This window comes from Ascidiella aspersa, chromosome 7 (assembly GCF_963924565.1).
Source record: "Ascidiella aspersa chromosome 7, kaAscAspe10.2, whole genome shotgun sequence".
NCBI lineage: Eukaryota > Metazoa > Chordata > Ascidiacea > Phlebobranchia > Ascidiidae > Ascidiella > Ascidiella aspersa.
Genome location: NC_139453.1, coordinates 7,490,815 through 7,562,903, shown reverse-complemented (window position 1 = coordinate 7,562,903; position 72,089 = coordinate 7,490,815). Strand labels below are relative to the sequence as shown.

General features: G+C 37.0%; 2 protein-coding genes across 2 annotated transcripts; one reads left to right on the top strand and one right to left on the bottom strand.

The window, feature by feature from the left end:
- The first annotated feature begins 41,443 nt into the window (after nt 1–41,443).
- Nucleotides 41,444–48,086, top strand: LOC146137502 (uncharacterized). The gene is made up of 9 exons (XM_083394366.1): nt 41,444–41,576; nt 41,960–42,152; nt 42,312–42,430; nt 43,246–43,415; nt 44,259–44,504; nt 44,947–45,101; nt 45,612–45,791; nt 45,908–46,099; nt 46,809–48,086. Exons 1-9 carry the CDS (start codon nt 41,503–41,505, stop codon nt 47,190–47,192), a joined length of 1,713 nt encoding a protein of 570 aa, XP_083250492.1. The 5' UTR covers nt 41,444–41,502; the 3' UTR covers nt 47,193–48,086.
- A 2,276-nt stretch (nt 48,087–50,362) lies between these two features.
- Nucleotides 50,363–68,731, bottom strand: LOC146137501 (uncharacterized). The gene is made up of 16 exons (XM_083393787.1): nt 68,654–68,731; nt 68,113–68,180; nt 67,048–67,113; nt 65,208–65,355; nt 64,505–64,558; nt 64,273–64,367; nt 63,496–63,559; nt 62,168–62,382; nt 60,230–60,429; nt 59,693–59,840; nt 59,320–59,372; nt 58,167–58,288; nt 57,554–57,692; nt 55,639–55,766; nt 51,230–52,524; nt 50,363–50,933 (listed from the first exon to the last, which is right to left on the bottom strand). The coding sequence occupies exons 1-16, from the start codon at nt 68,658–68,660 to the stop codon at nt 50,646–50,648; spliced, it is 3,090 nt and encodes a 1,029-aa protein (XP_083249913.1). The 5' UTR covers nt 68,661–68,731; the 3' UTR covers nt 50,363–50,645.
- Between the last annotated feature and the right edge of the window lie 3,358 nt (nt 68,732–72,089).

Here is a 72,089-nt window from a genome sequence, read left to right as displayed (position 1 = left end):
TCCAAAACAGGCCGCGTTACAGTTAATCTATTATATTGTTTGATCTTTCGTTTTCGGGTAATTATAACAAATTTTAATAAAACCACCCTTTTTATTTGTCACTGCTGCGCAAAAACCAGCCATCGGACATTTATTGACTTCAATAAGCAAAGTTGCGCGTTCATAAAGCGGTATTGTAGTGGTTACGCAAAACAATTAGTGAGCAGTCATGATAAAGAACACTGTGCAGGGCTGCATCCCTAAATAACAGTAGCTCGCGAAAAATATGAAGATTTTCATATATAGTGGTCACAGTAAAACTTGTTTAAGTGGTCGCCGATTTGTCGAGTATGGCTTGTGGCAGTTAACGATGTAATAATAGGCCGTGGACCTCCACAAAAGGGGCTTTGTTGAAGCGCAAAAAACATTGTGTTTATTTAAGTTAAATTTGCTATGATTCCGATTTTAACCTCCCAGGTTGGAAAACATTGATTTAGAGCTTAAGCTTTTTACCTATACTTTAAAACATTATTACTGCCTTTTGTGGTGAACCATGCTCTAGCCAGGGGCGGATCCAGGGTATTGCTTTGGGAGAGGGCATTATTTTTAGTATGACGTCACAAACAAGCAGCAAATCGTGACGTGATAATACGTAACTGGAAAGTAAACCTGCCGTTATCTGTTGACTCGTGCGCCAATGCGTCACTCAAAGGGAGTCTAAATACATGGTGGCGAAACAAAAATTTGTTACCATAGTTGGTTAAAATTGGCAAAACATTCAACTAAGTGGTAGACTTGACACATAAAAAAATAGACCTATAGCTCGCAATATTAAAAGGGGGAACACACAACAAGACCTGAAAAGCAACCATACCTTAAGTAGAAAAATCTATAACACGTAGTATTAAGACCAACGGCATAATAAAGCAAAATCCGCGAAAGAATAAGATCTAAATCGTCCAAATGAGACATAAACCTGTTGGAATAGGTACTAAATTCATCGTAATAAGGTTAAAATGTCCAAAATAACGTATGAAACTGTAGGGCAGGGGTATGTGACTATGAGGGGCCATGAGTCTGGCATCGAATTTGACGACTCTTGCGATGCACAGACGAAAAGTTGCGCAATTCTTTTTTGCTATGTTTAACGAAATGAAAACCCCCTGAACTATATGAGCAGGGTTACCATCTGCTTAGACCAAAAAATAAGCACGCTGTTACGAAAAATAAGCACGCTTTTTCGCGGCGGTTCGGGGATTTTGTTGGGAGGAGGCATCCAAAGGTAATACTCTCAAAACAATTATTGTTCTCTACGTCAAATAAACCTTAAAGCAACTTAATCGCGCAAAGCTCAAGACAAAAAAAAAGTTTATTTGATTGAATTGGCGAAACTTCCATGAAGTATTTGGCCAGGGTTCACCAAACTTGTATAGTTAACAGTATATTGAGGCTTAGAAAATTCTGAAATAAGAAAAACGAAGCACACAACTCAAAAATAAGCACGTTTCTTAGAAATATGCACATAAGTATTTCCTAAGACACGGCAATCAAAGCAAGCACAAATCTTAGAAATAAGCACGGTATGGTAACCCTGTATATAGGCCGTTTGTTTGCGATACTGTAAGCGGCTCGGTGCAAACCTTTCCACTTCAGATTTTAAACAGTGAGAAGATAGGTCGGGGTTATTATATATAAGCGATAATCTAGAGCGGCACGTTGTTATTTCGGGATAAGATCTGTGAAGAAAGTTTTCAAAAGATGTTTTCGCAATCTCTCTTTATTGTTTTATGTGTCGCCGGTCTTTGTTGAGGAGTTGTGGTGACCACGAGGTAATCTATTGTTTTACTAACCCAACGTAGATGGGTTATTGTTGTGTTCTCAGATTAACTGAGTGCGTTTTTAAATAGCGCCACGAATGCAAAACAAGAATCAATGGCGCGATAACACGTAATCACTGAAGCGTAAAAGTACGTTGTAAACAACGATAAATAACAATACATAACACCTCCCCCTTTACTCTTTAAAAAGAGTAAAACATATTATTGACACTGGGGAGTCTCTTTGGGGTTGCGAAGGTAATACCCCTTTGGAGCACGTATGGGCTCCAACGCACCTCGAAGAACATCATCGGTATCCGATGAAAACCTTGGCTGAAGTTGATCCAAATGCCGTCTCCATGTAGGACCGCTGGGGATGACCTTGACATTGAAACTTCTTTCGCCGAACACCTTAACAACAACAGCAGGTACCCATTTAGGTCAACGCAAAGTGTGTAACACTGGGTTCCAACTTTAAACGCATTAAAGCCGGGACGTCGGTCTCTGTTGTTGCCCTTGGTTTGCCTTTCCTGAGCCACATGTGCTGGAGAAGGTAGAAGAACATCAATCCTGGTACGGATAAGACGTCCTGTCAGCAATTCGCTGGGTGAATAACCACTTGCCAGTGGCGTTCCCCTATATTGCATTAAGAACTCTTGCAGTGCCGCTCCTGGTGGCAAGTCAGATTTCTTTAATGCCTGCTTGAAACTTTGTACAAGCCGTTCTGCAGTTCCGTTTGTTGCTGGGTGGTATAGAGCTCCTGTGAGATGAATGATCCCTCTCTCTCTACACCAACAAATTCCTCCGATTTGAATGAAGTGGCGTTGTCAGACACTATGGTATGAGGATAACCAAAGTGCGCAAAATCTTGTTCTAAAAGCTCTGTAGTACTACGTGTTGAAACTGAGCTTGTTAGATGAATACATGGATATTTAGAATAAGCATCCACTAGCACTAACCAATTACTACCCAAAAAAGTAATAGCATGATCTATATGGACTCTGCTCCAGGGCTTTTCTGGAAGCATCCACGGGTGATTTGTCATTTTCTGTGGTTTATTCTGAAACACACGACAAGTATGACAATTATGACATGTTTCCATAATATCATGATCAATTCTGGGCCAATATACAGCTGTGCGATCCAACTGTTTCATTCTTTGAATCCCAAAGTGACCCAAATGTAACAACTTTAGAACAGGCGTTTGTATACTGTGCGGGATTACCAATCTAGCTCCGTAGAGCAGACACCCATTACATGTTGAAAGCGAAGATAATATTTTTCTAAAGCTTTCCACAGTATAACTACTATTTTTACCTGATCCTGGAACTACCTTCTCAGGCCATCCTTCTCTTGTATATCTCATCACTGTGGATATAACAGGATCTTTTGATGATTCTCTCACCAAAACGCCGGGATCTGTGGGGTTCGGTTGCATGCTGACCACTTTAATTGCATTTACCACATGGGTATTCTCCTCCTCTTCTTCTTTGTTTAAGTCCAGATCCGGTCCAACAGGCATCCTACTCAGTGCATCAGCGTTTCCATGATGACCTGTTTTACGATATTCAATAGAATAATTATATTGACCAAGTAATAATGCCCACCTGGCCAAACGATTGGCTGCTAAAGCTGGAGTAGCTTTAGTCGGTCCAAAAATAGCTAATAGAGGTTTGTGATCAGTTACCAATATAAATTTCCTTCCATAGAGGAATTGGTGAAACTATTGCAGCCCAAAAACAATGGAGAGTGCCTCTTTTTGGATTTGCCTGTAGTTCCTCTGTGTCTTTGTCAGCGTCTTAGATGCGGTCATGATGGGACGTTCGCTGCTATCTGGGAATCTGTGGAACAAAACTGCACCGATCCCTACGTTAGATGCATCACAAGAAACCCCTATTTTTAATGAAGGGTCAAAATGTGCCAGAACAGTATCTGCACATAACATTTTATTTAAATTGTTGAAAGCAGCCTCTTGGCTTTTACCCCATTCCCACTTAGTTCCTTTACGGGTAAGCCTGTAAAGAAGTTCAGACACAGTAGCTAAGTTTGGCAAAAACTTGTTATAAAACTGAACACAACCAAGAAAAGAACGTAGAGTAGCTAAGTCTTTTGGGGCAGGCATTTTCAATACTGCACTCACCTTTTGTCCTTTTCTAATTCCTACTTGCGACAACGTATGTCCAAGATATTCAACACTGGGTTGCGCAAACACACACTTTTGTTGTTTGCATTTCAATCCTCTGTCTTGAAGTCGCTGCAAAAGTGCGCGGAGGTTTTGCAGGTGTTCTTCAGCAGTTGACCCACTTACCAAAATATCATCTAAATAAACAGCTACACCTGTTAAGTCAGAGGTTAGCTGTCCCATAATTTCTTGAAAATATCCAGGCGCAGAACTTATTCCAAAAGGAAGTCGCTTTTGAAGTAATACTGCTTTATGCGTACTTAATGCAAGTCTCTTTTGGCTCCGTGGACTAAGTAAAATCTGGTTATAGGCATCGGCCAAATCAATTTTACTAAAACCATTTCCACACCCAAGTTGTCGCATTAAATCTTCAGGTAAGGGAAGTGGTTGCCGATGGATTTCTAATTGTGGAATTACAGTAACAGAATAATCCCCACAAACACGAATAGGTCGATTTTCCTGTCCCGGTAATCGCTTTTTCCACACAGGCACCACAGGAGTCCCATAATCATTAAATTGAGATTTCTCCCAAACACCTTTTGCTATACCTGCCTCATAGGCTTGTGCCAGATGTTCTTGTAATGCAAAGGGCACTGGTCGAGGTTTACAAAAAATTGGCTTTGCATTAGATTTAAACCTAATATCAAGTTCAAAATCTTTCAAACAACCCAATCCAGGTGTAAACAAATTCGGAAATTCATTACAGAGCTGTTCACATGCAAGTTGTAAAGATTTATGTGAACCACTGATACTAACTGGCGTAACATTACAAATTTTAGATTTACAGCCATTCAGTTGCATCAGCGCATCAATAGATATCCCTAATTTAGAAATTCCACTCCGACCCAAAAGATTAAGATTAGAAATATGGGTGACGTTAAATTTAACTGGAACATCAATTACCTTGCTATTAGCACTTACTTGCCTTGGTTCGAATACACCAAGTGAAGGTAACTTGTGTCCAGATGCAGATTCAAAATACAAGTTGCTTTGATATAGTGTGGGTTTGCCAAGCTCTTGCCATCTTTCCTTGGAAATAAAATTCTCACCAGCTCCAGTGTCAACTTCAAATCTAAAAGTACGACCATCAATATTCACTTATTGTTGCAGTTTGCCAGTTGAATTAATAGCTTTGACGGTTTGCAAAACACTGCGCTTGGTGATGGATTTCACTTGGCTCTTCTTCTTTTTGAAACAGACAGATTCAAGATGTCCTTTATTTTTACAAAAATGACATATATAATTTTTGTGAAAGCAGGTTGTACCTGAATGACCCTTTCGACCACATCTACCACGTGGTGGACCTTTGACAAAATTACGAGAGGTCTTCACTTCCACATTTTTCTTTTCCCTTACAACATTTGCTTCAATGGAAGGGGTAAATATGTTGCCCATAGCGGTCTCTTTTGCCACTTTGGCTGCATCTTCAGTCTCAAGAGCTATTTGTATTGCCTTGGAAAATGTCAGCCCTTGTTGCACCTTGAAAATAGCCTTTAAAACTGCTTCATTTTTATAGAACAGATAAACCTTGTACACATGGCATCATCTTGTGGGTCCTTAATTGAAGCAAAATCGCATGTAATATAGCATCTTGGCGAATTCTTGCTGCCAATTCATTTACACTTTCGCCGGGTTTCCGATGCATTTCACTCCAGAACTTGAACCGTTCTCTAACAAAAAACCTTTTTGGGTCAAATTGCTCTGCCATAAAGGTTATGATATTATCCATAGTGAGCTCATTGATATCTTTTGATGGTTGTTGTTGGGTTGCAAGATTCTGTAGAAGCTTATACACAACTGCAGCCTGGTTAGTCAAAAAAACTTGTGGTATTTTATTACCAGGAACAGAATGTGCACCTACAGATGTCAAAAACTGGTTGTAATAATCTGTCCACAGTTCCATGGTTGGTTCAAACTGGGCAAAATTTGGCACCGTGCTGATTGGAAATGAAGCTTCAGGCTGGGAAACACTTTTGCCAGCTGCAAATTTTTGGAGAGTTTCCATGAAGCTAGCTATTTGCTCGTTGTTTCTGGAATATTGTTCATCCAGTTCTTTTCTGTGACGTGCCTTTTGTTCCTCCATGTGTCTACTTATGTGTATCTTCTGCTCTTCGAGTTGAGCAGCAGAATGTGCCTTTTGTTCCTCCAATTGAGCAGCTGCCTACTTATGTGTTTCTTCAGCGCTGGTCTAGAATCCTTCCACAATGCAAATTATTTTGGTTAGGGTGCGGGGTTAGCGTTTGGGTTAGGATGGGTCAAATATTATTATTTAAAAATGAATACATTAATACTTGACCCACCCTTACTCAAACACTAACCGACACCCTAACTCATATATTATGCGTTGTTTTAATAATGTGGTAGGATTCTAGACCAGCGCCGTTTCTTCTGCTCTTCGAGCTGGTGCTTGAACAGTTCCACTAGTTCTTTAGTAGCCATTTTCTTTGTACTCTTTTTCTTCAGTAAACTATTATTTTAATCGCGGAGATTAAAATAAATATGCAGATCGCATGGATCCCATCCTCGTCGCCAATTTGTTGTGTTCTCAGATCAACTGAGTGCGTTTTTAGATAGCGCCACGAATGCAAAGCAAGAATCAATGGCGGGATAACACGTAATCACTGAAGCGTAAAAGTACGTGGTAAACAACGATAAATAATAATACATAACAGTTATCATAGTTTATACCGATTTTGTTTTTTTGCAAAGATGACGATGTGTTATTTTAGCTGCTTTAATAGAACAAAAAACTATTTAAAAAAACACGAAATTAGCAAACGTTGGAAAGGAAGGCATTGCAGGTGAAGCTAAAGGAAATATTCGCACGAATGAAATATATTGAGTCAATTGAAATTCACATTAACGTTTAACGTCTCGACTATCCACCGCAAATATTTGCGGTGCAAGGTTAAAATTTAGATGGAAATTTCTCTACCAATTCGGCCACGTGTTTAGGCTAGGGACGGACCAAGGTATCAAATTTGCACTCATATTAGTACTTAAATAAGCTGGTTCTATTGCCACGACACAAAAGCTTCTAAACTCAAGATTTCTTTTGTGTTTTTAAAAAATGGTCGTTACAAATTCGTATGTGTTTTTATCTTGATGTGGTGTTAGATCAATGACCAAATTAAAATAACAAAATGAAAGATGCAAGTACCGCACAATAAAATGTAACAGTTTAATAGAAAATGAACTGAAACATGGGATGTATAAAGGAGTGGCCTGTTCATTTTCAAAAATAAAATAAATGTGATAAAAGCAGCATTAAAAATCTTTGACTTGCTTTCCAAAGTCATTAAGTTTGTTTTTTTACTTCATCTAATTTGCCCCCTGTGATAAAAGGCAGCTTACTGCGCATCGCAAACAGGTATATAAAAATATTTCACCATGTCTATAAAAAACACAAAGCAAAGCTTTCAAACTGGACGTCAAACGCTGCAAACCAACTTGTTTTATTGGCAAGGAGGTTGAACTGGACTCAGCGCAAATAAACCAGCACTTATATGGAGTTCCACAAATATTGCCAACGTCTTTTGTCCGGCCATAACCGACGACGCCATTGCGATCTTTGCTCACGAAAAGCAAGCAACTTGCAAAAATACCCCTGGATTTTTTGGAATGTGGACGTGATCAGGAATATCCGATAATGTCATACCGAAGCCGATACCCCACGGTACTCGTCCAATACAGGTTGGTATCGGTGCCAATCCGACAGCGAATTATTTTTTGTATTATAACCATGTTTTGCGATCCAGCTTTTTCTATAAAAAATGCCGTTGCTACCAGGCATAGTATATACTAAAAATAAGTTCATCTGGTATATATTTGTTTGTAGGACGTTTCGGCTACCTATCCAGTAACTTTTTTCACTTCTTTCGGTGAGTCGTTTTACTTTTCGTGGTGTTGTACATTCTCGATGAAGGCATCCCGGTTAGGTATAGCCGAAACGTCGAACTAACAAAGCATCCTGAATAGGCAGTGCAAACGTCGGACAAACGAATAAATACCGGAATAATTTTTATAGTTTTCTAATTTAATTGGTAAATTTCTAAGAAAATACTACAGTAAAAAATAGAAAATAAATAGACAAATCCAAAAGCACATTTTGCTTAAGCCTATACAGCCAAATATCCCGACATCGTTAAGCTTATAATCTTACTCAATTTGGCTTATATAAGTGTCATGGCGTAATTTGGTGTCGGATAGGACCGCGGTATCTTATCATTACAAGAAGAATATACTGAGTAGGTTATATCACTGTAATATTTCAGTTTGTATATAGTGTACAGTATTACATAAACAATCGCAATTTATTTGCATAGCGACCTATACAGACATTCGAGGCATTACCATTAAGGTGTAAGACATAAAAACAAATATGCGGATATAATAGTGTCTTGTTCAACTTGGGTTGACGTTATATATTTGATTACGACGAAAAAAACTAAATATGTATATTTTCATAGGAAGGTAAAGAAGATTTATGCAAACCTCCATTATAGAAAATATTAAATCTGTGTTTTTATAGCTTTGGACTAATTCATCCATTTGCCATTTTAGCAGACGCGACTGACAAAATAACAAAACTAAGCTTGGTTTATTATATTAAAAACGATGCCAATTGTGGCGTCAAAAGTTTTGCTTGGTTTTAATTGAAATCTTGCATTATTTCTGCATTTACCGATCTTATGTAAAACTCAAATCAATGACAGCCAAGCCTTTGTTTAGATAGCAAGTAATTTTAGTTGCTCAATAAGAACATCGTGTAAGCAGCAATTTTCGAAAAGTTCAAGTGAAGTCATGTAAACACAGTTTGTAAGTCATTTACACACAGGGTACACTGAAAAGTTGTATGGGAGCGCCCGCCATTGAACAGTACCGGTACAGGAATCTTGCAGACACACCATTTCTAAGGACGACAAATTGCTCATAAAATCCGGCAGCGCTATGCATAGCCACAACATAGGAAATCAATTGTTGCGCAAACATGTAATATATTGAATCTTACATTGCAAAAAAATATTGCAAGCGCTTTTATCGACTCGAACAAGGCAAAAAGTAATCCACTTTCAGGATATCATAAATCGTTTATCCTTAGTTCTCGATTTTTTACAGTAGACTTATTGAAATATAACGCGCGATGCAATATAGCCCAGCGGTTTCCAAACTGGGGTCCGCGGACCAACCGGGGTCCGTACAGCAGTTTCAGAGGGTCCGCAAGAAGAATAAAACTAAAATGTTTTTCAAATATTAGGCTTCAGCGAATGTTTTTAAACATTAGTCCATGTTTTAAACATTATGTGTCATCATTTTCTTTAGTTATGCTTTATTATTTGATTATACCGCGTGTTTCATGATCTCTTGTGACATCATAAAGCATCTATTATGCTGTACTGCCTGCTACCAACGAATCGTTTGCTTTAGTTAGAAAGTTGCTACATTAGAAAGAATCATGACTTCACTATAGTGTACTACAAGAAACATGGGTCAACTGACCCGTGAATTTTTATAGGGCCGCGAAATATAAAAATAATTGCAACGGGTCCACCAGGCAAAGTTTTTCGAAAAGTTTTGGAACCGCTGATATATCCTAACCTAATATTTTTTACATTTTCTTCGCACAAATTTTATTTGCTTTAGGCTCGCGACGCCGGAATTTCCATCTTCGGGATAGCGGTTGGAAACGGCGCGGGTCATATACGGTTAGAGCAAACAGCGAACAAGCCCAGCTCAATGTACTTTCATCGTTTGCATTCCGCCTTTTCTCCACTGGTTGAGGCACTACAGCGTTCCTCCGAAAGGCCTTGCGACATATGAAGCAAAACCATGGTGCAAGCGAAATGCATCCTGTCTTCTATTGATACAGAACTCCAGGAATTTAGCGTTTATTTTTGTATATGGGCAACTCGCTAATTTTTTATCATGCGGCATGGAATGTTGCTATACGAATTTATCGTGCAAATCTTTCCGTAAAGCATTTAAGCGATTTAAATCCACGGATGTCATAGGTGTAAACTTGGACAAATACATTTATTGTAGCTTTTAAAATTACATTATAATTTGAATTAGAGCATTTCATTGTTTCCAAATTAAATTAAAATTGGAATTATATCATTTAAGTTTTCTCTGGATTTAGAATTACCAAAATATTCAAAAACAGAATTTAAACTACAATTTGAAGTCGTATTACATTTTTTTATTTACAATCATTTTTTTTTGGTAAAGATGTCGATGTGCTATTTTAGCTGCTCTAAACGAACAACAAATCATTTAAAAAACACGAAAATAACAAACGTTGGAGAAGAAGGCATCGCAGGTGAAGCTAAAGGATATATTCGCACGAATGAAATATTTCAAATTTGCATTTAACGTCTCGACTATTCGGCGCAAATATTTAAGGTGCAAGATTAAATATTTAATGCGAACTTCTCTACCAATTTAGCCACATTGTTGGGTTAGGGACAGACCAGGGTATGAAAATTGCACTCATATTAGTACTTAAATAAGCTGGTTCTATTGCCACGCCACGAAAGATTCTAAACTCGAGATTCTTCAAACTCGAGATTCTTTTATGTTTTAAAAAAGAGTTTGTTGCAAATTTGTATGTTTTTTTATCTTGATGTGGTGTTAGATCAATGACCAAATTAAAAAAAAATATTAGTAAGGTTGGTTTACTGAGGAAATGATGCAAGTAACGCACAATGAAATGTAACAGTTTAATTAAAAATGTTTAACATTTTAATTGAAAAGGAAATGCAAGATGGGATCTATATATGAGTGGCCTACACATTCTCAAAAATAAATGTGACACCTTTAAAACCTATGAATTGCTTTCGAAAGTTATGCAGGTTTTTTTTTCTTCCCCTCATTGGCCCCATATGATAAAAGGCAGCTTGCTGCGCATCACAAACAGGTATATAAAAATATTTCACCATGCCTATAAAAACACAAAGCAAAGCTTTCAAACTGACGTCAAACGCTGCAAACCAACTTGTTTTATTGGCCAAGGAGGTTGAACTGGACTCAGCGCAAATAAACCAGCACTTATATGGAGTTCAACAAATATTGCCAACGTCTTTTGTCCGGCAAACCGACGACGCCATTGCGATCTTTGCTTAACAAAAGCAAGCAACTCGTAAAAATACCCTTGGATTTTTTAGAATGTGAACGTGACTAGGAATATGCGATAATGTCATACCGAAGCCGATACCCTACGGTATTTATCCGATACAGGATATAAATACCAGTAAAATTTATTTTCGACATAAAGTTTTACATTTTAAAACGTAATTTTCTGAGAAAATATTACATTAAAATCGAAATAAATAGGCAAATCAAAAAGCATATTTTGCTTAAGCATATAGCCTAATATGACAGTTTGCATCTACACCAGGGATGTCCTACATTTTATTATAGTGGGCCGCATTGACACTTAAAATAATTTAATGGGCCGCAGAACCTATTACGTTTCAAGATTAGGTATTGCTCTTTAGAGTTATAACAGGCCTTCAGTTATATATATATTTATTTACCCATAGTATACTATTAGTGCGTCCCTAAAAGCTGACTGGTACATTTTAATTGGGCTAATATTGAACGTTTCAAATACTACTTGGGAGTGAAAATGACTAGCGGGCCGCACAAAAATTTCAGACATGCCACAATGTGGCCCGCGGGCCGCAGGTTGGACATTCCTGATCTACACTGTTAAATCAAAGTCGCAATTTTATTTGCATAGCGACCTATACGGACATTCGAGGCATCACCGTTTAAGTTTAAAACATAGGAAGGTATAGAAGATTTGTGTTTTTTTAAACCAGTGTTTTTTTTGATTTGGGCTACCTCATCCATTTGCCGTTTTAGCAACAGACGCGAACCCCAATAAAACAAACCCTAACTACACTTGTAATTAAATTAAAAACGATGCCAATTGTTGACGTCAAAAGTTTCAAAAGCCTTGTTTGATTTTATTTGAAATCTTGCTTTGTTCTGCATTTACCGATCGTATGTTAAACTCAAATCAACGACGGCCAAGTCTTTGTTTAGATAGCAAGTCATTTTTGTTGCTTAATCAGACCCTTACTAGCCCACATACAGTTGCAACATCGTGCAAAAAAGCAATTTTGCCAAGTTGATGAAAATTGATAGTATCTTAATTGTTGTATGTCAAACAATTTCCAACTTCCCTTTTCCACTTGAATTAAATTGATGAAAAAAGTCAAACAGTCAGTTCGTTTTGTTCCAAGAGCGCAATATTAATTTAACTTTCGAGAAGCCTTTTCGAGCAGAAAGGCTCGGTGGGCCATACCACGGAACAGACCAAATATACACTTTAAAAACATTATGTCCTTTTTTACATTTGAATCATTTATAATAGTTTTATTAGGTCAAAGTTAGCACGAAACCAATCCAGTCGCAGGTGCATTAAAAATAGATCAAAATAATTACAAATCAGTAAACATTTGAGCGAAACGCGAAAACGTACCTTTATATAGAAGAAGTGTTAGGAAAAAACAGGGCATCGCGCACTATATGGTTCACAAATAGCTTGTTTGAAAGGTCATTGCACATATCAGGACGGTCCTGGAATTCACCCCAGTTTAACGAATCTTGCGATGCACAGACGAAAGTTGCGCAATTTTTGTTTGCCAAGTCAAACGGAATCGAAAACCCCTGGACTATAGGCCGTTTATTTGCGTTACCGTTATTGGCTCGGTGAAAACCTTTCCACTTCAGATTTTAATCAATAAGTAACAGGCCTGGGTTATTATATAAAAGCGATAATCTAGAGCGGTTCGTTGTCATTTCGGGATAAGATCTGCGGAGAGAGTTTTCAAAAGATGTTTTCGCAATCTCTCTTTATTGTTTTATGTGTCGTTGGTCTTTGTCGAGGAGTTGTGGTGACAACAAGGTAATCTATTGTTTTACTAACCCAACGTGGATGGGTTATTACAGTTTATACCGATTTTGTAATAGTGTAATTTTTTGATCAGGAGCAAAATAAGTGGTTCGCCACTAATATATTTTGAAGTTTGGGTAATTTATAAATCTTATAAAGCGTAAGCAATCTCTTTTGAAAAATATGTATACGTCTTACACATAGGCGCCCCAACGCCCCTTTGGAATTTCAACATGCGATATGTACATATTAATATTATAGGCTAAATTATGTGTATACATTCATATTGCCCCCCTCCCCTCCCTGAAAAATTGTCTGCGGGCGTCTCTGGCCTTACACAAGAAGTATTTCTTTCCAAAAGAAACTCGTATTTTTACTTGCAATGTTCAGTTTTGCCCTAAAATATGCGGTAATTTACATAAAGGCTCCTTTAGACTCTACATCGCAAAATTACTTCATTTTCCCCAAACGTTCTTTAATTCATTTAATAGGAATCTCAACGCAAAGACAACAGATCTGACTCTTCAGCCGGGATCAACGGGCGAAGATGTGGTTGATGCTTGTGTACAGAAATTAAATGGCCTCCAAACTTTCGCCAACAATTACGGCTTCGTGAAACGTATAGCACTGGTTGAGAGCGAGTTTGGGATTAACATGACTGACCCAAACGGCGGAATTTGGCAGGTAAGATACATTAAACAATATTAATTTAAAATTTTTTTACTTCAAATTAAACCGCTTTGCCCAACTTTTTAGCAAATAATTCTTTTCCATAATTTAAAGATTACCGCACGCATTCAAGAAGCAATTTTAAGCGGCTCGGCGCAAATCAGTAACTACATTAAAGTTGCCGAGTTGGTGTTTGGAGCTGAAGTTGCCAACATGAGCGACTCAAATTTCGAGTAAGTTCACTTTAATATAAACTGCTTCATGTTGTTGCAATCGAAAGTGTTGTAATGACTCAAGTCACTGTTTTTTTTTCGCTTAACTTAAAGTCCGTACAGCAAAATTACATGACTTACGTTAATTAATTTGAGCAAATGACTGTTATTAATTGGCTTATTTTTTCGACTTTATACACGTAAAACAGCTACTTGTGTGACATGTTTCGTTTTTGCTTTGCGAAATATTGCGCGGATCAAAGCTCATTTATTTAAGGAGCCTGGACTTAAGTCGTTTAGCAAACCGCTCGACTTTGACTTCAGTTGTTTAAAGCTATCAACACTAACATGAGTTCGCTTTCGATATGTAATTAAGTGAACTATTTTGTTTTATATTTAGTTGATCGTTTAGAAAAAAAATTGAAAAATAGCTCTTTATTTGAAATCCAATACAGAGATCGACATCATTTTAAACGTTTCAAATAAAAATGGCGAAATGTTTAGAAAACGTTCAGAATAATACCTATGGGCTTTGATGTTCTTATTACGTCTTACTACAACCCCAACCAATATGCTTCAAAGCTCTCTATTTGTTTTGTTTAATTGCTGTTGTTTCACAGAACCCCTCTTAGATCAGCCTTGGCTGCCAGGTTATATGTTGAGCTGGTAGCTGGAAGTGATGTTCCTCGGAGCATTGAAGATCAAGCAGCTTGGTGGAGCCAACACTACCATCCTGGGGGAAGCGCGGGCGACTTTGTACAAACCGTAACTGACTTTGAATCTGACCCACGTGAGCATTAATCAAATAGATTTATCGTACAACAGAAGTAAAAGGGAATTAAATTCGAGCTATTTTTTCAATGACCATATTTGTAGCTGGCTTCATGTAGAGTTTCTGACATTTTAATTTAAACTCTTATAACATGGCTAGATTCAAACTAAATTACCCTAAAAATCGCGTCGATTTTTATTACTTTTTCAGCTTGTACCATTCATAAAATGGATCTCTGGTTTCTACTCGATGGTTCTGCAAGTGTCTCCTACGATGATTATAACACTTCGCTACACTTTATCGACCAATTTTCCAGAGAATTCAATATATCTCTGGACGGCGTGAGAACTGGGTTTTCCGCTTACGATTATAGACACTATTTTATCAGCCTTTTCAATCAACATGTTTCCAACAAGAACTTTTCCAGCGTGGTCTTAAATGCATTTAAACCTGGTGGTAATTAGCAATTGCTGGAATTTTCTGACTTTTAGTTGTAAATGCAAATCCTTCTGCGGGTATTCCGCACTAGTGTTTCACTAAAATAACAAACGGAAATGTGCATTAAGGTGGTACGGCAACCGGATACGCAATTAACAAAGTCGTCCAACTGGGATTCACTGAACAGAACGGAGCACGTCCATTACAAGAAGCAGTTCCAAGGGTCTTGTTGGTTATGACGGATGGACGCAGTCAAGGAAGCGTCCTAACACCTTCTAACGATGTAAGAATATTTAGCAATGTATAATCGAGGAAAATGTAAGCCTTACATTGTAAGGTATCAACGACAAACTAAACATGTAGAAGCTGTCTTTCCTAACCGATGTAGTATTTTTCAAAAAAAAGTCTGATGATACTGTATTTTTCTAGGCTCGTGCTGCTGGCATCACTGTATACGGAGTCGGAATTGGTGGTTACGACATCACCGAAATTAATCAAATCGCGGGTGGCAATGAAAACGCTTTTCTTTTAAAAGACTTTGACGAACTTGTTACTGTGATTAAACGACAGGTCACTGAGGACACATGTGACATTTCTCCAGAAGTGCAAGTGAGTTAATATTTGTAAACCTTGTCAACTATTCGAGTAAACTGCAGGATTAAACGTTTGTTTCAAATGTTAGATAGTTCGCCTTTTTATTCACTACAAATCCTGATAATTGTTTAAAAAACATAACATTTGCCTTTACAACTAACTCTTTGTATTACTGGTATAAAGAATTACGCTTGCCATTTTCTGAATTGTAATTATATTAACAGGACAACCAAACTGTTGAAGCTGTAGTCGAACCCGGCGATACTCACTACTCGACTGTGAGTCTACCCGAAACTGGATCCATCGAACTCGTGTACAACATAACGAGTGCGAACGGCGAAGGAGTTGTTTATATCTCATCCGAGTACGTAAACCCGAGTTCAGCGTTAAATCAAATTTCTGTCTACGTTACTGTGGTAAGTGAGAACATTTAAAAATCTAGCATAGCAACAGGCATATTGGCAAAATTTGTTGCTTAACTTTTCAGATGTATTTTTAACTGAATTCATATCTTATGAAATTCAAAATCACATAGGCACTAATGGCCCGTTTACACTATAGCTGCACTGAGCTGACCAAAGCGTAATCTGCATTTAAATTGTATTGTAGCAGCGTTCCAAGCTTTGCTAAACTCAAGCCCCGTGCAGATAGCTTAAGTTACGATTTGCTTAACTCAAGGCCCATGTATCGGGCAAAAAACACGCTTTAAAGCGATTTTCACGCTTTGCTAAGCTCAAGCCCAGTCCAGCTATAAAAAACATTACGTTTTGGAGCGATTTTTACGCCCAGCTCAGCGCAGCGCAGCTGTAGTGTAAACGGGCCTTAAGACACAGAGTTTTGCCAGTTAGGTAGTGTTTTTATCCATTTCCAGGTCTAACAAAAAGCCTTGATCTATAACAGTAAATTACAAACCTTCTTTAATGAAAGTTGCTCTATCCGTCTCCAGGGCGTGACAATCATCGTGGTGAACTCTGACAACACCACCGGTGGCATCCAACTTGCAGGAGTGATCCACCGAGCAAAGAGGAGCAGCGACCTGAAGCAGATCTACGTCGGACTCCAGTCCACCGGAAGCGCTCCCTTGCAGCTCCAATTGACCGCCACCGGAAGCAACGAAACCGCCGAGGTGATGACGACACCGGAAGTTACTACACAACCGGACATGACGACGACACAGCCTGAAGTGACGTCACAAGCGGAAAGCACTGCTCCCCCGGAAACAACATCTCGGCCGGAAAGTACGACATCCGGAGTCGTTCAAGCTCTTCCCTTGCATTTTCCTTTTTTCTCAGTAACGATGCTGGCTTATCTTTTTAACCGCTTGGTGCTGCAGGCTTAAGCTTGGCACAACTGGTTGTCAAAATTTTTAAGCTTGCGGCACGGTAAAAAAAATCTTTGAATTGTTTGCGGCACATTTTTAACATAACACCAATATAGTGACTTTACAATCTCCCTTAACACACGACAAACTATATGTAAATATCTCAATATTATTAATTTGTAATGGATAGTGCGTATTTAAGTCTAAAATGCTTGCGTGCATCCCTATTGGTAATACAAATAACTTATTTTCCAAATTTCAAAAGATTTAGTGGCACTCTTGACAATCTCTCGTGCACACTAGTGTGCCGCGACACAGAGTTCGGGAATCACTGATGTCCAAAGTGGTGGAAGCATGCATTTTTGTTTCAGCTTAGATGCCCCCTATAGATAAATTTGCACCGGAACGAACAGTTACACCTATTTAGAAATACCGTTTGCACCTTAATTGAATCGCGTTATATTGTGCGACCACCTTGTATTAAACTCCATTTACGTTCAATGATGTCCGACTTTGTCCGTATATCTGACGAACTGATTTAACAAACCGAAAATTTTAGAGCTATGTGTATCTATTATTTTTTATATTTGTTGTTTGTCGTTGATAAGCTTTGTTTGCTGAGCACAATCCTGTGCTTTTTTTAATCAAAAATTATAGTTTTTCCAAACTTGATTAACCTACCATACTGTAAATAAACAAGACAATAGTTTTTCCTGACATTTTCTCCATCGACTCGACAATATATTCAATAGGCCCAAAAAATTTAGGTGTTGGAAAAACATTTCGCGGGTAGAAAGAAAAAAGTAAATGTGTCTATATAGTTTGAATAGACAAACATTTTAAATTTTAGGTAGATTTAGTCTCATTTAGGAAATATATATATACATATATATTTAGGCAGCATGGCCTTTATTTAAATGCTGATGATTATTATGAAATACATTAAACAAAGCAACGGAAAACAACTAATTATGGTAAAATAAAGACTATATTATAGCAGTTTAAATACACCTAAATCGTATAATTTTAACACATGCATTAAACAATGCAAAAAAATAGTGGAGTATTTACACAATGTTTATTTAAAACGATGAACATTTAAAATTGCGGTTCTTAAGGTTTGTACTTAACAATAGCAAAAATTTTTTTGCCTAATTTTCTTGCAAATAAATCGTATCCATAATACTTTAAAGATAACCGAACGAATACAAGAGGAAATTTTAAATGGCTGAACGCAAATCAGCAATTACATTAATGTCGCTGTGTTGGTGTTTGGAGCTAAAGTTGCCGACATGAGCGACCCTAAGTTCGAGTAATTTCAATCTAGTTATAAACTGCTTCGTGTCGTTGTAATAGTAAGTGTTGTAATGACTCAAGTTACTGATATCAAATAACACATCCCGACTTAGGTCCGTAGATATTGCTTGGATTCTCAGCAGAATAGGCCTACTAATTTTAAAAGCTTGGATGTAAGTGCCTTTGCAAATGACTTAAGTTGGACTTCAGTTCTCAAAATCTAAAACACTAACATGATTTCTCTTTTGCAAACGCGATTTTGTAAAACGCACATGATTTATTGAAGAAATAGTAAATAATTGCTGCTCACATCGAAAGGATTCAAAAAACGGTTACTGATTAACCTAATCATTCGATTAATTATTGCAACCACACAAAGCAGTTTATGTTAGACCAGGGGTCCCAACCTGTGGTACGCGTACCACTAGTGGTACGCAAAGGTTTTTCAGGTGGTACGCGAGTAGCTTACGTTTTTTCACAAAACCGTGGACTTACAACTTTACATTTTGTTTAACTGTTTTTTTTTAACATAAAAAAACATTCCCCGAAGCCCACTTCTATTGTTACGTCCCTATTCCTGTTGCTTCGAAACAATGCGATCCTCAAAATACAGCCATGTCAATCGTTGACAAGGAGCACAGTTGCTATATAAAGCGTAAGCTGCAACGCTGTGGGACAGTAGTGGGCGTTAATTATGTAAATGATTGCACTTGATAGATATAATCTACTGTTTTATAGCTCACGCTATAAAAGGATCTCGTACCACTTATAACTGGCATTTTGCAACGCTATTTGTAGCGTAAGCTATAAAACAGTAGATTATTTAGCAGATTAGTGCAATCATTTGCAACACTCCGTTATATAACTTCATAACTTGGCACTAAAACTGTTACCTCACAGCGATAAATCGACTTTATATAGAACATGTACAAATAACTATTTACAACGAATCAGTAATGACACTACGATTAAAAGTCAATTAGTCGCTTCACGCCAGAGAGGCTCGTTACAACTTCATTGCTTCACAAATAAATATGCTAGCAAACCGTTTCGCGCAGCCACTGACTGAGTTTTAACGCAATACTCAAAAGCCATTTATAGGAAAAAGACAAAGTGACTAAAAGTAATAAAACTACATTACTGTATACAGCAAACATAATAACTAAATCGTTTGTGACGTAACAGTGCATGACAATTGAAGTTGCGACATGCCTGTAATCAACTGTTGTGTACTGCTCATAAATTCTACAAAACAAATAATTAAGAGTAAAATAACTATAATTTCTTTGAGAGAAACCCCAGGGGGGCCGAGGGCCACGGTTGAGAAACACTGCTCTAAGCCAACCTCAATGTGACTAGATTAGCTACATGCACATTGTGTTGTCAAATGGTTTCTGTAGGCCTCATAACAAAATACAAAGTTGGCATCTTATGCTTGAATCCTTATATTCTTAGCGTATTATTCAACTTATTCTCGCCTAAAATTCGGTTTCACCATGTTTATATGTGCGAGGCCATAATTTAAATATTACTTTAGAGTGCACGGCGTTTAATTTGAAAAGGGGATCTGGGATCGCAAAATTTACCAGACCTATATTTTCCTAAAATTTGGGTCGCTTTGAAAAAAAGGTTGGGAACCACCAGGCCAAGGGCTGGATTAACCATTAAGCAATATAAGCACGTGCTTGGGGCATCCAGGGAAATGGGGGAACATAAAACAATTATTGTTGTATATTTGTTCTGCCCTTATCATTTTTACGATAACGGATTTAAGGCAAAATAAGCGCAGTAATACAAACACATATTTTTCGAAAGATACTATTTATAGTGGTTATACAGTTTTATAGTTTTGATTTTATTTTGCCTTTACTCATTTAATATTATTTAATTAACCTACTTAATACTTATATATTGGTTGACCACAACCTTGTAAGTTCTTAGGGCACCTAATCGGTCTTGACTGGGCTAGATTACATTCTTTGTAGATGTTTCTGTATGTATGTTTCATTAAAAAGTTAAAAACTGACTATTTCTAACTGTTTTACAGAACGCCCCCTTAGATCAGCCTTGGCGGCTCGCCTTTATATTGAGCTGGTAGCTGGAATCGATGTCACTGGTAGCATTGTAGATCAAGCAACTTGGTGGAGCCAACACTACCACCCTGGTGGAAACGAGGACAACTTTGCTCGCATTGTCAATAACTTTGAAAGCGAACCACGTGAGTTTTAATCACATGATTTACCACATATTAACAAAAACAAAAAATAACACCATGAGCTTAGACAATATCTATGTGTGTTTGACTGTCTGAGTATATATTTAAAAATATGACAATAAAATTGTAACGATAGATTTGCACAAAATTTAATATTTTTTCAAATAAACACTATGTGAATGCGAGTTGATTCAAAGTAATTTACCTTACTGTGGATTTTTCAGCTTGTACGATTCATAAAATTGATCTCTGGTTTCTAATTGATGGTTCTGGAAGTGTCTCCTACAGTGACTATGTCACTTCACTTCAGTTTATCGACCAACTTTCCAAAGAGTTCAATATATCTCTGGACGGCGTGAGAACTGGGTGTTCCGCCTACAACCATGAACACTTTTTTACCAGTCATTTCAATCAACATGTTTCCAACAAGAACTTTTCCAGCGTGGTCTTAAATGCATTTAAACCTGATGGTAATTGGCAATTGCTCGAATTGTCTCACTTGTAGTTGCAGATGCACATCTTTCTGCGGGTATTGCATAAGAATGTTATTTTGAGCAGAACGCAGTTCCAGACCGTTCCAGCTCACTTTTACAACTCATATCTATAGTTTAGGAATAGTTTAAAGCATTAACTGCGTTTTTTTTATGTGAATTCTAAACATTGTTGGTAATATAATCGATTATAAGTTGGGTTTAAACTATTACGATGTCAATATCTATGCGACAAGGTGGAACCAACACCGGAGCAGCAATTGACCATGTCGTCCAACTGGGGTTCACCGAACAGAAAGGAACTCGTCCATTACAAGAAGCAGTGCCCAGGGTCCTGGTTGTTATGACGGATTGATTTAGCCATGATAATGTATTGGAACCTTCTGACAATGTAAGAATTGCTAACAATGCAATTAAACCAACTCGTATAAAACACTTAATTAGAGTAGGAAAAACGAAACAGGGCTTTTTGGTGATGATTATAACAAAAGTATATCTTGTTGTATTCTCATGATGTTGTAATTTTCTATGTTTTAGGCCCGAGCTGCCGGCATAACAGTGTACGGTGTAGGAATTGGCAGTAACTATAATCCAACTGAGATAGAACAGATTGCTGGTGCTAATGAAAACGCATTTCGATTGGAAGATTTTAACCAACTTCTGACGGTCCTTAAATATCGACTCACTGTGGACACCTGCGAAATATCTCCAGTTGTGCAGGTGTGTTTTTTTTTTAATCATTCTTGGTAGAAAAGATCTACAGAAACGTTGGGGATTTATTAAAAAAATGACTGTTATCTACGAATCAGCGCCGATACACGATGCCAAATGTTAAAATTGGTACGTGTCCTTATCTCATCATTCATCAACTATAAAGTTAATTTTCCGAAATAAAATCTTACTTTTCACTATACCTATGCTAAAGCTTAGCTATGTTGGCACTGGAGATTGGGCATTTTGGCAACACCTATATACAAACGACATTTTCCCACTCTTCGCAAGATGTATTGTGCACATTTAAGGCAACTTTAATGAGTCCGCTTGTTTTATACATACCTTTACTTATTTTGTGTACTTCAAATTTGGACTTTCCAAAAAATAGCAGATAGTAAAACTTAGTTATTGAATGTTATACGTTGTTTTTTTTAATAACAGCCTCTTTTTTTAAATTAAGAATTTCATTACAGGATAACCAAACGGTTGAAGTTGGAGTCGAACCCGGCGATACTCACTACTCGACTGTGAGTTTACCCGAGACTGGATCCATCAAACTCGTGTACAACATAACGAGTTCGGACGGCGAAGGAGTTGTTTACATCTCATCCGAGTATGTTAACCCGAGTTCGGCCCTGAATCAAATTTCTGTCTACGTTGCTGTGGTAAGTGAGAACATTTGTAAATCAAAATTACATTGATCTGTTTTACAGTTTTACAAAAGCTATTTTGACCACTTAAGAATACTTGCAAAAAGGTTAAAGTAGCCTAATTACGCAGTGACCACTCAAGAATACTCGTTCATCACATAGCAATTGGAAACAGAAAATCTTACTTACATGACTGCATAATAAAGAACGGCTTGACAGTCATAATGGTCTCGCATATAGAAAGTCAAACACAACGCACTAAGTCCGTTTACACTACAGCTGCACTGAGCTCAGCCAAGCGTAATTTGGATTTAAATTCTAATGTGATGAGCGTTTTAAGCTTTGCTAAACTCAAACCCGTGCAGCTAAAGATAAACGTTACGATTTGGAGCGATTTTTTCGCCCAGTGCAGCTGTAGTGAAAACAATTTCACGCCCAACTTAGCTTAGCGCAGCGCAGCTGTAGTGTAAACGGGCCTTAAGACACAAGAGTTTTCCCAGACATGTTGCGTTTTAATCCAAGTCCAGGTTAAACAAAAAGCCTTGATCTATCACAGTAAATTATAAACAATCTTCATTGAAAGTTGCTATATTCTTCTCCAGGGCGTGACAATAATCGTGGTGAACTCTGACAACACCACCGGTGGCATCCAACTTGCAGGAGTGATCCACCGAGCAAAGAGGAGCAGCGACCTGAAGCAGATCTACGTCGGACTCCAGTCCACCGGAAGCGCTCCCCTCCAAGTCGAATTCACCGCCACCGGAAGCAACCAAGCCGCCGAGGTGACGACACAACCGGACGTGGCGACACAAGCGGAAAGCACTGCTCCCCCGGAAACAACATCTCGGCCGGAAAGTACAACATCGAGGGGCGTTCAGACTTTTCCTTTGCATCTCCCTCTTTTCTGTTTAACGATCCTGGTTTATCTTTGCAACTGCATCTTGCAGTAAGCTTTTAGCTTGGACACTTTATTTTAGCTTGGATACGTCCTAATTAGATTTGCACCGGGAAAAACGGTTGTCCCTCTTTAGAAATCTCGTTTGCACTTTGATTGAATTGCGTTATATTGTGCCACCACCTTGTATTAAACTCCATTTTAAGAGTTCGTTCAATGATGTTCGTATATCTGACCAACTGATTTAACGAACCTAAAATTTCATGGCTGTTTGTAATTAATTTTAATATTTGTCGTTGGTCGTAGATAAGCTTTCTTTGATGAGCACAATGTATCCCGTTAGTGTTTAAACAAAAATTAAAAAAATTTCCAAAACTTGTTTAGTCTACAAAGCTGTTAATAAATCAAAAACAGTTTGACTAAGAATGATTCTAGATTGATATTAAGCTGCAGACCAGTAAAATTACATTTTAGATGGCCTTAACAGGTAGTTTTAACAGTAGTTTGTTTTCGATTAACGCACCTTTTTTGTTTTAAAATTCATTATCAAGTCACATAGCAATCTTCAACCATACACAGTTCGGTTAATCTATTATATTGTTTGATCTTTCGTTTTCGGGTAATTATACCAAATTTTAATAAAACCAACATTTTTATTTGTCACTGCTGCGCAAAAACCAGCCATCGGACATTTATTGACTTCAATAAGCAAAGTTGCGCGTTCATAAAGCGGTATTGTAGTGGTCACGCAAAACAATTAGTGAGCAGTCATGATAAAGAACACTGTGCAGGGCTGCATCCCTAAATAACAGTAGCTCGCGAAAAATATGAAGATTTTTATATATAGTGGTCACAGTAAAACTTGTTTAAGTGGTCGCCGATTTGTCGTGTATGGCTTGTGGCAGTTAACGAGGTAATAATAGGCCGTGGGCCTCCACAAAAGGGGCTTTGTTGAAGCGCAAAAAACATTGTGTTTATTTAAGTTAAATTTGCTATGATTCCGATTTTAACCTCCCAGGTTGGAAAACATTGATAGAGCTTAAGCTTTTTACCTATACTTTAAAACATTATTACTGCCTTTTGTGGCGAACCATGCTCTAGCCAGGGGCGGATCCAGGGTATTGCTTTGGGAGTGGGCATTATTTTTAGTATGACGTCACAAACAAGCAGCGTGATAATACGTAACTGGAAAGTAAACCTGCTGTTATCTGTTGACTCGTGCGCCAATGCGTCACTCAAAAGGAGTCTAAATACATGGTGACGAAACAAAAATTTGTTACCATACTTGGTTAAAATTGGCAAAACATTCAACTAAGTGGTAGACTTGACACATAAAAAAATAGACCTATAGCTCGCAATATTAAAAGGGGGAACACACAACAAGACCTGAAAAGCAACCATACCTTAAGTAGAAAAATCTATAACACCATAGTATTAAGACCAACGGCATAATAAAGCAAAATCCATCGAAAGAATAAGATCTAAATCGTCCAAATGAGACATAAACCTGTTGGAATAGGTACTAAATTCATCGTAATAAGGTTAAAATGTCCAAAATAACGTATGAAACTGCAGGGCAGGGGTATGTGACTATGAGGGGCCATGAGTCTGGCATCGAATTTGACGACTCTTGCGATGCACAGACGAAAAGTTGCGCAATTCTTTTTTGCTATGTTTAACGAAATGAAAACCCCCTGAACTATATGAGCAGGGTTACCATCTGCTTAGACCAAAAAATAAGCACGCTGTTACGAAAAATTAGCACGCTTTTTCGCGGTGGGTCGGGGATTTTGTTGGGAGGAGGCATCCAAAGGCAATACTCTCAAAACAATTATTGTACGTCAAATAAACCTTAAAGCAACTTAATCGCTCAAAGCTCAAGACAAAAAAAAAGTTTATTTGATTGAATTGGCGAAACTTCCATGAAGCATTTGGCCAGGGTTCACCAAACTTGTATAGTTAACAGTATATTGAGGCTTAGAAAATTCTTAAATAAGACAAACGAAGCAGACAACTCAAAAATAAGCACGTTTCTTAGAAATATGCACATAAGTATTTCCTAAGACACGGCAATCAAAGCAAGTTCAAATCTTAGAAATAAGCACGGTATGGTAACCCTGTATATAGGCCGTTTGTTTGCGATACTGTAAGCGGCTCGGTGCAAACCTTTCCACTTCAGATTTTAAACAGTGAGAAGATCGGTCGGGGTTATTATATATAAGCGATAATCTAGAGCGGCACGTTGTTATTTCGGGATAAGATCTGTGAAGAAAATTTCCAAAAGATGTTTTCGCAATCTCTCTTTATTGTTTTATGTGTCGCCGGTCTTTGTCGAGGAGTTATGGTGACCACGAGGTAATCTATTGTTTTACTAACCCAACGTAGATGGGTTATTGTTGTGTTCTCAGATTAACTGAGTGCGTTTTTAAATAGCGCCACGAATGCAAAACAAGAATCAATGGCGCGATAACACGTAATCACTGAAGCGTAAAAGTACGTGGTAAACAACGATAAATAATAATACATAACACCTCCCCCTTTACTCTTGAAAAAGAGTAAAACATATTATTGACACTGGGGAGTCTCTTTGGGGTTGCGAAGGTAATACCCCTTTGGAGCACGTATGGGCTCCAACGCACCTCGAAGAACATCATCGGTATCCGATGAAAACCTTGGCTGAAGTTGATCCAAATGCCGTCTCCATGTAGGACCGCTGGGGATGACCTTGACATTGAAACTTCTTTCGCCGAACACCTTAACAACAACAGCAGGTACCCATTTAGGTTCCTGTGTATGCCGAGGCCCAACGCAAAGTGTGTAACACTGGGTTCCAACTTTAAACGTATTAAAGCCGGGACGTCGGTCTCTGTTGTTGCCCTTGGTTTGCTTGGTTTTGGTTTTTCCTGAGCCACATGTGCTGGAGAAGGTAGAAGAACATCAATCCTGGTACGGATAAGACGTCCGGTCAGCAATTCGCTGGGTGAATAACCACTTGCCAGTGGCGTTCGCCTATATTGCATTAAGAATTCTTGCAGTGCCGCTCGTGGTGGCAAGTCGGATTTTTTTGATGCCTGCTTGAAACTTTGTACAAGCCGTTCTGCTACTCCGTTTGTTGCTGGGTGGTAGGGAGCTCCTGTGAGGTGAATGATCCCTCTCTCTCTACACCAACTTTGAAATTCCTCCGATTTGAATGAAGTGGCGTTGTCAGACACGATGGTATGAGGATAAGGACCAAGGTATCAAATTTGCACTCATATTAGTTAAACAAGTTGGTTCTATTGCCACGACACAAAAGCTTCTAAACTCAAGATTTATTTTTTGTTTTTAAAAAATGGTCGTTGCAAATTCGTATGTGTTTTTATCTTGATGTGGTGTTAGATCAATGACCAAATTAAAATAACAAAATGAAAGATGCAAGTAACGCACAATAAAATGTAACAGTTTAATTGAAAATGAACTGAAACATGGGATGTATAAAGAAGTGACTGGTTCATTTCCAAAAATAAAATAAATGTGATTAAAGCAGCATTAAAAATCTTTGACTTGCTTTCGAAAGTCATTAAGTTTGTTTTTTTACTTCCTCTAATTTGCCCCAAATGATAAAAGGCAGCTTACTGGTTTATGTCATCCGATTATGTCATACCGGAGCCCATACCCTATTATATTCGTAGGCTAATAAAGTCAAAATCGAAATAAGACCTAAATGGCCATAATCAGTCCTAAACAACTTTATACCTAATTTCAAACCACACCCACAAATACATCACTAACTCCCCTAGTAATTTTAAACCTAACCTATTTTCTAACCCCACTCATTACCCACCAATAACCCCATACAGGGCCCAAAATCCGATGCCAAAACAACGGCTATTACTGCGTACAAGTCTGCCATTTAATTGGATATTTTGCCAATTTAAACCAAGTAAATTTTTTTTTTGTCACCATGTATAACTTTTCCTATTGACGCACGAGTTGAACAGATAACAGCAGTTTATTTTCCAGTTAAGTATTATCACGTCACGTTTTGACTCAAGTTTGTGACGTCATACTAAAAATAATGCCCTACTCCAATGCACAACCCTGGATCCGCCCCTGGCTAGAACAGGGTTCACCAAAAAAAGAAATACTACTGGTAAAGTATAGGTAAAAAACTAAGTTTCCAAATCACTTTTGTCCAAGTTCGGCGGTGAAACTCGGAATATTAGCAAATTTATATAAATAAACGCAGTGTTTCTCGCGGTTTGCGCGTTTGGGCTAGATTTTAGCTGCACATTTGCTCACAAGTTCGTTAGAGAGCAGGCGTGTTTTAGACTAACTTTTTTATTAGGTAACTTTGTGACGTCATCCCTTCCAATTCCTCCGGTAGCGTTAACATGTAGGTCCCCCAAAAGCCCCTTTTCTCGAGACTCACGGCCGTTTATTGCATCGTTAGCTGCCACAAGCCATACTCGACAAATCGGCGACACTTAAACAAGTTTTACTGTGACCACTATACATAAAAACGTCATATGTCTCGTGAGCTACTGTTATCTATAGGGATGCAGCCCTGTATAGTGTATTTTATCATGACTGCTCACTAATTCAGTTGCGTGACCACGACAATAACGCTTTATGAACGCGTAACTTTGCCTATTGAAGTCAATTTATATCCGAGGGCTGTTTTTTGCCCAGCAGTGACAAGTAAAATTGTGGTTCTTATTAAAAAACAAAAGATAAACAATAAAATAGATTAACCGAAATGTGAATGATGTAAGAGAGTTATGTAAGTTGATGATGAATTTCAAAGCCAAACAGCTCAAGTAAATCGACATCATCTTGATAACGACGTTTCCATACGAACATGTATTATTATCATCAACGTCTTAATCAAGATTATGTCCCCACTGACCTGTGACTTCAGAGTGAATGCTATTACTGTTTCATCTATATTTTTATGGTGAAATTTTTCAAATTAAGTTTAATACAAAATAATTTCTCAACATAACGCGATTGAATAAAGGTGCAAATCAAATTAGGACGCATCGAGGCTAAAACAAAAATGTTTCCACTGTGTACATGCTTAAGCCTGCAGCAAGAAGCGATTGCAAACATAAACCAGGATCGTTGAAAATAGAAGAGGAAGACGCAAGGAAGGAGCCTGAACGCCTCCGGATGTCGTAGTGCCAGGATAGCCGGGATCCGACCGAGATGTTGTTTCCGGTGGAACGGTACCATTCGTCTGTGACGTCACTTCCGGTTGTGTCGTCACGCCCGGTTGTGTCGTCACTTCAGGTTGTGTCGTCACTTCAGGTTGTATCGTCACTTCAGGTTGTGTCGTTACGCCCGGTTGTGTCGTCATTTCAGGTTGTGTCGTCACTTCCGGTTGTGTCGTCACTTCCTGAGTGGTCATGACGTCGGCGGTCTTGTCGCTCCCGGTGGCGGTGAATTTGACTTGGAGGGGAGCGCTTCCGGAGGACTGAAGTCCGACGTAGATCTGCTTCAGGTCGCTGCTCCTCTTTGCTCGGTGGATCACTCCTGCAAGTTGGATGCCACCGGTGCTGTTGTCAGAGTTCACCACGATGATTGTAACACCCTGAAGTAAAACTTGCTTTGATTAAGTGTGGTAAAACTTGTGTTGATTAAGTGTTGTGTAATATGAAGTAAACTTGTTTTGATAAAGTGTTGTGTCTTATGTTGGTGTGTGGGACCCTTTTTCAAGGTATGATGATTTTCGTGCCCTGTAATACGAAGTAAACTTGTTTTGATCGAGTGTTGTGTTTTATTGTAGTGTGGTACCCATGTTTTGAAATATAATTGTCGCGCCCTGGAGTATCGGCTAAACTTGGATCTGATCAAGTGTTGTGTTTTATTTTGGTGTGCGGGACCTACAGTATTTTTAAAGTATGATTTTTTTAAGTCACGCCATGTAGTATGAAGTAAACTTTCCTCTGTCAAGTGTTGTGTTTTATTTTGGTCTGTGGCACCGTCTATTAATTAAACTAGTTCACTCTAATGATTGTCACGTTAACTCTTTAACTTTTAATTTTGCATTAGGTATAGTAAATTTTTTTTATCGCTAAAAAATCAATCACAGTGAATTTCAGTGTCTAATGTGTCCAATTTTACTTACTTAGCTTGAATCCAAAAGCAAATTTTTATTCACCACAGACAAATAACCAACAATTTGATGAAAATAATCGTGGATACGCCCCGAGTTTTTAGTAGAATACTTACTTACTTGCGCGTAGTAGTGTGTTTAATTTTTGGTCTTAGCAAACTTGTTTTGACAACGTGTTGTGTTTTATTGTGAAACCTCTTTTTAACGAGTTCACGATGATAATAATTTTTGTTACGCCCGAGAGGAGAATAGAGCAACTTTTGTTGGTAATTTACTGTGATAAATCAAGGCTTTTTGTTAAACCTGGACTTGAATGAAAATGCTACATGTCTGTCAAAACTCACTCTCAAGTGTTTACTATTACGTAGTCATCATGTAAGTAAGATTTTCTGATTCCAATTGCTATGTGTGATGTACATTTGAGTATTTTTGAGTCGTTACAACTGAGTTATTACCTTAACCTTTAGAAACGTTTCCTTATTAGTCAAAAAAATATTTAAAAAACTGTAAAACGGACCAATGTAATTGTGAATTTCATAAGATATGAATTGACTTATAAAAAGTCATGTGACGAGTTCAACGTGGAAGATAAATGATTTCTAAAAAAACTGAACAAACTTTGCCAATAGATCTGTTGCTATGCTAGATGAACAAATGTTCTCACTTACCACAGTAACGTAGACAGATATTTGATTCAGTGCCGAACTCGGATTTACAAACTCGGATGAGATGTAAACAACTCCTTCGCCGTTCGGACTCGTTATGTTGTACACGAGTTCGATGGATCCGCTGGCGGGTAGACTCACAGTCGAGTAGTGAGTATCGCCGGGTTCGACTACAGCGGTAACAGTTTGGTTATCCTGTAAGTATAATAACAATTAAGAAAACGGCTGACGTAAACCATTATACCAGTAACACATGTTTAGGAAAACTTTTGTAAGTTTTAAATAGCAAATGTTAAGTTCCCCAATTTTTACGTAATATTTTCAATCAATTCCTTGTCTTTTTAAACAATTGTCGGGATTTGCAGTTTGTTATTTTTTATAAATCCGTATACTATTTAAATCAATTTTGACAAAAAGAAATACAAACTATGCAGTTTTACAATAAAAATGCAAAGCATCTATCAGAAATCGACAATCCTTAAATACAGTACATAGCCCTACACCAGACCTGGGCAACATACGGCCGGCGGGCCGGATCCGGCCCGCCAAGCAGTTTAATCCGGCTCGCGGCTTATTTTCAATAAAATACATAGGCTAAGCGAAAACCAGGGCAAGTTTGACAGAACTTGTCAAGACCCCGCCAAATTCGATTTTTAGCCTGTTCTAAATGCTAAAACGGAAATTCTTTTCGCGAATCTCTTCTGTGTTGCTCGTGTGTTCCACGTGATTTTTTGGCAACTCAACAGACAAATAGCGTCCTCTGCTCAGTGGCACTCTCTCCAACGAAAGTATAACAAACTTAGCCTAATATTTAAAATATTAGGCTAAGTTTGTTAAACTTTGTAACACATCGGTAACTTAAAGTTTTAAAAAAGAAGAAAAAACATATAGGTAAATTTTTCGTACGAAATTTTCACGTATTTTAATCTTAAGTTTTGGGTCAACGCGCACCACAACTTTAAACGCTAATATATCAAGCAATGTACATTTTTAGTCGGTGCTCAATGCTTCACGTACCATCTAAATCTAAATTAAAGTTAGCATTTTCAAACAAACACAGTCGCAAATTTTTCGCGCTTCGCGCGACATTTTGTGAACTTCTTTAAATCCCACTTAAATTGCACAACTCTAAACGTAATAACAAATTGGTTGATTATTTGTTTTACACCGTCAGAGTATGACGTCATTGTGTATGTATTTTAGATCCTATCTTTGACCCGGCCCGCCACAATATTACAGGTTTCTCATGCGGCCCGCGGCTAAAAATAATTGCCCACCCCTGGCCTACACAGTAGTTTAGGGCTGCGAAGTTTAATTAGGACTCCAACTCAACGAGGTCGGTTTATTTTGCTGAATACCAACTCGAATAAAGAATAGCAAATATTTTAAAATAAGGTTATAAAATGTAATTGTAGCATAGCATGTAGTTTTGTGGGCCAGAGTCGGACTCGGGTACATTTTTTGGTTCTGCAGCCCTGTGGAATTCTATGACAGTAATAGTTCAGAAAAGAAAAACGCTATTGTACATTCCAGGATAACAAATTTGTGTGAAAGGAACAAATGTTTTGCCTATTATCAGTTCCTGAAAAAGCGGCATACATACACGGACAAATTGCGCAAAACATTATGAAAATTAAACAAAAATAAAAAGGCCAAAATATATAATAATTGAAATAAACGTTTGATCCTGCAGTTTACTCGAATAGTTGACAAGTTTTATGAATATTAACTCACTTGCACTTCTGGCGAAATGTCACAAGTGTCCTCAGTGACTTGTCGTTTAACCACAGTGACAAGTTCGTCAAAGTCGTCTAAAAGAAAAGCGTTTTCATTTCCACCCGCGATTTGATTGATTTCGCTGATGTCGTAGCCGCCAATTCCGACTCCGTATACCGTGATACCAGCAGCACGAGCCTGGAAAAATACAGTATCACATCAGACTTGGCAAACTGAATTGTGACTATAGAACTTATAAATAACTGATTTTGACTCAGAATTTTTGACAAAAAAGTTTAAAATATATTCATATCAGACTTCATTCTTTTTGAAAAATAATAAATCGTCTAGGAAAAGACAGCTTCTCACTTGTGAGTTTAGTTTGTCGTTGATGTCTTACATTTTGCTCGATTATAAATTGCTATACTATTCTTACATCGTTGGAAGGTATTAAAACGCTGTCTCCGCTTTGTCCATCAGTCATAACCATTAAGACCCTTGGAACTGCTTCTTTTGATGGACGTGCTCCGTTCAGTTCGGTGAACCCATTTAGAACAACTTGGGTAATGGCGTACCCCGTTGCCGTACCACCTACGCAGCAAATCTAACAGGTCAGTGTTAAACTCTAAATGTTCAAATTTAGATCGACACAGTGGCGTTTAACATCAAAGTTATTTCAAATATATTGGGCTATTATTATAGCGAAACATTAGTGCTAATTCCTACAGAAGAACATGGTAAATTTGTTTTGAATAAAACTTGACACCTTTACATCTCTCATCGCGAATATAAATCAAATGTTACACTTTGAACTTCAAAGCCTTAAGAAGCACAGAATATGAGACATTGACCCTAAGTTAGCATTTACCCTTACAAGTTACAATTTTGCCATAATTTTTGTTGCAATATAACATACCTCCAGGTTTGCTAGTGCTTAGAACAATATGTGAGAACTCGACATTTGAAGTATGTTGATTAAATTGGCTGATAAAGTTGTGGCCGCTAGAGTATGTTGAAAATCCTGTTCTCACGCCGTCCAGAGAAATGTTAAATTCTCGGGAAAGTTGGTCGATAAACTGAAGTGAAGTGACATAGTCACTGTAGTAGACACTTCCAGAACCATCGAGTAGAAACCAGAGATCCATTTTATGAATCGTACAAGCTGAAAAAGGAACAAGAATCAAGACGATTTTTAGGCTATATAGGGAATTTAGCACGTTATAATAATTTAAATTACAAATCTGATTTTGAAATCATTGTACCTCTATCTGAAGCCAGCAGTTACAAAGATGGCCATTAAAAATGATATTAGGTTTAGTTGTAATTGAACTCCTTTCACTACTGTTGTACGATTAATGTATTTGATTAATGCTCACGTGGGTAAGTTTCAAAGTCGTTGACGGTTTGTACAAAGTCGTTTGCGCTTCCCCCAGGATGGTAGTGTTGGCTCCACCAAGCTGCTTGATCTTCAATGCTACGGGGAGCATCACTTCCAGCTACTAGCTCAATATATAACCTGGCAGCCAAGGCTGAACGAAGAGGGGTTCTGGAAAAACAACAGCAATTAAACAAAACAAACAGATAGCTTTATTGTTCATAATTTTTGGTAAACGATTAACCAAATACAAAACGACATCAAAATCCAAGTAAAATCAAAGTCGAGCGATTTTTAACGACTGAATTCTAGGTTCCTTAAATAAATGAGCTTTGATCGGCGCAATATTTCGCAAAGCAAAATCGAAACATGTAACACAATTAACTGTTTCACGTGTGCAAAGTCGAAAAAATAAGCCATGTAATAACCGTCATTTGCTCAAATTAATTAATGTAAGTCAAGTCATTTTGCCCTACGGACTTTTAGCCATTGGAAAACTGTGACTGAAGTCATTAAAACACTTTATATTGCAACAACACGACGCAGTTTGTACTAAATTGGACTTACTCGAAATTTGGGTCGCTCATGTTGGCAACTTCAGCTCCAAACACCAACTCAGCAACTTTAATGTAGTTACTGATTTGCGCCGAGCCGCTTAAAATTGCCTCTTGTATGCGTTCGGTGATCTTTAAATTATGAAAATGATTAATTTGCAACACAATTAGGCCAAACGGTTTAATTTGAAGTAGAAAACCCTTTTTTTAGGTTTTTAAAAAAATCTACTTTGTTGCTACTGTCAAGCACAAACCTTACGAACTACAAGCTTAAATGTTCATCGCTTTAAATAAACATTGTCTAAATATGCCACTACGTTTTGCATTGTTTTTGTTTTTGTACATGTTTTTAGCCTAACAGCATATTTTTTGAATAGGATTTTATTACTTTACAAATAACAGCTATACCTGCCATATTCCGCCGTTTGGGTCAGTCATGTTTATCCCAAACTCGCTCTCCACCAGTGCTATACGTTTCACGAAGCCGTAATCGTTGGCGAAAGTTTGGAGGCCATTTAATTTCTGTACACAAGCATCAACCACATCTTCGCCCGTTGATCCTGGCTGAAGAGTCAGATCGGTTGTCTTTGCGTTGAGATTCCTATTAAATGCATTAAAGACCAGTTGGTTAAAATGGAGTATTGTTTATGCTATAGAGTCTAGAGGAGCCTTTATGTAAATTAACGCATATTTTAGGGCAAAACTGAACATTGCAAGTACAAAATACAAGTTTCCATAGGACGAAAAAATCTTGTGTAAGACGTGCACATATTTTTTTACAAATACTTTGTTTGCGTTAATAAAACCTATATATTAGATGCGCCCAAACTTCCAAAACATATGTAATGATGATCCACATATCTTGCGTCTGATAAGAAAATCTTACTATTACCAAACCGGTATGTATTATGATAAACCATCTACTTTGGTTTAGTAAAACCGTATTACCTGGTAGTTACCAAAATTCCTCGGCAAAGACCGACGACACATAAAGCAATAATCAGAGATTGCGAAAACATCTTTTAAAAATTTTCTCCGCAGCTCGAAATGACAACGAGTCGCTCTAGATTATCGCCTATATATAATAACCCCGGCCTGTCTTGTTATTTGTTATAATCTGAAGTGGAAAGTTTTCACCGAGCCGATAACGGTAACGCAAATAAACGGCCTGTATAGTCCAGGGGTTTTCCATTCCGTTTGACTTGGCAAACAAGAATTGCGCAACTTTCGTCTGTGCATCGCAAGAGTCGTTAAACTGGGGTGAATTTCAGTGCCGTCCTGACAAGTGCAATGACCTTTCAAACAATCTTTTTGTGAAACATAAAAGCACAATGCCTTTTTTATTCCAGCACTTCTTATACATAAAGTTACTTTTTTGTGTTTTGCGCAAATAATTACTGATTTGGAAGGTTTTGATCAAATTGCCATTCACCTGTTTGTATAACTCTAGTATTGAACGTTGGATTGGTTTGGTGCTAACTTTGACCGTATAAAAATATTATAAGTAATAATTCAAATATAAAAATATAAGGACATAACGTCTTCAAAGTGTCTATGTCGGACATTGGTATAGCCTATAACATGCCTAGAAAAAATTGGCCAACCTTTTCGGCGGGCCTATATCTAAAAAAACAGGGTCACCGAACGTAGAATAATTATGGCCTACCGAGCCTAAAATTATTCTGGCCCAGCGATTGGGCGTTGCAATATTTGTTGAAGGTCTGAAAACCACTTTCGCTTATTTGACAGTCCAGTTCGGACGCCTGGGTAATTAATCGACCTAATTTTAGCGCAACTTGCCTGAGCTTGCCTGTTCAAGTTTTATGAGATTTACGAAAGTTAAATTTATATTGCGCGTCCTTTTAGAACAAGACGCTGTTTGACTTTTTCCATAAATTTAATTCGAGTAGAAAAGTGAAGGAAATTGTTTGACGTGACAACAGTCACATAGCCTACGTTCGATTTTCATTAACTTGTCAAAATTGCTTCTTTACATGAGTTACAACTGTATTCGGGCTGGTAAGGGCCTTATTGAGCAACAACAAAAAACACCTGATATCTAAATAAACACCAGACCGTCATTGATTTGATTTTTACGTAAGATCGGTAAATAGAGAATAGGCCTAATGAATGATTTAAAATAAAACCAAATAAAACTTTGCATCTTTTGAGTCAAACAATTTGTACCGTTTTTATTATAATATTGCAAGAGTAGTTAAGTTTTTTTTTTTCAGTAGAAAGAGAGTGGCCCAAATAGTAGATAAAAGATTCATTCTTTTATTTGCATACGTTTCGGCAAGTGCTTATGCCATCTTCAGTGCGGTAAAATGAGGTTGAGAAAAAAGCGAATTATTATATTGACGCGCGGACGTTTTAGAACGCTATATAAATATACAGCCTCATTTTACCGCACTGAAGAAAGCACTTGCCGAAACGTATGCAAGTAAAAGAATGAATCTTTTATCTGCTATTTGGACCACTCTCTTTCTACTGAAGATTATGAACAGATCCGTGTTTAGTGTTCCTAAGTTAAGTTTTGTTTTATTGGGTGTCGCGTCTGTTCCAAACTGGCAAATGGATGAAGTAGTCAAACGCTAAAAAACACTGATTTGGTATTTTCTGTAATGGCGGTTTGCCAAAATATTCTTTACCTTCCTTTAAAAAACTTATATTGGTTCCACCTCAATGGAATATCTTACGCCAACCCAAGTTAAATAAAGACACTATTCGACAAATTTGTTTTTATGTCTTAAATCAGGGGTCGGCAACCTTTTTGGCCCTGCGGACCGGTTTGAAACTAAATTTACCCGCGGACCGGCCTTAAAAAAACAACAAATGTTCAGCAAAGGTAATGTATTACAACTTTTTTTTCAATGAACCAATTAAAATGTATACGTTTGTTTCAAAAACTTTCCTGCCTGAACATCAAAATAATGAATCATTTTGCAATGCAATTCATAGGGCCACTGCACACTGGTTTGTTTCGAACCTCACGAGTGCTTAATGAGATTTTTGTTATATCAATCAACCATGGAGTATGTTTAAACGAAAGTTAATGTGATTTGAATAGAAAACTAGATTTAATTTTAATTTTGACTTATTTCACGTTTTTTATTTAAATCAAAATTTTTTATCTGGCAAACCATGCTACGGACCGGTAACAAACTCCTCGCGGACCGGCGGTTGCCGACCAGTGTCTTAAACGGTGATGACTCGAATTCACTATAGGTTGTTATGCAGACAAAATTGCGACTGTTCATGTACTGATGTACGCTAGATGCAAACTGTCATATTACAGTAATGTCCGATAACCTATTTAGTAGGCTACATCCTTCCAATAACAATAAGATACGGGTGACACTTAAATACGCCAAATTGGTTAAAATTATTAGTGTAGCGATTTTCGGGATATTGGGCTCGATAGGCTTAAGAAAAATATGCATTTTGTTTTGCCTATTTTTTTTTTCGATTTAAATTTACCATTTTCTCAACAAATCTACCTTATAATGTATAAACTTTATTCTGAAAATAAATTCTTCTGTTATTTATTTGTTTATCCGACGTTTCCGCTAACTATCCAGGATGCCTGTTATCGGGGAATATACAACACCAGGCCCAACACCACGTAAAGTAAAACGACACACAAAAAAAGAGATAAAAATGATGAAGCCATCCTGGTTAGGTAGCCGACACGTCGGACAAACAAATATATACCAGATGAACTTATTTTCAGTTTATACTATGCCTAGGTAGCAACGGCATTTTTACAGAAAGCTTTAAGTTGGATCGCAAAACATGGTTGTAATACACAAAATAATTCGCTGTCGGATTGGCACCGATACCACCCTGTATCGAATAAATACCGTCGGGTTTAGTCCTATTTTGGTCTTATTCCGAACTGTGTTTTATTACAATATTGATGTTGTTTTTATTTTGGTCCTTTGGAGTCCAATAAAAGACTTTCGACTCCTGTTTAAGTCTAACAAGGCCTATAGCTAAAATCGCTACGTGAAATCAATATGTTTGAACACGGAACCAGCAGATTCTAAAATAGCCTCGGAATGCATGAAACCCGCATCACTCAGACTAACCGAAACCCACATCTAGACCCTTAAAAAGGGAACTTTTTTGTCCCCGGCTGATCACAACAACACAAAGGGTTTTCAAACATTCTTTGTCTCATTTGCTTTTTTTGCTGAATGACGTGAGTTTTTTTCGTCGTGGTTGGTTAAGTTTGAAAGGATTCAACATACCAATAGTCAAGGGTTGCCCATATGGATTTCACCTTGAATTAACTCATTTTATATTATTATGTGCGACTGGCAATCAGGCGTAACATTTAAACGCTTTAGAAAGGCACATTTCGTCTAGCTTTTCACGTATAGTTGATATATTTTGATTTTTTCTGAAACCTTATTGGCTATATATCCTTTGGTTTGGAGCAGATTTTTATCGTTACACTAAGCCTGTGCTTCTCAACCTTTTTTCGCGGCGACCCAAATATAAAAGTATGACAACTAAGCTTTGGCGAACCAGTTGTTTTTTCTTGTAAGCGAAATAAAAAATGGGCATTAGCATAAAGAATTGTGAACTTTACAAATACTACAAGACATTATTTGTATATTGCTTAATTTTCTTTGTTGAGACATCTTTCTCCGAACCAATCTCAATTAGGATAAACATGTAAATTACTGCGGTCAGCGACCCAACCAAATCAAACAGTGACCCAATTTCGGGTCGCGACCCATAGGTTGAGAAGCACTGCACTAAGCTATATAACAACGTATTAAGCCAGTCTTTTTAGAAACCTGCCAATCAATGCATTTTAAACGAATAGAAAGTCAAGTCCCAAAGTCATTTACAAAGCAATTTAAATTCAAGTCAAAGTATTGGTAATAAAATTAAGTTCAATAAACTCATAAAATTGGTAAACGGGTTTCGTCCTGGCCACTATTTCACATAGAAAACACCAACCATAGAAACAACTAGCAAGTTAACTTTCATTTAATTAAAAATAGGCTTACGCAATTAATTTTTCTAACATTTATTATGGTACTTTAAAGCAAATCAGGCCAAATGGAGTAAAATTTTTGCAGGGGTGAACCAACCAAAAGGGGTAAATAAGGGCGAACGATCGGAAATGGAGGGTGAATGAAATCTGGGTGAATGAAATCTGGAGATAGATGCTAGGGCTGAACAAAATAAAAAAGTTTGAGAAGCACTGCATTAAAGTACCTTAATATAATTTAAGTGATTTACATAAATGAATTAAGTCTATTCGAGTCTGTAAACCAATAGTTAAGCCAAATATAATCGTTTACAAACAGAGACCTAAATCATTACAACAGTGCTATATAACGTGGCCTGTGGAAGGAAATCATCCAAATCATTGTGAAAAACTGAGACTGACGTGCGTTTGCTACGCAAACAAAATAAATTAAGTATTATTTTGGAGAGAAATTATGGGGTTACCCTGGAGTTTTAGGTGGGTCGCGAAGCTGCGTAATGTTGCTGGGTTGCATCGGCCTCCTCGATGTGGAGTACGTGAGCATTACTGACGAGTGCGAAGTTGGGAGGAACTGTCTGCGTTTGGCTCTGGTCGAGCGGCTTGAATTGCTCCAGTGCGTCGGCATATGCGTGTTGAATTAATAGCGAAGATGGTAATGCAGGCTCAAGAACAAAACCTTTAGGGTTTGTGCGACGTTCGAGACGAGCGTTGGGGGGCTGGCTCTATTAGTTAAAATACTTTACAAGCGAAAAAAGGTGGATTTTTGGAGAGGAATGTCAATTTACACGTTTACACAACAAGAGGGTATAACAATTTTTTTAGGGGGATGATGTCACACAGTTACGTTATAAAACATATAATCCAAAAACGACTGCTGTTATCGAGCGAACTCGTGTGCAAATGAAATTCCAGTCTAAACGCGCCAAAAAACATTGCGTTCATTTGGGATAAATTGTCTAATATTCCAATTTACAAGGATACGTGACGCCTTATAATGGCAAGTAAATTATAATTTAACCACACTGGTCTCTTGTAGAGTTTATCAGCATCACGATGCAAAAAGCTATATTACGCAGACGCCTTTCAGCAAATAAGATTTTTTTTAGCGAGAAATAACGCAAATAACATAAAAAAGTGAAAATTTAAAACCACAAATTGCAAATTTCATTCGAATTAAGAAAACTGATGATGCATTATAGGCGAAATATATATTTCTGTTAAAATTTAAGAAATTATTTTATGTTTTGTCTGTTTTTTAAACAGTTTAAGATTCGCAAATTACAAATTGACAAAAAATGTAGTTTGGGGGAGGAATTGCCATGGTGCACCCTTTATCCGCCCCAAACGTTGAATCCACGCGTTTAGACGCGGAAGCTAACATCTCTCCTTAAAAGGCCTCGGAATGCATACGAACCCGCGCCACTAAGGAAATTCCCCAACCAACACCCATATCGAAACCCCAAAAGAGGAACTTTTTTCTCCCCGGCTGATCACAACAACAGTCTACCGAGTTATTTTAAACTTATTTTCTTTCCCCTTCTATGCTGAGTGATGTCAGTTTCTTTTCTTCGTGGTTGGCTAAGTTCAAAAGGATCCTGCATACCCATAATTAGGGATTGCCGGTATTTGCATAGCGGGCTTGGCACGCACATTCAATTATACTCGTCATGCCAAGATGGTGATAATAAAGCTTATCTTCACAACAAATTTCTCGTTGTAAAATTATATTTTTGTCAATATAGGTCGTTTAATGAGTGCTTTATGGCAAAAACAAGATGTCCATATATTTAGAGAAAATTCAACACAGCAGCTTGTAAAGTTAGTGGATTTAACTGAGCTACTGAAACAAAGTCCCATTCCTATCAAGATTTGTTGAACTTGATGTTTTTCACGACACATGCTAATGCTGTACCGAGTCATCTGTTTTTATTTCTTCAACTTTATTAGGAAACGAGATACGGATGTTTATCCTTAGTGCAACTATTTATTGCGCAAAACATTTTTGTTCCTGGGGTACCTACATTTATTTTATAGTAAATGATACAATCCCACGAGTGACTCACTGTTGTTTAATCATATTTTGGGGTATTATTACTCTCAGTCAAAATGCGAGAAAATCTCAAATCAACTTCAAATAATATCAAAACATGCAATTTGTCGAGATAAACATTAAGGCATTATATCAACGGAACATTGTTATACCTGCTAAAAAAAGCATGAATATTAGCTTTGGTAACTATCTATTTACCGTATCCGACTTTTTATTTAGCGCAAGATATCATACATTAAAAAATATAGGGTTATATAGGTTCAAAAAGTGTGCAATCAGGTACGCGAATTTTTTGTGAGCTAAATATGTCACTGCCCAATAGTGAAGAAGTCTTGTATAAACGTTTTTCTATTGGCTGCCTTACCGGCTTTAAATGTAAAACATTTTAACGTGAGTTAGATTGTTAAATGACGGTTTTACAATCGATTCGGAATCAAGTAGGTATATCTTGCAATTTCGGAAGCTAAAATATATAATATTGTATGTATTTTAATGGACACTATGTTGCAAGTCGTAACAAGTAATCACTGATCGGAGTTGCACGTCTTTAGAGGTAAATCATTAAGTAATTTAGCAAAGCCGTGGCCGAAATGCGAATGTTGGATTTCACTGCCGATTTAAACGTAGGGCTTGAAATATTTGAATTAAAATATAGCACATGCTGGTGTTTTTCCACTGCTTAAATCAGCATAAGAGAAATGCAATAGCACATGGTCTTGATCACGTAGAGCCGTAGGCGTCATGGTCTAAAATTCCGTTTTTTTCCTCACGAAACTTAAGAGGAACTAGGTGATGGCACCCAGCAAACTTTTACAACCTATAAGTGCACATTTTTGAGAGGTGAGTCCATTTCGGTAGTTAGTCCCGCGGTGAAACAAGGTTGATCGAAGATGATTTCGAAAACAATTGTACTTGGCTTGTGCTTGGTTGCAATGTGCGAAGGAGTTTTGCGTAGGACAAGAAGGTATGAGCATTTTCATACTTGCAATTAACATTTTGGCATTCGTTTAAAACAATATGGAAAAAGTTTCTCAAATTAAGCCTCGAGTATGATTGGAATCAGAACACGCGCTTTCACGACGAATTTATTTATGTGGAATGTGCTTGCAAAGTGGAAAAACACTTTAAAGTGCACAGAATAACTTTGTTTATAGATTAATCAGTGCTAAAATATTTTAATCACGAAAGTTGGTGGTAAAAATGCAAATTGAAACGATAAAAAATAACCATTAAATAAATCGTGAAATAAAGTAAACGCAAAAGTTTGCATTGGACAATTTTCTATATACAGGTATATCTTTAAATTTGACTGACTCAAGTTTTGCAAATCGCTTTGTTTTTGGTCAGAAATCTCAACGCAAAGACAACCGATCTGACTCTTCAGCCAGGATCAACGGGCGAAGATGTGGTTGATGCTTGTGTACAGAAATTAAATGGCCTCCAAACTTTTGCCAACAATTACGGCTTCGTGAAACGTATAGCACTGGTGGAGAGTGAGTTTGGGATTAACATGACTGACCCAAACGGCGGAATTTGGCAGGTAGGATACATTAAACAATATTAATTCAAACTGATAAATATTAAACCTATAATTTCTAGGGTCAGTGAGTATCCGAAAAAAATAAAAATATTTTTTTTTATTTTTATTTTTTTATTAAACTCATAACATTTTCAAATAAAACGTGAACCGTTTTCAAAGATAACCGGACGCATACAAGAAGCAATTTTAAACGGCTCAGCGCAAATCAGCAATTACATTAAAGTTGCTGAGTTGGTGTTTGGAGCTGAAATTGCCAACATGAGCGACCCAAATTTCGAGTAAGTTCAATCTAGTATAAACTGCGTCGTGTTGTTGTAATTGTAAGTCTTGTGTGACGGCGCTGTTTTCAAATGGATTTACGTGTTTTTTTCAAAAAGTTTAACGTGTTTTTTAAATAGCTTAACTTGTTTTGTCTTAACCTGAAGTACGTATGGCAGAAAATGTATAGCATGAATTCATTTGAACAAATGACTTCAACACTTTTGTTAAATAGATTATGTTTAACTTTGTTTACTTTTAACTATATTTTTAACTTTTTAAAAGAGTTGGCTGTGACCATGCGCGGATCTACGATTTTTTTTGTGACAGGACATAAAAAAAATTCAGCCGTGACCAAAGGTACGTCATAATATGACGTCACAAACTTACGTCAACACGTGACGTCACAAAATTAATCTAAACGAGACGTCATAAAGAAGTAATGTTTAGAACACTAGTTCTTTTCAGTTCTTTCATAAAACACACACACACCAAAAAACGTTTTTAAACTACATTTTTGTGGGACCGACAACGTATAATTTTATTCGAATTAATTATGAAACAAATTTTAAATTTTGAAAGCGTGGCTTTCATCACGGTTTTATGATCACAGGCTGAAAATTTCCACGCTATAACTCTCATACTATTGGTAATTGGTGAAAAATTCCACGCTTGGGAGTTTTATTTCCACCCTTTTTTACATGATGGCGGAATTTAACAGTATTTTTTTTACAAATTTAAATTTTCACCCCGGGGTGGATATTACAACCTCCAAATTTTGCAGTGTATATATAACTGTTTTGGTAAATTTCTAATATCGAGGTTGTTTTTACAGAACCCCTCTTCGTTCAGCCTTAGCGGCTCGCCTTTATATTGAGCTGGTAGCTGGAAGTGATGTTCCCCGTAGCATTGCAGCTCAAGCCGCTTGGTGGAGCCAAAACTACCACCCTGGGGGAAGCGCAAACGACTTTGTACAAACCGTCAACGACTTTGAAACCGACCCACGTAAGCATTAATCGCATAAATTAATTGTACTTTTGGTCGTATTGCTAGGAGAAGGCCAACAAGCCAGATTACGAGCATCATTTCACACTTGGTTAACCGCGAAAATCCACACCCCACACATGGAATAAATAAATATCACTTCCTTTCTTTGTCACTAACACACACGATTTTGGTCAGCGAGACAATTGTAAATGTGGCACTTTAATCATATTTGGTAGGTTGCAATGGACTCCAGTCGTAAGACCGAAATAAGAACAACATCTACATCGGAATAGAACACATTTCAAAATAAGACAAAACTAACTACTATACCCAATGGTCGTAAAAACGTCGAAATCAGAACCAGTCTTGAATTCAACGTAGAAAGAGGTATAAGGTCAGAATCAGACCTACAACCTTTTACCTAACCCCAAACCCCACCCCTAAGTACATCAGTAACCCACGGCTTAATCATACCTCCAATATCACCACAGGGGATTGCAGTGCAATGATCTGTAGGTTGATTCTAAATATTAAAAAATGTGACAATTTTGAATTGCCATACAACAAAGTTGATTTGCGTGAATCGACTGGAGATTACTAACTTGCGGAGCAGTTTTTAACCCAATAGCCGGGATCACAATAGCTTAGATTAACTAATTGAAAATTAAAAGTAAATAAAACATTACCTAATGCTCATGGGTATATTTGTAACTAAAATGACCTAGTTTGTTTAATTACAATTCACCTAATTATTGAGGAACCTATATTAGTATTTTGTCTGGATACATGGGTAAATACACGTCAAAATAAATTGAAAAACGTTTTAATTTATAGAGAATTTACCCGATCGATTTTTTGCAGCTTGTACGATTTACAAAATGGACCTCTGGTTTCTACTCGATGGCTCTGGAAGTGTTTCCAACAATGATTATAACACTTCGCTACATTTTATCGACCAATTCTCCCGAGAATTCAACATTTCTCTGGACGGCGTGAGAGCAGGATTTTCAACATACTCTAACAGGCACGTCTTTGTCAGCCAATTTAATCAAAATACTTCAAACGCGGAGTTCTCCGATGCTGTTTTACGCACTAGCAAACCTGGAGGTATGTTATATTGCAAGGTAAAAAATATAAAAGGTTAAGCGTAAACTTCGTGATATCCAGAACAATGCCATATCACTACTAGGCCAACAGTGTTCTATACATTGAATTCGTTATGTATTTTGTAAGCTCAAAAAAAATACAACATGGGTGGTCTATTTGTCAATCCGACATTTTGAAATGACTTAAGTCCCAGTGAAGGCATTTGTAAAGTAATTAAAGGCCAAGTCGAGTCTTTTGAAAAAATAACAAGTCAAGTCCCAGTCAAGTCATTATTAGAGAAAGTCTTTTTCAAGTTAAATAACTGACATATATATTAAAAACGATAAACTGTTAAAATTGGTAAACTCGTCCGATTATGTGTAATAGAATTTAATAATAAACAAAAAACAAATAGTTTAAAATGACTTGTTTACAACACTGGTTTTCTGAAATGTGCATCAAGGTGGTACGGAAACCGGATACGCAATTAACAAAGTTGTCCAACTGGGATTCACTGAACAGAACGGAGCACGTCCATTACAAGAAGCAGTTCCAAGGGTCTTGATGGTTATGACGGATGGACGCAGTTGGGACGGGGTCTTAACACCTTCTAACGATGTAAGAATGCTTTGTCAATTACCCATGTCCACTGGCAGTGTCGGTTCTCATCCGACACTAGTGTAATATCGTTGTCGATCCCATACCAAATTAATGTAGAAATTTCAGGCATGATTTGCGTTCTAAGTCCAAACTTGAAAGAAAATTTTTAAAGATGTAACTGTAGATAACAAAACGTTTTGACAATAAGTAGATGTTGGCCTATTAACCTGTTTAAAAATACCTATTGGCGTTTCCAGTTAATCTAAATACCATGTTTAACCAGAGTAATTACGTCAAATAAAGGGTAAAAGTGATCCATCAAGTATCACAAATCCCTAATTGCAATAAACTGAAACGAACCACAATGTGAAGTGTAAAGCTTGAATGACCATAACTGAATGTACAAGGAAGCTGTATTTTTTCGCTAATACTGGAACATCATAAATTATTGCTACAATTTACTATAACTGTTTATAATTATAAGGCGAAAATATATTGGCTTACCTTGTCTGGATGTCTTTTTCACAGGCTCGTGCTGCTGGTATCACGGTATACGGAGTCGGAATTGGCGGCTACGACATCAGCGAAATCAATCAAATCGCGGGTGGCAATGATAGCGCCTTTCTCTTAGACGACTTTAACGAACTTGTCACCGTGATTAAACGACAAGTGACTGAGGACACCTGCGACATTTCTCCTGTTGTACAAGTGAGTTACAACGGATTGAAGCTATAGCCAACGCATTTGTTGTTCTGTATTATAAGAATATCATTAATTATTGATAGTTTACCCTAAGCATTTTAAAACGGTTGTTACATTTACAGGATAACACAACGATTATATCTGTAATCGAACCCGGCGATACTCAGTACTCGACTGTGAGTCTACCCGAGACTGGATCCATCGAACTCGTATTCAACATAACTAGTTTGAACGGAACAGGAATTGTTTATATCTCATCCGAGTTTGTAAATCCGAGTTCAGCGTTGAACCAAATTTCTGTCTACGTTACTGTGGTAAGTAAAGAGAAATAACCCATAGGCAGCCTACAATTTGCTAAGACCAAAAACAGGCAGCTACTATAGGAACAAAAATAAGCACGCTATTGATACCTCGGGGCGGATCCAGGATTAGTTTTTTTTAGGGGAGGGGGGGGGGGCATCCAAACACTTTTTGTGCGCCAAATGCAGCATAGTCAGGCGAAACTCGAAAAAAATAGTTTTTCGGTTAAATTGGCAACATTTTAATTTAAAAGGAGACGTTACGCCTTCGGCCAACGTTCACCAAGCTTTTTTCATAAAGGGCAATACGATTGTATGACCTGGCCACCTGGGGCCGGATAACGGTTATAGGATTTACTATTGCGGGCCAAGTATGGTATTTTTTGTCGAAAAACTGTACTGAGGTTATAAAATTCTAAAATAAAACAAACTAACGACACAACTCAAAAATAAGTACGTTTTATAGAAAAAAAACACGTTATAGAATTTTCTAAGACACTAGTGCAACCAAGTATAAGTAGGGGCCTAATTCTTTAAAAATGAGTACGGTATGGTAACCCTGCCAAGGTTTATAGGCAAAGATTGTTAATATTTTATATAAATAGTTTATTTCGTAAACCTCCATCGATTTTTGTGGCGTCCAAGTGAAACACAAAAATCCTTTATCTAATATCACAGTAAATTACAAACCTTCTTTAATGAAAGTTGCTCTATCCGTCTCCAGGGCGTTACAATCATTGTGGTGAACGCGGACAACAGCACCGGTGGCATCCTTCTTGCAGGAGTGATCCGAGCAAAGAGGAGCAGCGACCTGAAGCAGATCTACGTCGGACTCCAGTCCACCGGAAGCGCTCCCCTCCAGCTCCAATTCACCGCCACCGGAAGCAACGAAACCGCCGAGGTGATGACCACTCAGGAAGTGACGACACAAGCGGAAAGCACTGCTCCCTCGGAAACTTCACCGGATCCTGGCAATCCTCCAGCAACTACGACATCCGGAGGTATCCAGGCTCTTCCCTTGCGTCTTCCACTATTGTCTTCAACTTTTCTGGTTTCTCTTTGCAATAGTCTTTTGCTAAAGGTTTTAACGGGCTTCTGTCAGTCTTAAGACCGAAATAAGAAGAACACTTACGTCGGAATAAAACACTGTTATTAAGACCAAAATAGGGCTTACCTAAAAGTCGTAATAACGTCTAAATCAGAATTGATTATAAACCGTCAGAACTAGACCTGATTGGTCAAGACCAGGCATAAACAACACTTTATTTTTCCCCAAACCCCACCCCTAAATATATCGCTAACTCCCCTAATAATTTCAATCGTAACCCATTTTCTAACCCCGTCCATTACCACATATAACCCTAAACAAGGCCAACAAATCCGGTAGCCTAGCAATACAGCGGCGCCCTAAGTGCGCCATTTAAACTATGGTGTCCAACGTCGTGAGCAAACGGCCGATGCCAGACCCTTATTCCGGCAGATTTTTGTCTTATTCAGACGATTTATGTTTAGATATTGTTTTGTACTGGATATTACTGCATATTGGCTTTAATATCGGCACGCTCATAACCAAATTTCCTAAGTCACTTTTTTATGATTGTTTTTTTGCCTAAGTCACTCCGTGTAACCATCCCCATGCATAGAAAAAGTGTTGAAAGTCATTTTTTGCACAATCGAGTGGAAAATGACCTATACGCACTTTTTCTATGGATGGGGATGGTAGCAAGAAGTGACTGAATCAAAAACTTTAAAAATCAGTAAAAAATGGCAATTTGGTTATGAGCGTGACGATATGTTGTTGGTCTTAATAACGTTTTCTGCTTTGTTGCTTTATAGGTCTTATTATGTGTTCCCGTTTTAGCATGTATGTACTACTAATTCAAGTTTCGACAAAAACGCTACCGTTTTAGCGAGCTTCAGCCTAGATGCCACCTGCTTAGCGATTTGAGTTTTAAACTCCTACTTCAAATTGCACTGGAAATAAATGAGCTACGCATTTGAAGCAATATTGTTACTAGGGATGTCCGATAATATCGGATCGGAGCCGATACCTGATGCCAAGTGGCAGTATCGGTACTTGTCCGACAATATAGGGTTGTATCCTTTTTTTTAAATGTACAATTTTAGTCATGATGTTCGACTGAACGAAATGATTTCTAATTAAGTTAGATTTATGCAAAAGTAATAGACTATAGGTGGTAATTGAACTTATCACTAAAGCAAAAGTTTGGTTAAATGCCTTGAGAACGATGCCTTTAAACCTTTTATTTTTCTTATTTGAGCACACCTAATACATAGGCTAATTTGGTATCGGACAATTCATGCAAAAAATATCGGATATCGCGGACATCCCTAATTGTACAGTAACATTATGCAATCACTAACCTACGTCGTTAATGCTATGTTAATAAACGATTGACCATGTAGGCCTATTTTGTTGACTTACTTAGTGATGTTAAGCATTGGTGTCAAACTCAAGTCTTAGGCTACTTAGGGCCACGAAAAAAACGTAATTTGCGTGCTGTAGCAGTACGCAAATTGCATAATTTATTCTGAATGTTTAGTTAAGTAACCATTCTTCAAATGGCTGAACGGTCCCGGTACAGCGGATGTCATCAGTTTGAACCTCAGAGATTTTTTTAACCTCGCCCGGCTTCCATGGAAATTTGGGTAGGCCAACATAATTTTGAGAAGCCTTCTCGGAGGTATATGGTGTATGTTTGTACATTTTTTTCAAGCTGCTGCATAAAACATTCTTCAGAGAACAATGCCATTCTGGAAGAAGCTGACAGATTAAATTAATACATAATCAACCGTTGACTGTTTACTTTACCATAAGAGTATGTATATTGACACACTTCGGAACCGACAACTTGTCATTGGACTGTTTTTCTTCTGAAGAGTTTTGAAAATGTCGGAGCTATCTTTAGGTGAGTGCAACATTGTTGAGTTGACCACCGTTTAAATAAAGCTCTCGTTGCCAATCTGGTAACCAACTTTTCTAACTCACAAAATATGAAGAAAAACGAGCAAATAGCAAACTATATGAAAATATTCTTATTTATGCAAAAACACTTGAATCAAGTTTTTTAAACTAACAAAAAGTAAATGTAGTCAAAAACAAACACAAGACAGAAAAATAAAAATCAGGATTATTAACGTTCTACTAATAGAAAGGCGTTTAAAATCACAGGTTGTCAGAACGGTCAAAAAAATACTTTAAACATCTTCAAAACGGTAATATAAAAAATGGTAAACTGTATATTGATATTTGGAATCAGAATAAAGTATCCCCGACAAGATTGTTTGATAATACTTCGATAAGGACGTTGATTTTACAAAATACTTCGTTTAGGCAGCGGTATGCCGTGTTGATTAAAATCGTCAATACCGCGAATTTTTCCAGTTTCTGGCAAAATTAAGTTTACACTTTCGGAAGCTTAAGAAAAAAAAACACATTCCTAACAGTTTACATCAACGGTTCTTAAACTTTTTTTTACCGCGGAAAAACATTTTCGCATGGACCAGAGTAGGCAAGAAATATCCAAAACATATAAACTTCACAAATCTGATGTTTCCGGGTAAAAAATGTGAAAGTGAAATAGAGTCAAATTACATGCAGTGCAAAAACGTTTTTTCTTTTATCAGGCTATTTTCTTAAAAGAATTGATGACTTTTTAACTATACAATAACATTTCAATTGTGCCTTGATGGACCCCCTTAAACTAGTTCACGTAACCCCAAGGGGTCCACGGACCCAAGTTTAAAAACCCCTGGATTTGATAGACGAAGTGATTCTGATTATCGACTGGGCAAAAAACTATAGCGATAGTCAAATCAGTGTCCTTGAGTTGCACTTCGCAAATATGTGATTCTCGAAAAAGGTTTGTAATAAAACATTGGAGTTTAGTTAGATATTATTTTTTAACAAGGTAAAATAAATCTACTATTTAAAATAAAATACATTTTTAAATCAAACTGTAGCAAAAAATAAAACGTGTACACCTTAGGGCCCGACTACTGCGCATGCGCAAGCAATAGGCACCTGGTTATGTCACAGTGGTTACAAATTGAAGTAAACCGTACTTGAAACAACGCAGGTAAAAATTGGTTTGAACTGGCAACTGGGAGCGACAAAAAAGGAACATAATAAACAGTGATGTCAATTCAGTATAAAAAACGCACAGTAAACAAAACAAGAAAAGTAAAGGCAATCGGAACTTGAAAGAAAAACAAACCCATACCAAAAGGCATGAATGTTTTTTTTAGGTATTTTGAAAACCAGCAAAGTATAAAACTACACCTAGGTAGCAAATTGTGCAAAGTTTTGAATAAAAAAGCAAACTAACAACTCCAAGTAAAATATGCACCGGTCAAGGTCAAATATTAGCGTTCAAGGTCATTTGTTTTTTGTCAAGGTCAAAAAGCTGGACACAAAAGTAAAAAATCACGTCTACGCGCAAGGCAACATTCCTGTCATGTTAAATAAACTAAAAACAACGCGTAACATCCCAAAAGTCAAGGTCACACGTGACGCTATCCAAGGTCAAGCGTATAGAGGTCATTTTGACCTTGACTTCTTCCCACCAGTCTTGGTGTATTTCCGCACCAGCTTATCGGCATAAGCCTGCTGCTTCTGGCTCAGACCCAGGCGCACCTCGCCGTCCATGTCGTCATCGTCGACAATGACGTCATCGTTAATAGTGACGTCACGCATCAGAGCCGGCATGCGCACGCCGGCGTTGGTCTGCAGCTGGCGCAGGAACTCAACGCGACCCACGTGATCGCGCACCGTCGACACGGACGATTGTTCCGTCGATGTGACGTCATCGTCGCGAGGTTTTCGAGTCTGCAACAAAAACAGTTTTGGTTGTGCAGAATGCAACAGGCAACGGTTTTATGGTTGTTTCGCTTTTCATATATCTTCTAATCTTTATCCTCTTAATCTTTCCCAAAAAGCATGCCGAGTTCCTTCAACTATACATTAGAATAAAAAGTATAAAATCGATTAAGGAAATCGTTTTTTATACTTAGTATTCAACAATAACCAAAACCAACGCTCGTTGGCAAATTTACCTAAAAGATAACCTATCGGCACAAGTAGCACTGAATAATAAGCAGAATATTGCAAACTTATCGAAATACCTCCTTCGCAGCAACAACCGGCTGCATTCTCTCGCCTCGAACTTGGCGCGTGTCCGTAGCTCTACCCAGCGGCGGGAGAAATCGTGCGACGGTCGCCACTTGGTGTCGCGCGCGCGGCACAGGGGGAGGATCGGAATCCATGGGAAGAGTAGAAGCGGGAAGCTGGCTGTCAAAGTTGCGGAACTTCTCGTAGACTCCGGCGCGATCGCAGGGAAGGTCCGAGAGTTGGAGGCTTCGCTCCGAGACGCCAGAAGAGCGATTTGCAACATCCGCAGCTGATGAGGACCTCAACGTGCGATCCCTGAACTTGACTGGAGGAGAAACGGCCGGATACCTGGATGAAATCCAGGATGAGGACTTTTCCGCCAAGGAGGAGTTGCTTGGAAGATCCAGGGAGCTTTGATCTCTTCGTAAATCTTCTGCCGCGTTTTTAAGGATGCTCTTTCCCGGCGAAAGGCTTCGCGATCTTTCGCCGACTTTCGCGCCGCACGCGGGCGCCACCCAGCGGGCGCTGTCAGGATAATCGTCGGAGTAAGGGGATTCCCCTTTTGCGGCGCTCGTCGCAACCGAGGTAAATCCCCTTGAAGCAAAACTGATCGGCGAAGGCTCCGTTCTGGATCGCTGATGATTTCTCCCGACGACTGTCGCGCTCTCATCCGTCCGTTGGAGTGAACCGCCGCTCCTCTCATGCGCTTTGCTGGAGTGATCGGACAAGGAAAGCATCCGACCGATTCCATCCATGTTTTTGATGTACTCGTCCGTGTAGGCGCTCTTGGCCAGCTGACGAACATCCAAAGGCGATAAACGCTTATGCTCACTACCTCTACCTAGCGACTGGCGTTCAACCGATTGACTGCTGCGTGGTGGCGTTAAGAGTAGCGCTCTTTTTGCGCCTAGACTTTCGCGTTTCAAAGTGTTCGCTTCATAACTTTCGGGCAACAGCTGTTTGATGACGTCACCCCTCGGTTTGGGCAACTCGTACGGAGAGGTGTGACGTCGGTGGTGATGACGTTGCGTTGACGTCATAGGGCCGTGTACGTCGGTGGCCGAACGGCAGGCCCTGGCCAACGAGTCGCCCGTCGTAATCGCCCCGTCTTCGCGAATACCGAGTGACGTCATGGATCGAGGTCGTGACGTCATCGATTGCGTCAGCTCGTTCGAGTTGTTGCTAGGGTTACCGAGGCTTTCTGCGTTATTGTCGTTGGTGATTCGCTGTAGCAAGGTCTCGTAGCGTTTCTTGAGTAAACTGTAATCTTTCTCCAGGAGCACTTTGTCCATTGTGAGCATTTGCAGCTCTGCGGTGAACAAAAAAATAAAGGGGTTAGTCAGAAATTACGCTATAAGCTGCATTTTAGTTCTCTCAAATCAGATTAGAAATACAGAATTTCTTAATAAAACGGAATCAATTTAATTTAAATCGCTAATTATACTAAACAGAATGTGAAGGGTAAATATGTGTACCCTAATTTTTATGCCTTTCAGCATAAAGCATATGATTTTAAGACTGAAAAAAAAGTACCTACAAGTCATTCGGACCAAAGAGCTCAAATTATTGGTTTTGACAGACAGACTAAAAATGCCGTTGGATAAAGTAGCAGCCGGAATCTGCTCTAATTCATTAAATTAGAAAACTAGAATTATCTAGTTGTCCGTTTGCAGCAAGTTTTATCATTTAATAGTAAAACAGGCAAAGGGGCGGAGGTTTAAAAGCATGATGCTGCATACAGGGCATTTTCTTGGATGGAAATTAAATTGGAATCAAAAGCTGAGGGAATTGTTTACAACACTGGTTAGCAGTCATGGTAAAGAAGACTTAACATAAACTGAAACACGGCAATTTAGAGTCAACCATTTCACGTTTTGTGCGCAGAATACAAACTTTCAGAATACAAAATGAAATGAAACGGTAGATCGAGTTAAATTAATTTGCTCAAGTCACCATGACCGACACAACTGACAATTTAGGTAGGCCAGGGATTATCCGCACATGTGAAACGTGTTATTTTCGCTCGATAATGGCTCAGACACGAATTCCGAAGGGGTAATTTAAATCGACGATGTGGATAACTCACGAGCTACAATGCGAATCGCATTTTTTACATTTTTCCCAAATAAAGGTGAAGCATAATGGTTGAAGGTTGTAGTATGACGTAGTAGTTAGAATATCAAAGCCTATACAGAAGTATTTTGAAAGTTCCGAATAACTCCTTATTTATTTTCAACAACATCATGTTGAAAATGAATAAAGGGTTGTTCAAAAAGTTTAAAATGACACCTACTTCTGTATGGGCTTTAATATTCTTACTACGCCAAACAAAGGTGTTATTTATTTTTAATATATACCTTAAAATGCTGAAAAATAAAATATGTGGTAATCGACTTTGACACATTGACGTTAAGTTTTCGTTAAGTTCAAGCGATTAAAATGTATTTAACGTTAATGAAGACGTAATTTCACGAACTAGTATACTTGCCAATTTTAATAAAAATACTAAAGCAATCATATTCGACAAAATTGACCTTTCGTTGTGACTTATTGTCGAAACGTTTGTGAACAAAAACGCATAGATTGGCCTAAGATTGAAACTATAGCACATGATTGAGCATGAGCAAAAGGCATAACATGGGATTTACATACTTTAACACATTGTATCACTTGTTTTTTGAGTCATGTAATCGCGTTCTTTATCCAGTGTTTCTTAAACTGGTGAATGATTCACCCCAGGGTGAACAAAATTTTTGCAGGGGTGAACCAATCAAAAGGGGTAAATAAGGGTGAACCGTCAGCTCTGCAGTAAATCGACTACTGAACCGGTGTTTTTTGGTGTTTTTTTGCTTATAGTAATAGTGAAGTTGGTTTGCACTGAGTGTTTAAGTACAAAAATTTGGTGCCTGTGTTTTGTTCTTTTGTAGCTTTATATTTCTGGACTCGAGAAATTGTAGATTTTCAATGATAAAACTTAGCTTGAGTTTATCTTAACAAAAATCGAAACAACCTAAATCATTTTGTGCTGTAATATATAGACGAGATAGTTTTATCATATCATTAGACAAGGGTGAATGAAGTCTGGAGATCGATGCTAGGGGTGAACAAAACTAAAAAAGTTTAAGAAGCACTGCTTTATAGTATTTCAAGTTGTTAGATTTGTTTTGCCAGTTAAAAAAGGTAGTCCACGTTTAAATAATGTTTCTGATTATACGTAGTTAGGGTTATCAATGCACGTATAGAAGGGGTAGTAACATTTTTCGAAACGTTCACAAAATGCTACCTACTTATGGAATTTGATATAGCTCTATCGGATTTGATATTTCTATTACGTCTAACTAAACCTCCAACCATTGGGCTCCACAAAGTTTATGATTACAGTTTGTTGGTTTTCGTCGTTTTTTTGTACATATTATAATATATTCAAATATTGTTTACAGCTAAAGGCAGTAGTTTTCAACCAGGGTTCCGCTAGTACAGGCCAGGGGTTCCGCAATTTATAAATTGTGTAGCTAATTGAGGTGTGTTTATTACACTGGGGTTCCTCGAGCCAGTGGAATGTTTCCATAGGGTTCAACTCCAGCAAAAAGGTTGAAAAGCACTGGCTAAAGGTAAAACAGAGTTTGGTAAAGTTTTCGAACAAAGTTTGATATCATCTTGATTGAGACGTTTTGATACGCCCTTATAAATATGATTTCGACTTACTCGATCTTTTTGGCTTTGCGGGTCATTATCAAGCTACAACACACATCAGTACGTGCCCGAGAGTTCGACAATTTTAAATATTCTGGGTAACATATTTCGAAACGTTCAAAATGTTACCTACTTCTATATGGGCTTTGATGTTCCCAGTACTTCTAACTAAGACGCCTAACCATCATGCTCCAAAGTTTAAGATTATAGTTTTCTTGTTTTTTTAGGGTAAACACTTTCCAAAGAGACTAAAGTCATTAATAATCTTGTTTATCCAATTCCAAAGGCGAGGTCAATTTTATCACAAAACTTCCATCATGTTTATAATAAGTGCAAGGCAGTATTTAGTAAAATTTTATCTCTTTTTGTCCAGAGCGTCACCAAATCAATTAACTACCTGCCTTCATCTTTGATCTAATCTTGGTGTTTTCTTTACCGAACCTTGCAAATCGTACCAATATAATTATGTCAAGTCCAATTTCATAGAAGAGGTCAATTTTATCACAAAACTACCAGCATGTTTAAGTTAAGGGCAACACAGCATTCAGTATTGCAGAATTCTACGCGCACCGCATGGAGTTGCATGGTCTGAAGAATTTGGACGACCAAACAATATACTGGCTGGCCAATATCTGTCCCAAAATCTAGCCCGGAATAATGGAAAATCTTGGCTCAAACGAAACGAGCATTCAGTAAAGTGTCACAAACGAGTCACCATACAAGTAACCACCTGCGTTCATCTTCGATCTGATTTTATTGTTTTCTTGCGCGATCTTTTGCAGAGAATCGTCGACCGCCCACTTTCTCGTGACGTCACTACGCTCTTTGTTCTTGTACTCTTGAAGTTCGCTTTCAAGTCTGAGTAGAAGTTGCTCAGAGTTAAACGTATTCTTTAATCATTTCACAGTTTTTTTTTGTTTGTTTTGCTTTTTTAGTTAAAAAACTTCGCACGAAACGTGTTTTTTTCTATGAAGTCATTTAATTTAAAAAAAATGTACTTTATTAAACAAAATAAATAAATAAATCATTTGTTACTTTTTCAAATAACAAATTACATGTCGTTTATAGAGCTTTATTTATTATTTGCAAGGATTTAAGCTCAGATAGTTACGTAATCATTTACCCCAAATGGATAATATGTCTTTTTAAGGGGTAACCTAACATGGGTGAGATACTACTTTATCCACTTGATAGCAAAAACGTACTATCAACTGCTATAGTTTTAATGAGCAGTCGTTTATAACACAGTTTTTCAACCAATGGGCCGCGACCCCAAATTCGGGTAGCGTGTGATTTCTTTCTCTGGTAGTTTCGGTATCAAAAAATACATGTCTAATATTAAAAACATTTTAATTTACTTATGTTGTCTTATTTCTGTTTTGCTCGCTTCAAGTTGACAAAAAGTTTAAGTAAGAGAATCGGGTAGCCAAGGCGTCTCTGCTATTCTTACGCTAGCATTTTGGTCGCCACAAAAAATGTTGAGAACACATGGTTTATAGCAGAGGTGTCCAACAAGCGGCACGCGTGTCACATGTGGCACGCGACCTAATAAAAAATGGCACGCAAGCTCCCCCCCTGAAAAGTACTAATTGGTATTCAACCAATTGTAATGGATTATTCACAATATAAAAAATCGCGGCAATTACTACAACTAACAATTATTTCTGATGCTATATACTATTTTTGTTATTGTAAAACAAACGCTTTTATATAAGAAAGAATTAGTAACTAAACTTTGGCACGGGAAGAAGTTATGAGATAAAAATTGGCACGTCGACAATCGGCATGTTTAAGTTGGACACCCCTGGTTTATAGGCTTATAGCAGTGCTTAGCAACCGGTGTGCCGAAACCATGCCGATGGACCAATAGTTTATGGGTTATCGGTGTGCCGCCGCCTTTTCTTAGCTCTTTTAGTGTGTCGCAATTGAGAAAAGGTTGCGAGCACTGGTTTATAGCTCTAATGAACAAGATCAGGGTTGTCCAACTCAAATAGCCGACGTGCCAATTTTTATTTTTTAACGTATTCCCGCGCCAAAGTTTAGCAACTATTTTTTTTTCTAATATTAAAAGCGCTTTTATACATAAAATAAAAACAGTATAATGTTATAATATCAGAAGTAATTGTTTGTTGTCGTAATTGCTGAGATGACAATTGGCTGTATAACAAATTTAGCTTTTTTGGCAATTGACTGTATTTTGGGCTAGGGCTTGCGTGTCATTTTTTATTAGGTCGCGTGCCACATTTTCCACGCGTGCCTCATGTTGGACACCCCTGAACTAGATATTACGTAAGTCATGCGCAGGTTTCATCACTAATGAGTTGCACTTTCGAATTTGTTTAAAAATATTTACTACCAAAATAATCCCAACTCAAGACTGCATTGATTTAACCCAGTGTTTCTCCATCCATGGATCTCGACCCCAAATTGGGGTCGCTGTTTGATTTTGTTGGGTCCCCGACTGTAGTAGTCTCACTTGGTTAGCTTCGTTAGGATTTGTTCAAGATTTCTCCAATGCTTGAAAAATGGCGGGAGCAATGCAATGACTTTGCTATTATTAACTATTTTCGAACTGATTTATTGTCTCAAATACGCTTAGTATTGAGTCGCCACGACAAAAAGGTTGGAAAACACTGAATTCTAACCTCTTTGAGATCTTCTTGAGTTTTTCGAACTTGTCGCACAGGAGGAGGACTTCCTTCCTCTTGTAAACGTCCTTCTTCTCAAGATCCTCGCATCTCGACAAAGAGCTCCGACTCTCATCACTTGCAGCTCGGATTTTATCTGAAACAATCAGAGAACGAAATAAGGATAAATTTTAAATGGAGAATTCGTAAATTTTTCATTTTTCATATTAAAAAAAAAATGTTTTTCTTAGAAATACAATGGAAGCCAAAACTTACTTTTTAAGTATACAAACTGCTGCTACCAGGCATAGTAATTTAAATCAAAATACAGCTCCTTTGGTAATTGTAGTTAATTACAAATACCAGAGGAGCTGTTTTTGTTTTATTTATACTACTTTTTAAAGTTTGGGTAAAAGCACGTTCTCAAACTTACTTAGCTATAAATTGTTAATTAAAAAAAAATAATTTTTTTTACAAAATTTTTCAAAAAAAATTCGAATTTGTCGGCGTTTTTTAAGTTTTTTTTTTAGTAACTTTTCAACAAATTTCTTGTTTAATTTTGTGTTGTGTCTGCAAGGATTTCGGGGATTCGATCAGCAACAAAGCCATACGCAAAATATCGTCGACGAACCTTGGAATTCTTGCAGCTTCTCGTCTTTTTCGACTAGCAGGAGATTGAGCTCATTCAGGCGTGACGTCATGCTCTTGTTTTCCGCTTCCAGCTCGCGTATTTGACGTTTGTGCTCGAACACGCTGTAGCGAAAAAAAAGTGTTCAAGAATGGACTCGGGTAAATAGAATGGGAACCCATGCAAAAAAGAATGGATTGATCAATTTTATATTTGATACAAGGAAAAAAGTTTCGAAGAAAAATGTCTATTTGCATCAGGTACCAAAATTTATTAAAAAAAAATATTTATAGTCATTTGAAAATGTTTGTCAATATTAGGGCTGCGGAGTCGGTTTAGAACAAATCTAGTCTGACTCCACTCAAAAAATAACACCGGGTTCGACCCCAGGCTAGAAAATAGTCGCGATTCCGACTGAAGCCAAATCAATCGACTCTATCGAGTCCCAAATTCGGCTCCGACTTCGCAGCTCTGGTTATAATGCTAGTTTTGAGTCGATCAGAACGGTAGCCTTGGAGTACATAACACAAAAGTTTTAAACACTTTTCAAAAATGGGCCTAATGAAAAAGTGGAAAGGAACTATAGAGTTGTACGGTATTCACGGTAATATCAGATCGGAGCCAATACCCGGTGCCAAAGGGTAGTATTGGTACTCGTCCGATAGTCGGATAGTATTTGTGCCAGAATTTCAGCCATGATTTGCGATTCAACGCAGCGATTTAACTTAAAAAGGTAAATTTGTCGAAAATTATAGTTGACGAACAACTGTAGGTAACTAAACTTCTTCACCAGATCACCATAAAGCAAATTTTGGCCTAATACCTTGGAAATAAGGCCTTTGAATATATTTCAATTTCACCTATTAGCAATAACGTCATTTTGTATCGGAGAAAATAACAAACATCCCTATAAGAAACTATGAAAACATATAGGACGTAGGGTACACTATGCACGGATCGGTAATGTAGCTTAATAATAAATTGCAAAGTCAAAAAGGTCGAGTACACATTAACTGAAGTTGATACAAGCTCGTATCGAAACGTCTTAATCAAGATGATGTCGATCTACTCGACCTTTTTGGCTTTGCAATTTATTATTAAGCTATATAGGACGTAGCTCTATAAATGAACTATTGACAAAAATTTGAAGCACAACCTGCTTGCCGACTGTTCAACTTGTTGGCTGGTTACGTCTTTTTCAGGTGACATCTAATTAAATAAAGAAAAAAAATAACATTTTAAAATCAATGACCACATCTGTACAACAAAATTAAAAAAAATCTTTCAAGTTTGTCCTATACCATGAACTCAAATTTAAGAGGTAAACCTTATAAATCAAAATAATATTTTTTTGTTATTATTTTAATAGTAGTTCAAAAAAACACACGCGACACATTTCTGAAAAATAGGGATTAACAATTTTTTGAGTATTGTAAGTCGGTGGTTCTTAAACTTTATTTTAACGCGGAACCCCTTTTTTTCAGTAAACATTAAACATTCTTGGAGTCTATAAATCAAGTAATAATCACCTCGTTAGAGTGATTCATTTTCTTTAATTGATTTGCAATTTTTTCCAGTTGTTCTCTTAAAAGCTGATTTTCTTCTTTCGTTTCAAGGAGCTTCTTTTGAAGATGCTCTGTCATAGATGAATTACCCACCTCTGAACCTTTCAAGCGCCTAAACATGTGTATTTATAAAAAAACGTGAACAAATACATACATTTGCCTTGGTCTACAAATGATTACCTATTTCGTTAATCTGTTCTATAAATTTGTACATGGGTGTTTCTAATCAAAGTACAAGCAAACAAGTGGAAAACTTAAACCCAAATAAAATGTAAAAAAATTATATTCCTTTTTGCAATGGAAAAAGCTAACAATTATATATTTTCCAACTACCTTAAAAAATTACATTTTTGGGGTTGAAGTATATTTTTATTCCAAAAACAAACGTTTTTACTAATCGACATTTATATTTAAAACCTGGCCAAATACCTTTGCTTTGATATACTTGTTTTTAATAAGTAAAGATTTTTCGAACCAGGACCTCAAACAACTCGTTTTTACCTGTTTAATTTCACATTCTCGTCTTGCAGTGAAAGCAGGGCATCCTCTAATTTTTCGCACTTGAGTCTGATGACCTCTGAGTACGGGGTCGTGACCCCGTCAGCGGGAGACTTGACCTCGTCGTTGATACGGTAACCATTCTGCTGACCCCGAAGTCTGCGCACTTCCTGGATAAGAGCCGATTCCCGAAGTCGAGCGTCCTACGTAAAACCGTAGCCAGTAAACAACAACATATTACATTTAGGGATATGCGATAGTATAGAAGCGGATCCAATACCGATGCCGACTTTTGAATGAAAAATTAAATGTTCTGCGATTCGAGGCAGAGATTTCTAGCTTATTTCCTGGTTTAAATCAGATGTTTTCAACAAGTGGGTTATGTGAACATTTCGAGGTGGGCCACAAAAAGCTGGATTTATTGAAGAGCTTAGTTTTAATTGTGTCATATGCAATTTTACAGAATAATTGGCTTGGGGAGGAATTGAGAAGGTATGTAAATGAAATGTAAATATATTGTTTAGCAGCAAGTATCTCACTAATGCACGTTAGCATAAATAATTCTAATCTGTTTTGAAATATGTTCTGCCTATTTTTTAGTATAAACCTATTTTGTGGTTTGGTCTTTCATAAAATCTATTTTTTGTCTTTTCATAAAATCTGTACAGATTTTTTGTGCAACGAACATGGGCCACGAAATAAAAAGGTTGGGACCCACAGGTCTAAACTGACCCGAGCAGTACTTTCTTTCCACATATTTCAAAGCATTTAATCTTCTCCCGTTTACATATGTAATTATTTCTAGAATATATAAAAAAAAATTAATCCATTTACAATTCAGCCTTTTGATCGTTTGCTACATGTTGTGTATATTTTAGCAAACGAAGAATGTTAAATAAAGCAAAACAGAACAACTGCCGTTATGATCTTACAACCAAAATTCAAATTTTGGCGTTACCGCGTTGGATAGCGGCTACAATCAATATGAAGGGGCATGGAATTGTTTAACCAATAAGTACAATACAAGAGAGCTACACAGAGTCAACAAGCATAAATTAATTCAGGGCTTGAAAGTCCGTGTTTACCAAATACACAATCTGGTGTTGGTTGCTATAGTGATATCATCAAACTGATTTTAGCGGTTGACCATATTGATAATACTCAGCGGGGGGTAAATGGATCAAGGTGGCTGGCTATAAAGACTTATATCACCCGTTTGATGGTGAATGCGGATGTAGTATATATATGGACCGACAATGTGGTTTGGATTTGAAATTTTTTGGTGTAGCCAGGATGATTGAAATCTAAACACTGCCCTCAACCCCAATATATGTGGCCCACAGAACAATGGTTAATTTGGTATTCTCTATTTATGTGCATTACGGAGGTTTCGTAAAGTGTTCGCATTGCATCCATAAATGTAATAAAAAAAAACGAAAATATACAATAAACTGTATTTAGGTTTAACAAATTATATGAATATTCTGCTGTGTGGCGCATAAAAAAATCTTAAACAAATATTTGAGGATTTAAAACCATCCAGGTGTAACTAATGAAATGATATTTTACACTATGAAATCTTAAACTAAGATGCGTGAACCACTTGGGAGTTCGTGGACTAGTCTAAGGGAGTATATGAAGGACTAATTAAAATCTTGGTGTATAATTAACCAAAATGGAAACAATTTTTTACAAAACATTGTTTAATAGAAAATTGCTTTAGCAGCCGCCTTCTCATTAAATGTATTTATACTCAATTTCGCATTTATTCGACCAAAAACAGAATTTTTCATTAGTCTACTCTACTGGTTATATGATGTCAAATTATGCTCCCTAAAAATTTCATGCTGACTTTGCCGAAAAATTTGTACGGGTCCGGGTTAAAAAAATTTAAGAACAATGTCTAACATACTTAAAAAATTTTGACAACTTTGAGCCAACCTGCAAATCCATTTTTAACTGCTCGCCAGTTCTGGAAATCTTTTCCAGGAGTCCGATTAACTCGTCACTAGCATTCCCAGTGCTGTCCAGGCCACTAGCGGTGCCGTTGAGCGCACTGCTATAGGCCAAACGGGCCAGGACTTCCGACAAGCTCATACAGCCGCTGGATGGCGCCACAACACTGAAGTTTTTCGAAGAGGGGCTTTGAGAGTTCTCTGCAAGTGAAGGCAGGGTTGATAAAGAAGGAAGAGTCTATTTGCCGGGCTCGCCTGTTTAGCGAACTTAGAAATTAGGACTTCTGTAACCTGATCTGCACAATTACAATACGATTTATTACCAAAGCCGGTTACAGTAGTGCTAATTTTGAAGTTCGGTAAATGGGTGGGAAAACTTGGGCGCTGGTCTAAAATCCTACAACAACGAACATTATTTGGGTTAGGGTGCGGGTTAGGGGTAGGTTAAGCAGTAATATTACATACTAAATGTAATATTACTTCACCCTCACTGACCCAAATACTAAGCGAAACCCGAACCCAGATATTGATGCGAAGAGGTACTTCTTAGTTGCAAACTAATTCTACAGCTGTTTACGGAACTTTAAATATCAAACTTCGGAGACCCGCTCATTCTTTCATATATGGAAAATGGATCGGTTATCGTACTTTGAATTTCGGAGTTCGGTAACGGGTCAAATAGCCTTTTCTAAGAAAAAAAATTGCATCCGCCAGTCGGGCTAGGGTCTAGCAATAAGCACTTGTCTACACTCGCCATAATGTTTTGTTGTAGTTAAATAAACGTGATCTTGGAGGATTTAACATTATATGAATCATATTAAGTCCATAAGGTCGGATAACAACCATTTTTTGCGAAGGACATTTTCTTAACCCTAAAAGGATTTTTTGAGGATATGGCTCAAAGGGAGTGTATAATAAAAGTGTACACTGTAAGGATTTCGTTTTTGTACGATGGTTGTAAAAACAGGATGTTCTTGAGCATAACTATACAACTACCCTGTAAACAAATTCTGAGTGCAATTATTCTTTATATATCTTTCTAGTGGTTTAGCAATTCCGAAATATATAACCAAGATTTGATAAACAAACATTAAAATCGAAAGAACATCGTAAAAATATATTACAAAAGCTTCCTATAGAATCCTATACCATTTTAAAATGCTCCTTATCTTATTGTTTTGCACTAAGGATAATTTAAGTAATTGGTGAAATTTACACAAAAAAATATGACGATTTAGTATTTTGTTTGCGTTTTGTTCGATATCACTGTACAGTGTACATGCGAATTAAATGAAATTCTGTTACATATTTTACCATTTAAGGGTGCAAAAGATGTCGGAACAGCATCGGACGATGGAGTAGGTGGAAGTGTTCCAGACTAAAAAACAAAGTTATTATCAGATACAGTGATATAAAATTAAACCTTAATTAACTAAACCAGGGGTGGGTAACTTATGACCCGCGGGCCAGATACGGCCGGCCAACGCAAATCATGCGGCCTGTGACCATTTTTACAAATTGGCTCGGCGCCATTTCTCAATTTTTTTGTTTATTAAAAACTACGTAAAAGCAAATTTTTGCGCTAATCTTGGTCTTGCTTGAGTGTAACATGTAGTTGGACCACTTTGTTAATTGCAAAATGCCCTAGTTTTATCCTCGATTATTAGACGTTGCGGTTGTTAAATTAAGATAAAGGCCAAACATTAAATGTGCATCAGTTAATTTTTTGCTGTTGTTTCAGCAAAGTAACCCCTAGTACACCAAAACTCACCGAACCGTATGACGGTCCCGGTATAGGTCGTAAGTTCGGACCTTACTGCAGAATAGTTGTTTTTCTAGCCTGTCCTGCTTGCATGATTGATCGACAGATTCGGCGAGTGTGCAATGGCTTTCGGTGTACTAATGATACATAAGCCGTAATCGTTGATCAAACTGCAACTTCCGAAGGGCACATTGGTTAACACACATATGTGTGTGCATGTTTTATTGAATAATAACCCCTAGTTCTTAACATATTTATGAGCACATCTGGTGATGAAGCCCTGAATCAGATGATAATTTTGCCAATATTACAGTAGCATGTTTACTTACGGCAAGACTGTCCTTGGTGGCTGATGCGATGTTGCTCTGGCTAAATGACTTGATTGGAGTAATCGGAAACGGGTACGTTTCAACCACTGGTTCACCTATACATCAAGTATTTGTACATAATAACGTCATAAAGTATAAATTCTTACAAATTAATTTTGTAGAAATTGATGTCACACACTGCTAAACTTAAGACTAATATAAAATACCTTGTAGAACTTAAGTAGCATTTTACCTGGACGCCTGATTTCTTCAAAACTTGGGAGTAAATTTCTTATCACTGAATCGTCTAAAAACAAAAACAAAACCCAAATAACTATTTAAGTTTGCTGAATTTTGCTTTTTGTTATACCCAAAAAGTTCTTCTCAACTGGTAGACTTACTTTAGTGGGCTGGGATATAAAAATGGTTAAGATTACTTGGTGCAAAAGCTATTTAAAAAAAGTATGACAATAATTATGCTGTAATTAACTTACACTAAGGATATTCACCTCAGATGTTTTACCTCTTATGCCAAGTATGCATGTTAGATAAATGAAACATAACTACAACTCATCCGATAATATCGAATCGGAGCCAGTACTCTATGCTAAGTGGTGTAGCATAAGTACTAGGATGAAACTAGAATGGTACTAGTGCCGAACCAATATCAAATTGATAGGAATTTCGACCATATTTGCAATCCAACACAGTGATTTCTGTCTTAAAAGGCAAATTATTCAAAAACATTTGGATAACAACTAGGAGTAACTATGCTTAGTAATATAAAGGCAATTTCGGGCCTAATACCTTAAAAAAATTGCTTTGAATATTTTAATTTATTCTGTTTTGCTCGTTTGAGCATATTACTGATGTGATTTGGTATCACATCTTATGGCAATACTTTTTGCCCAAAATATTGAGTATTGGTATCGCAATAAAACATTGGATATGCCTACCTCCAACTTTATCTTGCTTATTTAGAGTGCTTGATAAGGGGTGACGTTCAGGTGTAATTTGCTCTGATGTGGGGTCGACAAGATATCGGGATGTGGAAAGAACTAGACTCTTGGCAGACCTTTCCAGGGCTTTTTCATTTTCCTGCGTCTAAGTGAAAAGAAAGAATTAAAAGTGACACAAACTGCTACGGTTTAATCCTAAATACAAAAAGTGTAAATTTGACAGGCCACCAAACAATATACAACACAATTAAAGAGTGTTTTGTCTTTTTATTTAAACTTTTTAAAAACAACCATATTTTTTAGCAAATGTTGTGATTAATTTAATTATTTAATTTAGGTATTTCATGACTAAAGTGGAACAGAACTAACTAAGACTTGACCTTTAATAACCGTATAAGTTAAATAACAAACAACAGCATTTCAAGAGTTTTTTGTATTTTTATTGGCCTTGTTAGTAAACAAAGGTTTATATAATGTGCAAAATGAACAATTAAGGTAAATTTGAAGATTTTTTAAACAAAACTAAGTAACTTATGACTTGTTGTTAAAGGTGAGATGGAATTTATATTCCAATGAAATCAAGATTATGGACATTCAGATTTTTTTTAATCTAAAAATATAATTTTTGCCAACAGTGAAACAGAAAAAAAATCTATGATTTAACTTCAAAAGTTAACGAATTCATAAATCATGGCAGCACTTCAAAAACTCTTTTGTATTTTTATGGAAACTGTTATTAAACATAGGTCAAAAATTTGAAGATCTTTTGACTTTCAATAAACCAAATAGGTTTAGTAATTTATATAAAGTTACTAAGGTAAATATGATACACACTTATGACAGCACAGGTTTTTTAATGTGAACTGTTATTAAACATAGGCCACCATGAACAATTGGAGTCAATTTGAAGATAGTTTAAACAAATTGCTGTAATTTATGACTTTGTAAAAAAAAGAAAGAAAGTGTTAAAAGTGAGATTGATTTTATCACAGGAATGGAATTAAGCCAATGAAGCTGCCACACTTGTAACCATGGCTTCAGTATACAGTAAACAACAGTTGTTGAGCGCTGTGTTCATATTTACAAGTTAAGAGACAATGGAAAACACAACGGCCCCATTCATTCAGACACTAACTGAAATTCCACACCCGACTTGCTATCAAAAGAAACAACTAGTTGCTAGCAGAGCTCTGTTTTGTTGTGAAACACGAAAGCACGCCAAACAAGGCCTTGTGTTATACTACAATTTATTTATGAAAGCCAATATTGGGCTACCATTTAAAAACAGGACTGTCACCCATTTTTATGAAATAAATTTTAGGAATTTAAAATTTAAGGTTTTTAAAGACCTAAAATTACACCACTAAAGATGTTTTGAATATAATCTAAAAACAATCCGTGTAAATGTCATGGTTAACAAAAATGACAGATAGTTGTTTTACTATGGCACTTTTAAACACCTAAAATAAGGCTGCACATAAAATACATTCAAAGACGTTTGGAAAATTATGATGTTTTTTCAATACTTTCCATATGCAAACCAATACAAGCATTTAACGATTCAAAGACTTAGTGGCAAATATGTTAAAGACTTAAAAAAGAAGGCTTAATACCTTTTGTTTAGAATTAAAACATTGATTTGTGTTTTTAAAACTGGCCGAAAATTTTAATTAAAAAAATAAAAGTTTATACTACTCTCAGGCACATTCAAAGTCAGACTAAACTTAAGCCTGTTACCTTAAACTGCGATGTTTAGAACAAAAAAAATTCAGTAGATTGAAAACCAAAAAAGCAGGATATGTATGTAATTGAAATGTTTAAATCTACATTTACTTACCAAGTTAAATATTTCCTTTGTACTATTTCGTATTTGCTCAAAACACTCCAATTGGTGTTGCAGCGACTGTCGATAAAAACGTTTTTTATCAGATAAAAATAAAAGCAAAATAAAAGTGTTTTTATTAAAAAGCATTTATTTCTAATAAACACTATGTGATTTCTCTTGAACAACCACAGTGCACCAGGAGAACAACAAGGTAGCATCAACAACTAAATTATTTTAAAACTTGATAAAATTATTTTTAAACTTGGTGGTTTATTACCGCCTAAACAAACTCTCATTTATCTAAACTTTCCCTTTAAATTAAGGTGATCAAACAAAAGATTAAATCCACACTGCGCTGTATTTAATGCAAAGATGCACAGATAAGGTTCAGTCAAAACTTCTACAGTTTTGGCAAGGTAAACCGGCCAATGTTTGAAACACAACTGAAGGGGACCGTTCAAAAACAGTGAAACAAACATGCCCAGGCGTCAATCAAAAATGAATGTTTTCATATGGGCAAGTGGAGTCTTACAGAGTGAATGGAGATTAGCTTATCTGTGTTTGCGTTACAGAGCCAGGGTGAGGGCCTGTTTGTAAAGCACCAACAGAAGCGTGACTGTTCAATGGGATGCCACAGTTTTGGAGATGGGCCAGTCGCTGGTCTATTGTTGTCTACAAAGTGCCCTGCTTGTCGTAAATAATTTATTGCAGACCATTATCAAAAATAACAATAAATTCTCAGTAAAAATTCTACACCAAATTCACACCTTTTGGAATAGAATATAATTTTAGTGTCACCTAAAAATGTTGCTGGGAATTCTGATTTTTTATTTTTAACAAGGCTTGACAGTTGCATCAATGTACTGCATATCATCTATTGCATAAAAAAAACCTTTGCTTCACTTCAAATTTAAAAAATAAGAGAATATGCTGTCATAGAAATAGTGGTGTTAGGGGTTGTTAAATAAAACGGTGTTACAAATAAAATTTACAAAATGATGCCAGCCCAACTTTACTACAGCATTGGTAAAGAAAGCAATCCAAGGCATGTTTGAGTGCCGAAGTGGGTCAACTTACTTTAATTGCCGCCTGGGAAGTTGAATGGTGCTTCATGGCCGTTTCTATAAAACTTGAGTGCTCCGTCACTGCACAGAAACAAGTCAAGTAGATTAACCTCCCGCCACTTTAACGGGTGTTTTTAACAATTTACAAACTTTGGTACAAGATTTGCTCGATCACTCTTGTCGCACAAAAAAATGTCGGAAAATATGTGGAAACATTTTGTTAAACAGTTTTGGAAAAAAAATTTAACATCATTATAGCATAATATATAATAATTAAATAAAAACATACAAGCTATAAGAAAAATACTTTTTCAACAAATTGATATAGTACTTTAGTTAGTGACTGTTGTATTAATAAACCTTTTAGTTATACAATAATACATTAAGGTTGTTTTAGCATTAATATTGACACTATCTAGTTGCTAGCCCTTTACTAGTTAATGTTTATTTATATAAAATTTTAACATTTAATGCATATTTCATCCTTAAAAAAAAATTAAAAAGTATACAACTGAAAAATCTATCATCACCAAATAATTAATATATGAACTTACAATCCATTATTCCAAGATTTTATCCTTTTACCAGAAATGTTTTTATGTCATTTTTTTATAGTAATTAAATCTGGACCTAAAATTTTGAAAAAAGCAGTAACAATATTAGGTAACAAGACCTAATATTTAACTAAAAATTATTATATATATACTAAAATAGCAATGTTCAAAGTAGAATTTAGATGCTTATATTTAAATCTATATAGTATATTTATATGTAGTATTTAGGGTATTAAATTGTAAATATTACACAAGCAATTTGAGGTAGTTGATTTTACATTTTTATATTAAATATTTTATTAAACTAATTAATAAACACATAGAGAAGGTAATTAAATACAACTTTAAAATTAGATGATATATTATTAGGTCATATCCGAGTACCATGCATACAAAAAACTAGAAGTAACCTACATCAATCTTGTATAGATACTATAAAACCTTCGTAGGTATGAAACCTTTCCTTTTTCGTCAATAGTTTTTATGTAAATAAAATATTTAAATCAGAAATAAAAAAAATAAAAAATAAACAAGGAGGAATGATATAATACAAGGTACTATGAAAAGCGCAATTTGATTTCTTTTAGCAGATTGAACATGCACTGAAAAAACGAATATGTCCCCGATTTTACTAAACATAATAGTAGCAGGTTAAATTATGATAATAGCGAGATGAAGACCTTAGTTGCACCCAGTCACCCTAACTTTTTTAGGCCGCCCAACCACAAGATCACATTAAGATCTGTCATAATAAGAATATCAAAGCCCATACAGAAGTAGGTATCATTTTGGACGTTTTGAATAACTCTTTATTCATTTTCAACATAGAGAGAAGTCACTGATGGAAGTGTCAAAAAATGATACCTACTTCTGTATGGGCTTTGATATTCTTATTACGTCTTACTACAACCTCCAACCATTATGCTCCAAAGATCTGTCATATTTTTCTAAAGAGAATATAGGAAGACTTCTTAAATCGAGACCATTTGTCTAAATCTCAGTTTAGAGTACATGCAGATTATCGCAAAGCAAAAATATAACATTTTGCTAGGGGTTTCTGATGTAAACATAAAATTTTCAGCTGAAATTCCACGCCGAAATTCTGTGATATATACACCACAAATGCTATTTTTCATTGTAACACAGTGATAATTTACGCCAATAACGTCATGTGCGTGGTTTTGGGCAGCACGCCATGCCAAAGATCTTTGGACGGAAGGCACTGGAATGCAATTGGTTCCAGCAATCATAGAGATTTCAGTGTTAAAGGTGCGGATTACTGTTTAACTGTAAGTTTTAAAACACTGTAAAAATAGCCATTTACACAAACATCTCAGGACCACTGTGTTGGTTTCGGCAATAAGGCTTTTATGCACACAGGAGATGTTTTTAACTTAACAGGGCACGAAGATTAAAGCATGCAATTTACCAAGTCAGGTAGCATATCAATTTCAATGCTGGCCTAGAATTCTACAACTTGTTTATGGTAAAAAAACGAGTTGTAAAAATTGACATTGGATGGAAGATAAATATGGAAAAATAAAGATAACAATAATACTTTCAGACCCATCCAAAGCCAAATTATCTAGCAATATAAACCCCAAACGAAAATGTGATTCGATTCTAGACAAGCGCCGATTTTTTTGAAAACATCTTGGGCATGCAATCGGCCCAAAGGCCGGCTTACCTCTAAGAATACATTATGCTGTTTTTAGTCTTTAACAGTATTTAGTTTAAACAGAAATAAAGCCACACAAAGTTTGAAAGCAAATCACACCATATTCTCAAAGAAAAATTCTAAAAACAAGACCGAATGAAATAATTTAAAATACAACATGCAATTAAGGTACAAACTATGCAAGACAATTCAAATTCATATACATATCAAAGTTCTGGGCCCTGGTCTAGAATCCAACAACATTTTTGTCTGGAGTTTTATATTGCCAACATATTTTGGTGATGGTACCACAAAGGACATTATTTGCGAAATTGGGTTAGCGTTTGGGTTTGGGTGGGTTAAGCATATTATTATTAAGTAATAATACTTGACCAACCCACACCCAAACGCTAACCTGCACCATAACCCAAACATTGTGCGTTGATTTAATACTTGTTTGAACGCTGCGGTAGGATTCTATTTTTAGGCCAGGGCCATTATTTTTATACACTTATTCTCCCATATTTGTTTATTTCTTGTAATTTCAATTTTGACATGAATAGACTAACGTTACTGAGACGCTACGTACACTTTGCGTCAACCGGTTGTCTTTGTAAAATGTTACGAATACCAATTGTAAAGCACCAGACGAAAAAATGTTATCATTGTTAACTACTAGTGCGTGGCGAGTGTCGCACGTGAAATCAATCAAGCATACCGAACAGAATAACTTTGAATTTATTTTGGCTATTTAATGAAATCAGTCTAAAATGTTACTGCTTTCATGAGAAAAAAGTTCTACATATAAATTTGTTTATAAATGGTAGCTTGTACATCCTCGTTTTACACATTTTGATTTCACGTTTAAAGTGTTACAAGGATTCTTCCAGGATGGAAACATTTTAAAACAGCGTGGTCCAACTGCAGGCCCGCGGGCCAAAGTTGCCCCGCGAGATTAGCTTGTTTGGCCCGCGAACTGATAGTCAGCTTTGATTAAATCTGGCAATATCACTTAAATTTTTGTTTTTTTAACATTTTGGTGTTGAAATTATTTTATAACTACCGCAACTGAACAAAGGTATACATTCCATAAAGTTAGTATATGTGCCATAGACTATGTATAATTTGCCAGCAATAAGCCTAAGAATCGCAGTTTAAAAACATTGGCCCGCAAGATAAAAATAAACCTTGTTTTTGGCCTGCGATGAAAAGAAGTTGGACCACCCTGTTTTAAAACATGAGAATTTAACAAAGGTCCCTCTGTTAAGTAAGTGCTTAAATTTGCGTTAAATTGATTATTTATAAACTTTAGCAAGAACTTTAGTAGAAACCCCCTTCGTGTAAGTATAATAACCGAAAGATGTAATCAAAGCAAATACAGATCGTATCCAGTTTGCATATTTCTCGCCCTAGGGCACTTTGCCACGATTTCCAAATGCGCCATATTATGTAAATACGTCATTTTAATGCTGTTCGACGGGAATAGCAATCAAAGACAACTCAAAGTAGGCTCTTGTACAACCGACTTATGCGATTTCCCATTTTATTTTGAGTAGGCTACATACCAAATCGAAGGAACACAGTTATTTTTATGAGTGTCCTGTTAATATCATAAATCGAAATATTTTAGAGCAGCTAAGGTGGTTATTTGTTCTAAATTCGAGATTGTGACTCCCCCATGCATCAAAAGGCCTACGTTGCAGGAACGGATTAATTGGTTCAGTGTCACAATCCAGTATAGCCTACAGTACATATAACATCTGTTGTTAAATACACCTA

Excerpts from the sequence above, each read along its gene's own strand:
- LOC146137502 (XM_083394366.1), top strand. The coding sequence starts at position 41,503 with ATGATTTCGAAAACAATTGTACTTGGCTTGTGCTTGGTTGCAATGTGC. Across the intron at positions 42,431-43,245 it reads ATGAGCGACCCAAATTTCGA|AACCCCTCTTCGTTCAGCCT; the intron begins GTAAGTTCAATC and ends TTGTTTTTACAG. Across the intron at positions 45,102-45,611 it reads TCTTAACACCTTCTAACGAT|GCTCGTGCTGCTGGTATCAC; the intron begins GTAAGAATGCTT and ends TCTTTTTCACAG.
- LOC146137501 (XM_083393787.1), bottom strand. Across the intron at positions 67,114-68,112 it reads CTTCCCAGGCGGCAATTAAA|TCGCTGCAACACCAATTGGA; the intron begins GTAAGTTGACCC and ends TTTTATCGACAG. Across the intron at positions 64,368-64,504 it reads TGAAGAAATCAGGCGTCCAG|GTGAACCAGTGGTTGAAACG; the intron begins GTAAAATGCTAC and ends CTTGATGTATAG.